The following is a 72,089-nucleotide window of genomic DNA, read 5'->3' on the forward strand; positions in this document are numbered from 1 at the left end:
CGGCATTTGATTCACTCCCTTCCCCCTCCCCTCCCCTCCCCTCCCCTCCTCTCCTGAGGTGAGGGGCTCCTCAGGCTCGTTATGACGAGGTGAAGCAATCACTTACCAGGCAGACATCAGCCGTTCGCGCTCAGTCAAATCAGGGCCTCGGCCCGGCCCCGCCTCCGTCACCCCAGCAACACCTGACCCAGATCCGTTCTCGGGCGACATGAATAGCTTCCGGTCGGCTCGTGCCAGCCGCTCCTGATTGGCCCAGCCGCATCAGACAAGAGGCCAGCCTCTTGCCCATTGGCCGCTGCTCCATCAGGAGTTCTCGGGCTTTCCATCGGCCGCTGTGAACTGGAGTAACCTCGCGGGGCAGACAAGCGGGCTGGCGCGGCAAGGGTAGAGGAGGGGGGCAATGGGAAGGGGGTACAATGGGAGCGGGAGCTTGGCGGGGGGTTGGGGTTGGAGGTGAGGGTAAAGAATCATAATCATCCTAGTGTAACTCTTTCGAGTACAAACCCGTTTCCATCTGTTTCAGATGAAGTTACATTGTTTCATAGTTTGCCATTGTGAGATTTGAACTCTTGATATTTTATTTGATCTGCCTGATTAATCTTTAGGAAGTAACTCTTTCGAGTACAAATATGTTTCCATTTGTTTCAGATGAAGTTACATTGTTTCATAGTTTGCCATTGTGAGATTTGAACTCTTGATATTTTATTTGATCTGCCTGATTAATCTTTAGGAAGTAACTCTTTCGAGTACAAATATGTTTCCATTTGTTTCAGATGAAGTTACATTGTTTCATAGCTTGCCATTGTGAGATTTGAACTCTTGATCTTAGGGTTACAAACCCAGTACCATAACCACTTGGCTATTTAGGCCAAGCCAATCATCCTAGTGTAGTTGAACTCTGCTAGACAGACAATCCATGACAGCAACAGCAGGTGACTCAGCTTGGTACAGCTATTATTCATTCAGGGCATTTTCCTCACCTAGCACTTCACAGAAATATCCCACTCCCACAACATGGCCAATTTCAGTCAGGCCTGATGAAGCCACTGCTGTCAATATGATTCAAATGAAAACACTGTCATCCAAAGCAGAAGGGTTGGGACAGGGAAGTGAAACAAATTCTGTTTTTGCGCGTGCGGAAAGCCCCTTCCCCCATCTGCAGTCCTGGTGAGGTTTGCTGAGCTCAGTCAGGATGAAAGTTTTACCCTCAGCGCCATCAACCACGTTGCTGTGGATCTGGAGTCACATGTAGGCCAGACCAGGTAAGGAGTGGAGTGCCATGGCTGATTCGTGGTAGCAGATAATGGCTCAGAGACTGAGTGAGGGGGAGATGGTGGTGTAGTGGTAATATCACTGGGCTAGTAATCCGGAGGCCCAGGCTAATGTTCTGGGGACATGGGTTTGAATCGGTGGAGTTTAAATTCAGTTAAAGTAAATCTGAAATTAAAAGCTAGTAATAGTGACCATGAAACTAACATGAATTGTTGTTAACCCATCTGGTTCACTAATGGAAGAAAATCTGCCATCTTTACCCACTCTGGCCTACATGTGACTCTAGACCCACTGCAATGTGGTTGACTCTTAACTGCCTTCTGAAATAGCCCTAGCAAGCAACTCAGTTCAAGGGCAATTAGGGGTGGGCAATAAATGTTGGCCTTGCCAGCGACACCCACATCCCATGAAAGAATGAAAAAGAAAACACAGATTCTCAGATGCTTACTGGCGGTCCAGAGGAGGGAAGGTCCTGTGCCCTCAAGGGTGAAGGACTCCATGTCATGCTTCTCCTGCAATAGCTTTCGTTGCTCTACCTGCATCTGTCCAGATCCAGCCTCGTTAATGAATGCTAGTGGGCAATATGAATTATAATCAGCCCCATACCAATGCACTGGGTGGCCATTCCTACTGTGTGTGGTAGCTTCCTTACCAAGATGGTGTCTTGTGCTAAATCTTGGCCACCCGAGGATTTTTGGCGCCTGAACATACTGCTGTAAGTCACCCCCTTAGTATTCAGAGTGGAACTGAAGGGGTTATAATTAACATGTTGGGCCCTAGAGCTGCTGCCTGATTCTGTTAATCACACACAGGGGATTAACTCTCTGGGCTTCCAGGAAACTCACCAGTTGATTGGTGTAACTTCCCTGTTTCTTTTTCTCATGCTGGTCTAACCACATCTGTTAACGCCCAGCAAGACTGTAAGTCCCCACAGGAGCTGTGGTTATAGCACACGCATTTGCAAGCCTACTTGCCGAACGAAATGTTTGTTCATTGAGGCGCATTACAGAGACAGTGATCTGTACAATTTGGCCATTAGACCAGAACCAGGGGGCCATAAATATAAAGATAGTCACCGATAAATCCAATAGGGAATTCAGGAGAAACTTCTTTACCCACAGAATGGTGAGAGCCTGGAACTCACTTCCACAGGGGGTAGTTGATGCAAATAGTATAGATACAGTTTTGGTCCCTTTGCCTAAGGAAGGATATACTTGCCATTGAAAGTGGGCAACAGAAGTTCACCAGACTGATTTCTGGATGGCAGGATGATCCTATAAGGAGAGACTGAGGAGACTGGGCCTGTATTCTCTAGAGGTTTGAAGAATTAGAGGTGATTTCATTGAAAATTATGAAATTGTTAAGGGACTAGACAGGGTAGATGCAGAAAGGCTGTTTCCCTTGGCTGGGGAGGGTCTAGAACCAGGGAATACAATCTCAGAATAAAGGGCAGGCAATTTAGGACTGAGATAAGGAGGAATTTCTTCACCCAGAGGGTGGTGAATCTTTGGAATTCTCTGCTCCAGAGGGCATGGATGCTCAGTCATTGAGTATGTTAAAGACTGAGATCAAGAGCTTTCTAGATACTGATGATATCAAGGGTTATGGGGATCGTTATGATCCTAGGCCAGACCCTCAGGCTTTTGGTAAGATCGGTTCGGGACCCAATAACTTTTTTTAAAGTAGACAAAGTTTGAGATTCAGGACACCTGCTAAAGTAATAAAGCCACAAGATTCCGCAGATTTTGAACAAACAAAAATAAACTTTACGATGCAAGGTCAGAAAGATGAAACAATTTACAATATATATCTTTTACTCTAACATGAGGTACATGTGAATTAGCAAGCAACCTGTGGTTGGACAGACCACATTGCATAAGAAATGATGGATGCGACCAAGACAGATTCCATGGATTTCTCAACAACTGCATCCCCACAAGCTCCCAGACATCAGTAATCACTGTGAGTTAACCAATCTCACTGAAACTCTGTCTCTGTCACGAGGGATTCCAGTCTTCACCTTCGAAGATCTAACCTGGGAACTCTCTAAAAGTTGCTCCAACTCAGATAGCATCAATGATGGCCCACCTCATACGGCTTCAATCTTCTTTGGGACCTCTCCCTGTTCCCTCTCCCCTTTGGGACTTCTCTCTGCCCCCTGCCTGGGACACTTTCCGGCAATGGCGCGCTTCTTCCGGTCACATGACCCTTGTTTCCATGCTGGTTTTTTCCTTCTTACACGGAAGAACACTTCTTACACAGGCCCAAAGAATGCAAAAGTTGCCAAACTGCGCATGTGCAGCCCATGCTCAAAAGCTCCGAGGTCCGTCAGGAGTTATTTCCCAACCTCTGCTCTCAGCGAGGTAAGTATAGTTTTCACAACAAGATGGTGTGGGAAAATGACATTGAAGTAGACGATTGGAATGAATGAGAGAACAGGCTGAAAGGGTCAAATGGCCTACTGCTCCTATTTCCTATGTTCCTATAGGTTTTGGGGAAGGTAAATAGTTACATGAGGTGGAAAAGAATAGAGCCAAAAGTCAATGGGGTGAGATGAAGAGGGCTGGGAGGAGGCTTATGTGGAGCACAGACACTGGCATAGATCAAATGGCCTGATTCTGTGTTCTGAATACTTAGGCATGACTGAAGGGAATAGGATGTTATAGGCACAGCACAAGGTATGATAGGGCGGTGCTGTTTTTTTTTGCTCTGAATTATCAGGCGATGCTGAGTAATCCAGCCTGCTTGTCAATCCCCTTTCCCTCCCTCCCTCCCCCATTCATTCCTGCCTAGACAAGGTCTCCGCCTCGCTCCGCAGCTATTACTGTGTCAGTGCAATGACTTTGAGTAACCTTTGGAGGAAGTCAATCTGCAGCTGGCAATTCAAAGCGTGGAGGCCTCTCCGAGAGGGTGGAGCCTGGGTTCTGGATACTCAGCTAAAGCAATTCAGACTCCTGAGCATACAGCAGGGCCAAGCTAAAACACAGCACCCATCAGCAGAGACTCAGGAGCCTTAGCAAAGACTGTTCTATAATTACAGCTACAAGATCTTGCATACAAGCAAATAAATAAAAAGTTACCATGTAGGCACTGGTCCGACACCATATTAACTGTTCATGTTGGGATCACCATGACACAATGCTAACTGAATCAGAGTCTTTGGACAGCTTTTAAGGTTCCAATGTTACCTTGAAACTGGCTTTTCAGTTGATTTTTTTCTAACTTTATCCGTTTCACTGTCAGATATGTTTGAGCAGAGCCACACATGTACCAAAGCTGTTCTTATCCTTGTGTTCAAATCCTTCCATGCCTCTCCCCTCCATATCTCTGTAACCTCCTCAAGGCCTACAGCCCTCCAGGTCCTCCAATTCTGACCTCTTGTCAATCCCAGTCCCAGTCCCTTCTCCCCTCCATTGGTGGCCGTGTTTTCAGCTGCCGAGCCTTAAGCTCTGGAACTCCCTCCCTAAACCTCTCCATCTCCTCTTAACGCCCGAGAAAGCTTTTAGTGTCTGCCTTAATATCTCCTTATATGGCTCGGTGCCAAATTTTGTCTGATTGCCCTCCTGTGAAGTGCCTTGGGACATTATACTTCATTAAGGTGCTATATAAACACAGGTTGTTGTTGTAACACATTCTAGTGTGTTCAGAAGCTGCTGTCCCAACTGGGGGACAGTACAGGTGAGCAGTATATCCCCAAGCCACAGGCTTTAGCTTAGGTATGGAAGGAGTCACGGAGAGCCATTTTGATAGCTTAATGGCAAGGTCGCCATCTTGGAGCCATACTGGTTAGAAAGAAAGAACATGCACTTCTGTAGCACCATTTATGACCACAGGTTGCCCCAAAGCACTTTGCAGCCAGTGAGGGACTTTTTGGAATGCCGTCACTGTTGTAATGTTGGAAACTCAGCAGGCAATCAACGCTCAAAGGGTTAAGTGTTAGCCAGGTCATTGGGGAGTCTTGCTTTTTTTCAACTCGTGCCACATGATCATTAAATCTAACCGAGAAGGCAGATGTGGCTTTGGTTTCTTGATGGCGCCTCTGATAGTGTAGCACTCCCTCCGACTGTAAAGTGTCCTCCCAGATTTTGTACTTAAGTCCTTGGAGTGCAGCTTGGTCCCACAACCTTCTGACTCAGAGGTGATAGTGCAACCCAGTCACGGCTGACACCCAAATTATTAATCCTGGGCACGTTTTTCATTTCCTGGATCTAGGTTTCAGACTGAGGAGTGCGTAGAAAACCTGGTCAAGAGAGGCACAGACTCCATAACAGGTGACAACAACAAGAACATCCCTTTACATAGCATCTATAACAAACGTATGTCTGGATTTGCACATTGTTTGAATGTGTTGTCACGCTGGGGATCTGGTTTCATGGACATCAGCTGTTAATTGATGTTATTTTTTGAAGTTATTCTTTCATGGGAGGCGAGTTTCACTGGCTATGCCAACACTCCTACCAATACTGTCATGGACAGATGCATCTGTGACAGGTAGATTGGTGAGGATGGGGTCAATTAGGTTTTTCCCCTCTTATTGGTTCCCTTACCACTTGCCGCTAATCCAACCTAGCAGCTCAGGACTTGGACAGCTCAGCCAGTAGCGGTACTACCTAGTCAATCTTGGTCATTGAAGTCCCCCACCCAGAGTACATTCTGTGCCCCTGCCACACTCAGTACTTCTTCCAAGTGGATTCATCAGCTGAGGGAGGGTGGTACGTGGTAAACGGCAGGAGGTTTCCTTGCCTGTGTTTGACCTGATGCCATGAGACGTCTTGGGGTCCGGAGTTGATGTTGAGGATTCCCAGGGCAACTCCCTCCTGACTGCATACCACTGTGCTGCCACCTCTGATGGGTCTGGATGGTGATGGTGGTGTCTGGGATATTGTCTGTAAGGTATCATTTAGTGCGGAGGACTGTGTCAGGCTGTGGCTTAACTAGCCTGTGAGACAGTTTCCCTAATTTTGGCACAAGCCCCCAGATGTTAGTAAGAAGGACTTTGCTGGGTCGACAGGGCTAAGTGTGCCGTTGTCGTTTCCAGCGTCTAGGCCACTGCCAGGTGGACCTGACATTCATTTTTGAAAATGTAGCGGTATGATCCAACTGGCTAGCTTGCTAGGCCATTTCAGAGGCCAGTTAACAGTCAACCACATTGCTGTGGACCTGGAGTCAAATGTAGGCCAGACCAGGTAAGGACCTAAATGAACAAGACGGTTTTTTACAACAATTAACAAGAGTTTTGTGGTTACCATTACTGATTTTTTTTTTTAAAAAGTTGAATTTAAGTTCCAGCTGCAATGGTGGGGTTTGAACCCATGTTCCCAGAGTATTAGGCTGGGTATCTGGAGTACTAGTCCTGTGATATTACCACTAAGACACCACCACCTCCTCTGTCAGGACCAAGCAGCCCTCCTGATGTGTGAGACTGGAACAGGAGAGTTGTTAACTATTTGACTGTATGGGGCATTGCTGAATCTGATCCCGAGCTCAGTTGCTCTCCAGCAGGAGGTTTCCTTGCCCATATTTGACCTGATGCCATGAGAGTTCATGGGGTCTGGAGTTGATGTTGAGGACTCCCAGGGCAACTCTTCTTGGTACGGGAGTCACTGGGTAGGCTATTGAATGGATGCAATTCATCACAGGCTGGGAATTGAACATGGAACTGCTGGGTCTCACCAGTAACTGGGTGCTGCTCCCTTTAAAGCACATTCACAATAGCTTTGTTATTTGGTATAGTTATGGTACCAGACTAGTAACCGAATGACAAGTTCAAATCCCACCAGGAACAAGTTAGGAAATTAACTTAAATAAATTTGGTGATTTGTGGCCTAGTATCAGGGAACTGGGTTACTATAGAAATCAAATTGCTCCACCAATTTACCCAGAACTATTTGCGAATCCAGTCCCACACTACATGGTTAACACTTATGGTCCCCATGGCAAATAGGGATGGGCCATAATCACTACCATTTCAGTCTTGTCCACGCCTCAAGAAAAATTACAACAAAATGGCTACATTTACATCTCTGACTTTTTCAGCTCTGATGAAGGGTCATCGACTCTGAAATTGACATGTTAACTCTGTTTCTCACTCCACAAATGCTGCTGAATATTTCCAGCATTTTCTGTTTTTATTTCCAATTTCCAGAAGTATTCTGCTTTTTGACAAGAAAATGGCTGTTGTGTTTTGTAGATAAGCTGATTTAAAAAAATATTTCTTCCTATCTGTTTGTGGGATGTGGGCATCACTGGCCAGGTCAGTATTTATTGCCCATCCCTAATTGACCTTGTTCAGGTGGCATTTAAGAGTCAACCACATTGCTGTGGATCAAGAGTCACATGGAGGCCAGACCAGCAGATTTATTCCCTAAAGGGCATCAGTGAACCAGTTGGATTTTTGTAGTAATGGTTTTGTAGTTATCTTGTAATTCCAGATTTCTGCGGAATTCAAGTTTCACTATCTGATATGGTGGGATTTGAACCCAGGTCCCCAGAGCATTACTCTAGGCTGCTGGAATATTAATCCAATGACAATATCACTGTGCCACCACCTCGCTTTTCCCCCTTTGTTGAAATTTGTCTTTGCAGGTGAGATTAGCTGCTTCATCATTTCGAAACCAACAATGTCTGATGTTGGTTCAATGGGAAAGCATGAAGGTGGTGCTTTGGAGATCATGGCTATCGTGTACAAACCTATCATTAATAGAGCCTGCCACTGCTCGTGTGACTCCAGTTGGGAATTGCGTGAGTGTTTGTGTGTGTTGGATCAGGATAACCTCTTGTTTGGCTTTGATACCCTTCACCACACTCTAGCTCCCCGGGCTCACATCTAAAGCACAGCCTTCAGACAAGGCCCTGCAAAGCCAAACTGAGGTCATTTTTTTATTAGAGTAGATTAATATTCCAGAAGAAATTTGTTTTTCCAAGCAGGACCATCCCTGGATTCAGAAGAAACAAGAGTTTTAGCTCCATGGTCTCAGCTGCACAGCCACACAAACAAGGAATTGAGTAACACAACAACACCCAGAGACACCATGACTTCACCCCTGGGACCCGCTACCATAGCAACAATCCCTGAAAGACTCCATAGCATAGCAACATGTGGAGAGATTCTCTGTTTAGGTTCAGATTTGGGCTATTGGCTGAGGCTATTGTCCAAATCCCTACCTGCTCCCAACTCTAATGCAGTTTCAATCCATTTAGACAGCCAGAGCCAACAGACTGATTGGAAATGTGGTGACAGCCATGTCCATGCAGAAAAGAGAAATCTCAATGTACATACAAAAAACAATTAAGGTTAAATATTAAAGAGTTTAGTGGCTAATATGTTGCTCTGTTATTTCTGCTAGAGATTTGGAAGATTCCTTTACGTTGTTTGGCCTATGTCAAAGTTACAGAATCAAAACTCTGAAAAATAAACTCTCTGAAAAAGTTTATTTTATTCCTGATCATCCCCTCAATAATGTGTTTAAAGAGGATGCAACACACACTGTTTGGCGATACACTCATCCACATTTAATACACAGTCAGATGTGAATTAGTTAATCTTAGTCAGAGCCTTCAATGTGTTCAGTCTAGAGAGGAGTACCAATCAGCCAGGCTTCTCGCTCTTGAATGTTCCCCAATGACTCATTGCATTTGCAGATTAAGTAAAGACAAGATTAAGGTCAACTGTGGCACCTCACAAAGTTATACAGCCTCCAGAGTGGCATCAGAAGGATTGCCACTTGCAGGAAGTAAGTGAGTTAGCTGGTATTCATGGGACTGTTTGTCAGCACCCTTGCAGGAGAGGGAGAAAATTGCAGCTGAACCAAAGGAGTTTCTGGTGTCCTTGATCTGCCTGAATCCAGAACTAGATTAAAATGAAAAAGCAGATCCAGATCCAGAACTTGACTCAAATCAATATCCAGATCTAGAACTCGACTCAAATCCAGAACCAGATACAGGCCCAGAACCAGATCTAGACCATCTCCCTATTAACCTGAGGCTCCATTCCCACAAAACCTTTCGTTTCTGGCCTCAGCTCTTCTACTCTCCCTCAAAGCCCAGTCTACTGCTCCCTTTTAGCCCCAACCCTCAGGTCCCTTTGCCCAATTGGCCATACAATTGAAGCAGCTTCCAGAAGCACTAGTCACAGTTATATTGTGGCTCTGTGGGATCATGTGACAGTGACAGAAAAAGTATCTGCCCACAAGTCAGCCCCAGGCCACAGCCCTGTGCTCCCTTATAGTCACAGGACCTAGACCAAATCTCCTCTCCCTCCCTGGAAAACTGTACCCTTCTTTATACCGAGAAGGAGTCAGTGTTATTTCTCCTGCTGTAATGGCAGGTTTGGGATAAGGAGGCTTTTGAGAATATGAGGTCTGAAACTCTAATGTTTACTGTGGTGAGGGGAAATCTTAAGGTTTCTAACAAACATAAACCGCTACAAATTTTATAAACCACTCACTATCACTATACTGGACTACAGGGTTGACTTCAGCGAACATTGTGATCTAGTTTGACAGTGCTTCTGACAGAAATGACACATCAGCAAAACCGACCTTCAGGACTGTTCTCACAAGCTGAACTGGCTGGTGTGAATTCAGAGAGTCACAGAGAAGGATATCTGGCATAGACCTGTGTCCTGGATAGATCACGGTGGGACCAATCTGTTTGGCGATCTGTTGCTCACAAACTGTGCAGACCTTGCATTCTTGTGTCACTGATTTAGAACATCCCATACTCTGATTTCCTCTAACTCTGACTTCTTGAATAACTCCCGCCCATTAGTTGTTTTGCCTCCTACTACCTACATCCAATTCTCAGGCATTCTCTACCTAATCCTCCGTGCCATGTCCCTCTCCTCCTGTATAACACTCATTTAAACCAAACCCCCCCAACTCTTTTACCATGCTTTTGGTTAGTCACCTGATCCCCCACTTTGTCTCATTGCCCATTTCATTCAGGCGTCTTGAAGTCCATTATTTTTTCTACATTAAAAGCTCTATAATAATACAAGCTGCTACTTTATCAAAGCATGGAGTCCGAGAGGATACAGTTGACATCCAGCCTTTGTCAGACTATCTCAATGACTGAATGAGGAGACTTTGCATGGGAGGATTGCCCCTCAAAAAGCAGCTTTTCAAAGCCAGAAATGTTGTAATCCCATCCTCTTCCTCTTCTGTGTCATCTGCCTCCTTATTAGACCTCAATGGAAGGAGATCTTCTGTCACAGTCGGTAGCATCTCTGCCTCTAGTTCTGGGTTTGAGTCCTACCCCAGGACTTGATGACCATGGAAGGTATGATTACAATGTGGTCGAACAGATTACCAAACTTGTTAAATCCTTCTGTTACACATTCGTATTTAAAATTTATTCTTTCATGGAATGTGGGTATCGTTGGCAATGTCAGCATTTGTTGTCCATCCTTAGTTGCCTTTGAACTGACTGGCTGGCTGAGCCATTTCAGAGCACTATTAAGTGTCAACCATATGGTTGTGGATCTGGAGTCACGTGTAGGCCAGACCAGGTAAGGATTAAAAACAAAAAAACTGCGGATGCTGGAAATCCAAAACAAAAACAGAATTACCTGGAAAAACTCAGCAGGTCTGGCAGCATCGGCGGAGAAGAAAAGAGTTGACGTTTTGAGTCCTCATGACCCTTCGACAGGTAAGGATTGCTGGTTTCCTTCCCTAAAGGGCATTAGTGAAGCAGATAGGTTCTTACAACAATCAAAGATAGTTGCATGGTCACTGAGACTAGCTTTATATTCCAGATTTTATTAACTGGATTCAAATTTCACCAGCTGCTGGGGCAGGATTCAAACCCTTGTCACCAGAGCATTAGCCTGGGCCTCTGGATTACGAGTTTACTGACATTGCCATTATGCCACCATCTCCCCTGTGGCAGGCAGTAACATCCGGCGAGTTTCTGGGTCAGCCTGAATTGTGTGGAAGCTGCAGTGCAACAGTCTCCCCACAGTAAAAGACTCCATGTGCAAACTCTTGCCACAGGCTGCACTCCCTGACCAGTGTCCTCCTCACTTTGACAGACTAGTAGAGAGAGAGAGACCTGAGATAATAATAGGGTAGTCATAGTGGGGGGTTTCAACTTCCCCATCATTAGCTGGGTCAGTCATAGTGTGATAGGTTTAAAGGGAACCGAATTCTTGAAATGCATCCAGGAGAGCTTTTTAAGTCAGTTCGTAGAAGGTCCTACAAGAGAAGGGGCGGTCCTGGATTTAATTTTAGGGAATAAAGCCGGGCAAGTGGTAGAGGTATCAGTGGGAGAGCATTTTGCAGATAGTGATCATAACTCCGTTAGTTTCAAGGTTGTTATGGAAAAGGACAAGGACGGGCCAGAAATCAGAGTTCTAAATTGGGGGAAGGCCGATTTTAATAAGATCAGATATGATTTGGCCAGAGTGGACAAGGACCAAATACTTTTAGGTAAATATGCATCAGAGCAGTGGGACTCATTCAAGAAGGAAATAGGGAGAGTACAGGACCATCATATTCCAGTAAAGATAAGGGGTGGGACCAATAAATCCAGGGAACCCTGGATGTTGAGGGATATACAGGATTGGATAAAGAGAAAAAGGGAGGCTTATGGCAGATACTGAGGGCTCAAAACAACAAAAGCCTGAGAGGAGTATAGAATGTGTAGGGGGGAACTTAAAACAGGAAATTAGGAGAGCAAAAAGGGGGCATGAGAAAACTGGCAGGTAAAATAAAGGAAAATCCAAAGTTATTTTACAAGTACATTAAGAGTAAGAGGATAACTAGGGAAAGAATCAAGTTCTGTCGAAGGGTCATGAGGACTCGAAACGTCAACTCTTTTCTTCTCCGCCGATGCTGCCGGACCTGCTGAGTTTTTCCAGGTAATTCTGTTTTTGTTTTGGATTTCCAGCATCCGCAATTCTTTTGTTTTTATAAGGGAAAGAGTAGGGCCCATTAAGGACCATAGTGGTAATTTGTGTGTGGAGCCGGAAGATGTAGGTAGGGTTCTAAATGAATACTTTGTGTCAGTGTTCACAAGTGAGAGGGATGATGTGGGTATGGAAATCAGACAGAAGGACTGTGATATAATTGAAGAAATTAGCATAGAAAGGGGGGAGGCTCTAAGTGGTCTGGCAGGCTTAAAAGTATATAAATCTCCAGGCCCGGATGAAATGTATCCCAGGGTGTTGCGTGAGGCAAGGGAGGAGATAGCAAGGGCACTGGCAATAATTTTCAATACCTCTCTGGCCACAGGAGAGGTGCCAGAGGACTGGAGGACAGTCAATGTGGTACCATTATTCAAGAAGGGAGGAAGGGATAAACCAGGGGACTACAGGCCAGTCAGTCTAACCTCAGTGTTGGGGAAACTATTGGAAGCAATTCTGAGGGATAGAATTAATCTACACTTGGAGAGACAGGGATTAATCAAGGACAATCAGCATGGTTTTGTTAAAGGGAGATCATGTCTGACCAGTTTGATTGAATTTTTCAAAGAGGTGACCAGGTGTGTAGATGAGGGCAATGCATTTGATGTAGTCTGCTTGGACTTCAGCAAGGCTTTTGATAAGGTCCCACATGGGTGACTGATAACGAAGGTAAGAGCCCATGGGATCTAAGGCAATTTGGTAAATTGGATGCAGAATTGGCTGAGTGTCAGGAAGCAGAGGATGATGTCAAGGCGTGTTTTTGTGACTGGATGCCTGTGTCCAGTGGGATTCCACAGGGATCGGTGTTGGGTCCCTTGCTGTTTGTGGTATATACAAATGATTTAGACTTTAATGTAGGAGGGTTGATCAGTAAGTTCGTGGATGACACAAATAGTGAGGAGGATAGCCTTAGATTACAGGAGGATATAGATGGGTTGGTCAGGTGGGCTGATCAGTGGCAAATGGAATTTAATCTGGATAAGTGTGAGGTGATGCACTCGGGCAGGACAAACAAGGCACGGGAATACACGATGAATGGTAGGACCCTGGGAAGTACTGAGGATCAGAGGGACCTTGGTGTGCACATCCACCGGTTCCTTAAGGTAGCAGGACAGGTGGTTAAGAAGGCATATGGGATACTTGCCTTTATTAGCCGAGGCATAGAATATAAGAGCAGGGAGGTTATGCTGGAACTGCATAAAATGCTGGTTAGGCCACAGCTAGAGTCTTGCATGCAGTTCTGAATCCGCGTTATAGGAAGGATGTGATTGCACTAGAGAGAGTGCAGAGGAGATTTACCAGGATGTTGCCTGGGCTGGAGAGTTTTAGTTATGAGGAGTAATTGGATAGACTGGGGTTATTTTCCCTGGAGCAGAGGAAATTGAGGGGGGTCACGATTGAGATGTATAAAGTTATGAGGGACATAGATAGGGCGGAAAGGAAGGAACATTACCCCTTGGTGGATGGATCAATAACCAGGGGGCATAGATTTAAGGTAAGGGGCAGGAGGTTTAGAGGGGATGTGAGGAAGAATTTTTTCACCCAGAGGGTGATGGGAATCTGGAACTCACTGCCTGAAGCCCTCATAACATTTAAGAAAAATTTGGATGTGCATTTGTGATGCCATGGCATACAGGGCTATGGGCCTAGTGCTGGAAAATGGGATTAGGATAGTCAGGTACTCATTTGACTGGCGCAGACTCGATGGTTCAAAAGGCTGTAGATCTCTATGACTTTATGGTGGTGGAAGCAGGTTCAATAGTAACTTTCAAAAGGGAACTCAATAAATACTTGAAAAGTAGACATTTTCAGGGTAATAAAAACAAAGTGCTGGAAAAACTCAGCAGGTCTGGCAGCTTCTGTGGGGAGAGAAACACAGTTAATGTTTCAAGTCCATATTCCTCTTCTGAGCTGAAGAGAGATAGAAATGTGATGGTTACTATACTGTTGAGGAGCAGGTGGAGCAAAATAGAAGGTCATGGATAGGTGGGAGCTCAGGAGAGATTTGACAAAGATATCATGGACACAAGACAAAGAGAGTGTTGATGGTAGTGTTAAAGACTAAATAAAGTGCTAATAGTGGCATAAACATAAGATAGCAGAATATGTTAAAAGCAGAACAAGGGTCAGCACTCTATGAAAGCAGAACATAAGAACAAGTTACAGATGGCCCCATAGGTTGGCGGTGGGGGGGTGGTGAAGGTTTGGGAATTTTTTTTTTAAAAGATAAAAATGGAAGAGAGAGTTCATGGTCTGAAGTTGTTGAATTTGGTGTTAAGTCCGGAAGGCTGTAATGTGTTTAATTGGAAGATAAGGTGCTGTTCCTCCAGTTTGCTTTGGGCTTCACTGGAACAATGCAGCAGGCCAAAATTTACAAAGATACCAGAAGTGAGAGGTTATATCAAATCTCCGGAAAGGAGGAGGCTGAGAGACCCTGATTTTAAGGATTTGATAGGGTAGACATAGAGATGATGTTTCAAATTGTGCATGAGACCAGAACTAGGAGCCTTAAATCTAATAAATCAGATAGCGAATTCAGGAGATAACTTTATTTAATCAAAGAATTGTTAGAATGTGGAACTAATTATCACAAGGAGTAGTTGAGATGAACAGTCTAGATGCAATTAGAGGACGCCAGATAAACACATGAGGAGGATATACTGATAGGGTTAGAGGAAAGTAGGGGGGAAGGCAGAAGCTAATGTTGAACATAAACACCAGCATTGACCAGTTGGGCTGGATGGTCTGTTTCTGTATTATAAACACTCTATAATTCTACGTAACGCCCACCTGGAATTGCTCACTTGGACTCAGATGCTCTGCTTTAGTCATAGCATAGAGCTTTTGACTTATTTCAAAAGGAAAATGAAAATGTTCTCTTCATTCTCAATATTTCTCATATCACTTCTATTAGGCCATGTGGGTGTGAAGCTATTTGAAAAATAACTTAATGGACTGCAAAGAGATCGATTTGTTTCCTGAATGTTGTTGACAGGAACTAATTCAAATCCTGAGATGGCTGACTTTGCTTAAGAATCACAGCTTGAAATGCATTTGGGTTTGTATTCCCACGGGTTTCGAGGTTTGAGGGGTTACCTAATGGAAGGGTTTAAAATTATAAAGGAATTCGATAGGATAGAAACAGCCAAAGAATTTCCACTGATTGGGGGATTCAGAACAAACAAGCATAAATTTCAAATTAGAGCTAATCCCTTTAAGACTTTTTATTTATTCATGGCGCATGAACATCCCTGGCTGGGCCAGCGTTTATTGCCCATCCCTAATTACCCTTGAGAAATCCTTGAACCGCTGCAGTCGATGTGGTGTAGGTACACTCACAGTGCTGTTAGGAAGGGGGTTCCTGGATTTTGACCCAGCAACAGTGAAGGAACTGCAAAATATTTCCAAGTCAGGATGGTGAGTGACATGGAGGGGAACTTCCAGGTGGTGGTGTTCCTCCTATCTGCTGCTCTTGTCCTTCTAGGTGGTAGAGGTCGTGGGTTTGGAAGGTGCTGTTGAAGAAGCCCTGATGAGTTGCTGCAGGGCATCTTGTAAATGCTGCCACTGTGCGTTGGTGCTGGAGGGAGTGAATGTTTAAGGTGGTGGATAGAGTGCCGATGAAGCAGGCTGCTTTATCCTGAATGGTGTCGAGCTTCTTGAGTTCTGTTGGAGCTGCGCTCATCCAGACAAGTGCAGAGTATTCCATCACACTCCTGACTTGTGCTTTATAGATAGTGGACAGGCTTTGATGATTCAGAAGGTAGTTACTCACTACAGAATTTCCAGCCTCTGACCTGCTCTTGTAGCTTCAGTGGTGTTCAACATGGAGGAGTACTGATTCATCAGCTGAGGGAGGGTAATAGGTGGTAACCAGCAGGAGATTCCCTTGCTCATGTTTGATCTGATGCCACAAGACTTCAAGGGGCCCAGACTCAATTAGGATGCCCAGGGGTCATGCCCTGCCGACGATATACTACTGTGCTGCACAGTACTTATAAAGGGTGGCAGAAACTTGGAACTCTCTCTCAAAAAGCTGTGGCTGCTGGGGCTTTCAGGACTGAGATGAAGAGACTTTTACTGTGTCGTGGTGTTAATGGGTATGGAGCAAAGGCAGGTAACTGGAGTTGAGGTTCAGGTCAGCCATGATCTGATTGAATGACGGAACAGGTTCAAGGGGCTGAATGGCCTCCTTTTGTTCCCACATCCAATGCTTTTGACACTTTGCACGTTAGGGGACCCCATCTGCTGTGTCCCATCACTCTAAAACGTGCACAAGACTGCAATGCAGATCTTAAAATAAAAATCCTTAACCTATGTGTGTGTGTGTGTGTGAGAGAGAGAAATTCCTCATTGTCCGTCAGCTCTGCATGAATCTGGGCAGCTCCAGTCCAGCTAATTGTAGGCATGATTGAGGCCTGCCCCTCAAACTGGCAATTGCATTCAGGGAAAACACAAGGCTGACTGGATTGAGAATGGAAACATCAAAAAGGTACAACGAGATGACGATTCAGCAGTCTTTGAAACATGAAAAGAAAATTGATGAGTTTTTCACAAATGCATGACACCCCGAAGCCCTTTTGAAACGTAGTCACTGTTGTAATGTAGGACACAGCAGCCAAAAGGCTAGGTTCCTCCCAGACAGCAAAGTACCGAGCAGATAATCAGCTTCAGTGATGTCGGCCAGGACATTGAGAAACTCTCCTGCTCTTCCTGGGCTCGTGGAATCTTTACATGCACCCGAGGGGGCAGATGGAGCCTTGATTTAATCCCCCATTCAAAAGACAGCACCTCCACCAGTGAAGTGCTGCACTGTGGAGGCAGCTCAGATTTTGTGCTCAAGGTCTCTAGAGTGGAGCCTGAGCCCATGACCGCCTGACTCATTAGGAGAAAGTGCTCTCCACCGAACCATAGCTGATACCTGTGCACGCTCGATTATTGTACCTTTGAGAAAACTTACTCTGTGCAGGAGATGCACTGAAATCGAGGATCAGTTTAAAAGGACTAATGTGGACTTTCTTGGTTAAAATGTGGACTAAATTCCCCCAACTGCAGCATTTAAAATGAGAGAATGTTCCACAAATTATCTAACAGATAGGATGTGTTTTGGGTTCGAGTGTGCAGTAAATAAAGACTCCACTGAGACTTTATCCCCTCTGTATAATTTTATTTTTTCTGTTCATATCACACACAAATTGGCAAAATCAGTTAAAAGAGGGCAAACAGCATGATTCTTGGGACTAATTTCAATAGCGTTCCCAACACACCAAAGCATTGGATGCAATTTCTACCCATGGGTAACGCTGCCTGTAAAACACAATAATAAATACCAGTTCAATGGGCCTTCCTACCTAGAGTCAAGATTGCATATATGAAAGGTCTCAGTTAGTTGGAGTCTGTATTAAGAGTTGGGCTTGATATTTTTATTTGTATTATTTGAATCAACTTTTCATTTGAACTCTTTTGTGTGCTGAAATTTCTTCGTTACTGCAGTGAGCAGTATCTGCCAAGCCCTCCGCAAGGCTGGGTGATGATGGCACAACAGGCATCCTCAAGTGTATATGGGTGGAACTATACACTGGTGGAGCAACGTACAACAGGTGGTATTGCATTGGTTGCACGTAATGCCCTCTGTCTGAAAATCAGCTCCATCGATTTCACTAGAACCAAACGGCCGGTGTGTTGCTTTAACATCACAGCACAGAACTGAGCTACGCTGGTGTCTAAGCCCCACACAGGCCTCCTCCCACCCTAACTATTCTCACCTATCAGCACATCCCACTATTCCCCTCTCCCTCACATTCCCCTAACAGGTGAGCAGCGTGATTCTGCCTGTTCGGCGCCCCAGCCCAAGTTCAATTTTAGCACCACTATGCCAACCACATGCTCATGAACTGCATTAACAGCCCAGGCTGAGCAACTGCAGACCAGGCCATAGGGCTAGTTGAAGGCAGTCATGAAATTTAGTAACATTTCACAAACTTTGAAAAAAAAAGATAAAATATTACGCAACTGTGGTTTACAGTCAAGTGCAGAGTTGAGTAACTGCCTGGGTATGACACAGGAACAATGCTGCACACAATGCAGTGAGGGCCATTCACACTGATGAACAATCTCTATTGGTACAATATCCTAGTGATTCAATTATTCCAAGGGTTTCCTTCTAAACTGGTTCCAAAATGCGTTGCACTAAGCCGATGTTGCTTTTATGCATTCTTTATTCTCGAAATCCTCTGATCCCTTTTTCCTTGCATTATTCCTAGTTCAGCTTTCCCTAGGATGTATATTCTAAATCTCTAATATTGTGCCCAAAGCGCGCAGCTAACTGGAGCACACATTATAGGACACATTTGCAGCTGTTTACCTCAAGACTTCCTGACTACTGCACTGAGTGAGTGAGTGAGTGATTCTGTAGACCTTGTCCAATTCCAAGAAATCTTAGGGAAGGTGTGGATGAGGGCGGACGACAGGTTGGGTTCAATTAATCAGAATCTTTGGATTGATACAAATCTATCTCCCCTATTCCCCAGTCTCGGAATGGTTATAGTCCCAGTATGTCATGTTGAAATTCTGAGGTAAACCATTGGATTGGAATGAGAGGGGAAATATGCTCAAAATATCCAAAGCTCCATCAGTATCCCAGCCAGTCAAGTTGTGCATTCCTCCTGACTCCCCAAAGCCTGTCCACCATAGACAAGGCAGAAGTCAGGAATGTGATGGAATACTCTCCACTTGCCTGGATGAGTGCAGCTCTATCGACACTGGAGAGATTTGACAACATCCAGGATAAAGCAGTCTGCTCGATTGCCGGCGTGCCAACAAACATTCACTCCTTCCACCAGCAGCATGTACCATCTACAAGACGCACTGCAGCAACTCACCAAGGCCCCTTCGACAGCACCTTCCAAACCCACGACTACTACTATCTAGAAGGACAAGAGTAGTGCACATATGGGAATACCACCACCTACAAGGTCGCCCCAAGTCACACCATCCTGACTTGGAACTATCATTCCTTCACTGTCACTGGGTCAAAATCCTGGAACCCCCTCCTTAACAGCACTGTGGGTGTACCTACGCCACATGGGATTGCAGCAGTTCACAAAGGCAGCTCACCAACACTCAAGGGTAATTAGGGATGGACAATAAATGCTGGCCGAGCCTGTGACACCCACATCTCTGAAAGAATAAAGAATCATAAAAAAAAATGTTTGCCTATAAGTAAAATACATCTCAGCTTCTTCCATTTCTCTAGATGAGGTGCAACATTGATGTGTAGGTCAGGAGCTACCAAACACATTATTTCTAAAGTACTCCAAAATTTCATCCCTATAACAGGATGGGCCAGTGGCCAGCAAAAGTCACAGTCTGGGCATTACTGTACCATTGTAAATGGATTGAACCCAGTCTGAGAGAAAGAACAAAGAGAAGGCTAACTTTATGCATTTAAGGTATGAGGGGGAGAAAGGAATAGAAGGATATGTTGATAGGGTGAAACATATAGAGTGAGAGGAGGCTCACATGGCACATAAACCACTGATATAGACAAAACGGCCTGTTTCCCAGGTGGAAATCCCATGCAAAAAAATCAAAGGAAAATTCCAGCTAATTGACCTGCTCCAAAGTTCTCCAGATCCTCAGCAGGAAACAGGAGTGAAGTTATTAAAATAACAGGAGGAGATGTCATTTTGAAAAACTAAACTGGAGGTTCTAGGAGAGGGAATTGAACACACATTGCTGCCCCTGTGATGTGAGCATCTGAATATTCAGTCATGGGCACTAGCTGATATGAATGCCACCACTAGGACTAGTACCACCACCCCCCCAACCTCTCCTCATATGTTACTGACTGGTCCAAAGGACAGGGACTGGCCATTCTTTCGCCTCTTGGGAATTGGTCTGAGTGCTACTGGCACCAATTACTTCCTTCAGGGAAACTGCCAGACTTTCCAAAGCCCCTTCACAGTTCTCCACTAAACCCACAAAGCTTACAATGTGATTCACTCTACTGCCTCACCCAGGAGGGCTGGTGATGCAGTTCTTGCCCTGGCACATCCCCATTGCCACCATTAGGCAAGGTGTGCTCCAGCAGCTGCATCCTAGATATGGAAACACTTCTCAAAATGGTGGCTATTTCCTTTGGGTTAGTCGACATGATTTGGAACACTTCCTTTTGTTTAAAGTATCATTAAATTGCTGGTGAGTGTACATTCCTTAAAATATCCTAAGCTTCTTGTTGGAGCTGATCCTTGGCATAAAATAAAGTGTTTGAAACTCCAGGAACACCTGCTGTCCAGGTCACATAACTAAGTATTTGGAGATATCAATAGCATGGTTAAGACGACTCAAGTGAGAACACTCACTCCTTCCTATGGCATTTTAAACAAGGGTTATGCCCTGTATTAAAATCGAAAAGCACACCTGGAAGGAGTCACCAGCATCTGGAAGTGAAGTAGATGGACTGGTGATAAGATTTGGTGTAATTACTCCTGCTGCTTTCCTACGTGACACTGCTCTAAGGCACAGCACTTGCTGCTTCAGGAAGTGCACTGCAAAATATGGCATCTGCATCATTCTGAATTTACTGCAGCAAGTCCATCAGGTATGCTGCCTCCTTTTTTGATTTACAAGCCTGCTGAGGTTTTATATGAGAGCAAAAAGGCTCACGATGCAGTTACAAAGCCAACAAGAGGGCCTGCCAAGAGCAGCTTGAGGGGATCAGATTCAAAGAGAAACAATCCAAGTTTGTGCTTTGCCAAAACATTTAAGAGGACAGTTATATTCAGACCCCATCCTATGGTGCACTAGAGATTGAGCACTGTTCACTGCATGTGCCTTCACTCCCAGTCCCTTGCACAATGCTCTGGCAGACCATAGCTTATCAGAACTAGCTACACACTCCTGTTCTCAGCCCTCAGTCATACCTACAGACCTGGACATTTGGAGCAGTAAGAAGCCAGGGTCGGGGGGGTGGAGGGGGAAGAAAAAATGAGAGAGAAAAAAGTCAAATCTTTATTTGAAATGGGCCAATGCCTTTTGAAATAGGCGATAAGGGACAATAGTACAGGTGCAACAAGGATCTGTACACTGTCATAGCAAGTTTCAGACTGCAATGTTGGTGAACAGCATGTTTCTAAGATTACAGATACAGACTTCTATAAAAGGGGAGATAATTCTATTTGGAGTCAAGGTGATCTCAGCTGGACGGGGAGTGGTGTGCAGGCAATCAAGCTCTGGGTTAAGTGAGTCCATCAAGCAAGAGTAGGGGTCAGGCCTGGCTGGAATTCCACCTCATGGTTGAATAGCCTGCCCGACTCAGCCACCATGGCTTGGACAATGGCCACAGGCAGCAGAGGGGCATCTGCTGACCTTACTCCAACGTGAGTCACTTTGAGGTGGGGAGGAGAGAGAATGAGGGGGTGAGAAAAGGGGAAGTATTTCTTTAAATGAAGTAGAACTGGTGACAGGACAAGGGTGGCACATCTCAGCAATGTTGGCAACTGGTGAGTAATCATCTGGGACCCTTTAATCGCTACCCCTCCCCTAATTAAATTCAGAGTCCGATGTCAATTAAGGCATGCAGGTGACAAAAGTGTTCTGGTTGTTACTAAATACAGCTGGCGGGTTTCACAAGTCAGGTGGGCCCACAACATTGACCCCTGACCCACATGCTACGGTCAGTTGAGGCTGAAGCAGTTTGAACTTGAACCAAGGTTTGTTGCAGAGGTTACGTGGCAAGGGGGTTGGGTTGGAGGGGGTGGGGGGAAGCTAAGGGGGCAAAATGCCTCCCAAAATATAGAAAGTTCTGAAGAAAAAGACATACCAGATTAACTGCTGACATCAGCTGGCTCAGTTAGGCCCTGACTGACTGGCCTGTTTGAGGAGTTTGATTTACTTTAACCAACTGAGCAGCTGAGTTGACACACATTCAAATCCATGGCTTTTTTTGGGGGGGGGGGGGGGGTGCGAAATGAGCAAACATTGCCCCTTCGCGGTTAGATCTTCATTGGTCGGGTCACTGGAGAGCAGCTCAAGTGTTGAATGAACCCACCCCCGCCACCAGCTGCTAGGTTTTTACAGGCAGAAAGTTGGCCTAGTATGTTGGAGCTCTGCACTGTAGTCAGGAAAAGCTGATGAGGAGTCAATGTGACCCCATTTAGTTTTGTTGCTGGAGCAGGATAAGAGTGTCAACAAATTGGCTTTTGAACAAGCCGAAGCAGTTCTTGATACTCGGGACAGTCTCAATGGCAACAGTTTTATACAGTTCTCTCTTAGTGTTTTAATTATATTACTATTAACTTGCAGCATGATTACTGAAGCACAACAGGAACATTTAGACACACAATACAACAACAGCATCCCACCTTACACCAAACACGAATTAGAAGATTGAAAAATCTCAAGAAGAGTCTCTCAAATGCAAACTTCATAGGGTACAGTCCTGACCATCTAAAATGCCAATTCTATAGGCAACCCTGTGGAAACGTTAGACAGATCCATTGGAATATTGGAAACAAGGATCTTGTTTGGTGCCGATATGTTCACGTGCTCACGAACATTTGGTGCAAACTTTCATGTAATCTCAGTCAATATTAAAGATTTAAAAGGGGCACAATGTGTGCCAACAGTCAATTCCCCCCTCACCCCCTTTTAACAAGGAGGCTAGTCTCTGATTTTCAGTTACATTAAGAGTTGTTACTGGCATTAATGAGCTTAAGAGGGGTGGAGAAGGCAGAGGGTGGGGCAGGAAACTATTATATAAATCATTCTGCACAAAATTAGTCAACTAGGCATCTGCTTTTTTTTTGTAGGTGGAAAGAAATATAGAAGGTTACTGGTCAGCACTTAGGATGGATTGAGGCTGTGGTATCCCAGGAGGAGTTGAGCACATTGGCTACCCTGGTTGTTGTCAATATACCACTCGCGCACCGAGGAAAAAGGCACCAGATTCCCATTCCAGGGCACACGGTTTATTGTGACAAAACTTAAAAATCCATCAGCTTATTAGTTTAAGGAAGGCAATGGGCATACATTATACTGTGTGGCTGTCAAACCCGACCTTGCAACTGAAATGCGAGATGAGCAGGGTTCATGGCGAGCCCTCAATTAACCCTTCCCTTCAAAAAGAAAAAGATTGCACGGGAACAGCCAGAATTTGAGTGGCTCCCCACCGTCTCGATCTAATCATTTCTGCATGACAGGTCCGGCATGAAGCGCCAAATATTTGCAAAAGCACTTCCCTCTGCCTAGACTGTTTTTTTTTTGTGTGTCTCTAGCACGTAGCTGAGGCGAGAGTTACGATGGAATTGTTTTAAGGTGGAATCTTTACCGGTGTTAAGCAATCTTTGGGGTGGGGAGGATTACTCCATGGACTCAGACCACTTAACACTGGTACTAAAACAGCTCTGGTAAAAAAAAAAGGGAAGGTTTACACAAAGTGGCCCCCAAAGATTACCATTCAGCAAGATGTTAATTCCAAAATTCTGAATGAACCGTGTCTACCATCAACAATGAAGCACAATTGTTATTAATTAAAAGCTGTTCCAACTATTTTCAACTCTTTCATCGGTTTATCTGGGACACGGTCAGATGAGACTTATTAATCCGAAAAAAGATTCCACCTTAAAAAAAAATTATAGTTTAGCGGTTGACAAGACTGCCTTCGTGACCAGTCAGTGGCGTCTTTGGCATTAGGGGTGCGTCAGTGACTCGACAGTCTGCTCACTCGGGCGGGCTCAGCCACTCCTGATGCTGCCGTCACCCGTTCGCCTCCTGCGGGCCAGGATGACTTCCTTGGACACCCTCTTACAGTTACTGGCCAGTCCGAGCCAACACACCATGTCGATGAAGCAGGTGGTGATGTTCCCTCGCCAGCCGTACTCACTGGTCGAATAGTCATACGGGAATGTGTGGTGATAGTTGTGGAACCCTTCTCCTGCAGCAAGGCAAGATGGGAAACTGGTCAAGATACTTACAGATGACATGATTTACACTAAAATTTTAACACACCATAAAACATCTCCCAATTCCCTCCCCTGGTCAACCCCACCCCCCCATCTTGCACCCTTCATAGACCTGAAATCATCTTAATACACTGCTAATTTTCACCAAATCCCATTCACCCATCATCCCAAGCTTGCTGGTCTACACTGGCTCTGACCATTAACACCACAAATTTTAAAATTCTCATCCTCAATTACAAATCCTTACATGGTCTTGCCTCAAATCTCTAATCACCTCCAGCTCTACAACCCTCCAAACACTTGGCACTCCTCCAATTCTGGCCCACTGTGCACTCCTGACTTTTCACAGTCCCACTATTGTTAGCTGTACCTCCAGCTGCCTAGGCCCCAAGCTCTGGAAGTCACTCCTCTAAAATTCTCTCTCTCTTTGCTCCTACAAGATGCTTCTCAAGATCTGCTTTTGGTCACCCCGTCCTAATGTGTGGGGCTCAGTGTCAAATTGTTTGATAACACTCCTAAAAAATGCCTTGTTTTAACATGTGTAATGGTCCGGTATAAATGTAATTTGTAGTAAGAGAAGAGCCTTACATTTGCATAGCACCTTTCATGACCCCAAGGTTAGGTCAAGTCTGTGCCATTTAATTCGCTTGCTCAGTCATTGGCTGAATCTGCTCTCGGGCCAGGCCCCAAGCTCATTCACCAAACATAACAGACAAGATCTTATAAAGGGCTTGCATTTCTATAGGACCTTAGGATGTCCTAAAGTGCGTAATGGTCAAAAAGCTACATTTTTTGAATGATGATCACTGTTGTAATGTAGGAATCATGGCTGCTAGTTTATACAAGGCCCCACAAGCTGCAACGTGATAACAACCAGATAATATATTTCAGGGATATTGGCAGAGGAGTGAAATATTGACCAGGACATTGGGGAGAACTCTCGGGCTTTGCTTAAAAACACCTATGGATCTTTTAGGTCTACCAAGAGGGTAGACTTCAGTTTAGCGTATCATTGGAGAGCTGTCACCTCAAACAGTGTAGCACTCTCTTGGTACTGCACGGTTTTAAAAAACTAAAACTAGAAATGTTAAAAGCAAGGTCCATAAAAAGTATTATTTGAAAATATAATAAGCAACTAATCCTTAAACTAACTGCACTGTATGGCCAATGAAAACTGCTTTATAACACGCCCACTCAAACTCTGACTTAAGTAACAAAGGGATGTGAGAGTAATGAGCTAACACATCTCTCCTCTCTTCAGCAATCAACAACAGGGCAATCAAATTATTTCAGCCTGAAGCAAACATTGGTGGAGAACTAACACTTAAGGAGGAAGTATTTTGCCAGTAACCTTGTCAATAATATTGGTCCCAGCATCTCAGACACGATCAGCAACCTCAATATAGACTAGGGGCTGGCCACTGAAGGTCTGTATTGCCCAGGGCAACACCAAGGCACTAGTGTTTGTACTCTCATTAGATCTATAGATCTAGGCAACACCTCCCCAACAGTTCTTCCACCCCTTATAAAATCCTGTCAGTTGTGTCTTGATTAATGAACTCAAAAGCCTGGCCCATTTAAAAAAAAGATTCAGTTAATTGAAGAGTAAACAACTGAAAATGGCTTAGGGCTGGCCTAACCTTGAGGTGCAGTCACTTCAAACTCATGGTCAATGGGCCCGTGGTTAATAATTTCCTAATTCAAATATTTGGACTAGACTATTAACTGCGAGGGATTATGTTCCCTACCAATGAGGCCATTACTTACTGTTTACATCGTTGGATACTTAAAAACATTTACTTGATAAGTGAATCCAGTCCTACAACCTTCCAATTCTGGCCTCTTGTGCACTCCAACTTCAATTGCTGCAGCAATGGCCATCAGCGGCCTCAGGCCCAGGCTCTGGAGTTCCCTCCAACAATTGCCACCTCTCTGCCTTAGAATTGTTAAAACCAACATCCTTGCCAAGCTTTGGATCACCTGCCCCAATATCTCAATGTGGCTTGGTATCAAATTACACTCCTGTGAAGCACCCTGGGGCGTAGTATTTAAAGGGTGCGATATACGTGCAAGTTGGCAGGAAAAGTGGCATCGAGGATTATCAGGTCAGCCATGATCTCATTGAATGACGGGAGCTGGCCGAATGGCCTACTTCTGCTCCTACATCTTGTGGTCTTGTTGTCCTGCGAGGAACAATTTAAGAGACTGGGCCTGTATTCGCTAGAGTTTAGAAGAATGAGAGACAATCTCATTGAAGTATACAAAATTCTCACAGGGCTCAACAGGGCATTTGCAAGAAGGATGGTTCCCCTGGCTTTGTAGGGGGCTTACACCTGGGGGACACGATCTCAGAATAAAAAAGGGCTCAAAGGGTAGTGAATATTTGGAATTCTCTACCTCAGAGGGCTGTGGAAGCTCAAATCATTGAGTATGATCATGATAGAGATTGACACATTTCTCAATATTAAAGGCATCAAGGGGTATGGGGATAGCGCTGGAAAATGGCATTGAAGTACAAGATCAGCCATGATATAGTTGAATGGCAGAGCAGGTTTGAGGGGCTGAATGGCCTACTCCTGCTTTTATTTCCCCTTGTTCCTATGTTGTCATCTTGAGGGGGAGGGGCACCTACATCCCACAGACCGGGTTACCCAATTAAAAAGGAAAATCCAATCAATCCAACCTTTAATTGCAAGTGATTTTCTCAGGAAAATAAAAAAAGAGGGCTTGTATTTTGTCCCTGGCCGTGGGCGCAACAGCTCCTGGTTTGGAGGGAGGGCAGAGAAATATTGGTTCATTCAAGTAGAGGCCAAAGTCAAAGAGTTAAGATGTAATAAGAGATGAACATTCTAGAGGTTTGCTGGGTTACCTTGGGGACTAAGAGTATTTACTTGATCTTTCCCGAGGGCATTTAGATGGATGGAGAAGCCAGCATTAGAGGGAGAACACAAACTGGGGAAGGAGGCTGAAGAATAAAATGGCAGTTCCACATTTTTTTTCCCTCCCCAACCCCACCAGGTCCAGCTGAGGCCAGACGTTGGAACAGTCACATGCAAGACACCTTTCATCAATACCCAAAATCTCAAGTTAAAAAAACCCAGAAAATTCCGGAAGCCCTCGGCTGCTCCTGTGGAGAAAGAAACAGGTTTAACGTTTCAGGTCGACCACCTTTCGTCAAGAGTTCTGAAACACTGACCCGGTTTCCTTCTCCACAAAACGCTGCCAGACTGGCTGAGCATTTCCAATTCTTATAAATCAGGATTTTCAGCATCCGCAGCATTTTGTTTCTTTTGTATTAAACGCCAAACTTTTAACCTTGGCTGCACTGTGAGAGAAGGGCAGCAGCAGAATTTGCTGCTTTCCTAGTCACCCATCGCTGTCAAATCATCTGAATACTGTCAGCCTGCCAGAATCAATGTGGAAGTGGTTCACTGTTATAACACTTTCTTGGCCAGCTTCCTGCCTTGCACCTTCTGATAACCCAAGTTCATTCGAAACGTTGCTGCCCACATCCTAACTTGTACACAATGTCCTGCTCGCCGACCAATGCTGGCTCCCATTTCTGCAAACACGGTTTTTCAAATTCTCATTCTTGCTTTCAAATCCCTCCATGGCCTCCCTATCGCCGTCAGCTCTTCCACCTCCATGACTCAAGGTTTCTGCACTCTTCCGTTCTGGCTTCTCGCTCATCCCCTACGTTCTCTGCTCAAGTGTTGGCGGCTGTGCATTCAGCTGCCTGGGCCCCTAAGTTCTGGAACTCCCTCCCTTCCTTTGAGGTGCTCCTTAAAACCTAGCAACTCTCCTAATATCTCTATGTGGTTCATTTTGTCTGATATCAGTCCTGTGACGTTTTACTTCATTAAAAGGTGCTACGTAAATGCAAGTCCTGTTGTGGGCTAGAAAGAACAGCTCCAATTAAAAAGGAACTTGAACCTCAGGGGCAAAGAATTGGAAAAACTTGGATGAAAGCTAGAAAAATAGGCCTTGAAGGACCAGGGATATCAAAGAAAAGACTTGCATTTATGTAGCACCTTTCACAATCACCAGACATCCCAATTACAACCAATGAAGTACTTTTTTTAAAAAAAAAAGCATAGTCACTGTTGTAATGCAGGAAACTTGGCATCAAATATGTCCTCAGCAAGCTCCCACAAACAGCAATGTGATACCAACCAGATAATCTATTTGCGAGATATTGCTTGAGGGATAAGTATTGCCAAGGACACCATGCGTAACTCCCCTTGTCCACCTGAGTTGGATGACAGAGCCCTCGGTTTAAATGTCTCATCCAAAAGTTGGCATCTCAGACAGAACGGCACGCCCTCAGTACTGCTTCGGAGTGTTAGCCTAGACAGTGTGCTCAAGTTGGGCTTGAAGCCATACAACCATCTAACTCAGGAGGTGAGAGCGCTAGCAACTGAACATCATAAATTGCATTGAAAAAGTCAACATGATGCCACGATTTGAAAGGAAAAATCAACCAGGACTCTCACCTATTGCTCCAAAAGCAACAAATCGATTCTCACGGGGGTTGATCCATCGGTCATAGGGCCGGTTCCCGAACATGTGGGCTGCACTGTTCACCAACCAGGTGGCATTCAACACCAATGTGTACCGCAAGATGGCAGCAATGAAGTATGCGTTCCAGAACGACTCATCCCAGAAATACCAGGGGACAACCGTGGGGATGATGAAGCACATTAGCACCACAGAGCGCTTATAGTACCTGAAAAACAAGGGAAGGACACCAGTTACAAAGAAAGTAGATTAATAGATCCTAGTCATCAGTTGGAAGTGCCATAAATGAGGGCCAACACCAGACATATGTGGTCAAAGTTGACCCCTGCCCATTAGCCACACGGTCACACTTGATCCATGTAGAATTTACAACAGAAACAGGCCTTTTGGCCCAACCAGCCCATGTTGGCATTTACCCCTATATGGACAAATAGCCCTCACATTTACCCACACTGTTTCTATATCCCTTCAAATTCCTTACCCAATTTAGATAAAAATGTTTCTGCCTCAAACACGAACCCTGAAGTGAATTCCACAACCTTGTGTTCCCCCCCAACCCCCATTCTTGTGAGCATCTCTGGATAGGCCAGAATTTGTTGCCCATCCCTAGCTGCCCTTGAGAAGGTGGTGGTGAGCTGCCATCTTGATCCGCTGCAGTCCATGTGGTGTAGGTATACCCACAGTGCTGTTAGGAAGAAATTTCAAGGATTTTGACCCAGCGATAGTGAATGAATGGTGAAAAATTTCCAGGTCAGGATGGTGTGTGGCTTTGAGGGGAACCTGCAGGTGATGGTGTTCCCATGTGTCTGCTGCCCTTGTCCTTCTAGGTGGTAGTGGTTATGGGTTTGGAAGGTGCTGTCGGAGGAGACTTGACAAATAACTGAAGTGCATCTTGTGGATGGTACACACTGCTACTATGCATCAGGCGTGAAGGAGAATAAATATTTAAGATGGTGGTTGGCGTGCCAACCAAATGGGTCGATTTGAAATTCTGCCTGCCCTCTGTTCTCGACTCCTCACCTACTGGCAACAGGTCTGCTTTGGTTTACCCTGTCCCATAACTTCATAATTTCAAACTGAATTTGTTCTTCCAACTCAACTGAGCAGTGCTAGAAACACAACAGGTTCACTAATGTCTTATCACCCCACCAATTATTCTTACCTCATGCCATATGTCCTTGTGGCTCAATGGGTCACCTCTGAACCAGACATTGCTGAGTTCAAGCCCCACTCCAGAACCTTGAGCACAACTTGACACTCCACTGCCAGTACTGAAGGAGCGCTGCACTGTCTGAGGTGCTGTGTTTCAGAAGAAAAAAGGCCCCATCTGACCTCAGGCAAAGCAAAATACTCCTTGGGCATTATTTCAGGAGAGCAGGGGCTTCTCCTGTGTCCTGGTTAATATTTTTATCCCTTAACAGCTAAAGAGTACATTGGCATTTTTGGGATCTGGCCTGCAACTTGAAATCCAAATCTGAACATTGTAATATTTCAGGCTTGAAAGGAAGCCTTGCAAATCCAAGTCCTATGACCAAAGGCACTTCACTTGGGAAAACCTGACAGGCATGAAGGAGGAGCCCAAAAAAAGTCAACAAGAAAATTGTGCTGGTGGGGGTGGGGGAAGGAATGTGTAGAGAAAAGTGAGGAAAGGAGAGCCAGCCCTCAAGTTAACCATCCTTCTCTCAGCAGGTACTGGGGCTGCCAATTGGCTGGAATAAGTGCCTCGCCACAGCCTGTGACAAAAGGCCTGCTCCATTTCGAGGGCTGGGCCCAGTCAACACACATCCAGAGAGCTGCATGGACCGGACCAGACCAGTGACACCTTAGCAGCAGCAACCCACATCATTTATCACGAAACCCGGAGACACAGCCCTGCTATCCTGACTCCACCACGTAAATAATTGTAACAAGTCATTTTTCAGCCACCGCCTCCTCCTCCTCCTTCTTCTTCTTGCCCTGCTGGATTTAACTGATTGGAGGGTCTAAGGTGCACGGTGATGGCACTGAATCACGGCCTGTGCTAATTTCTAAAGCAGGGGCTGTGACTTATTACCCCTCAGAGGCCTAATGAATTCCTGAGGCTCAAGCTCCATTCCTGGGCCACCCCAGAAGAACTTTCTGGGAAATATGGAGCAGGAAAGGAAGGAGGCTAAGCCACTTGACCACCTTGATTTTAACTCCACTGTACTTATTTTCCACCAGGCTGAGGTTAAGAACGTTTCCCTAGTTTTCCTCCTTCCCCTCTTCAAACTCTACCACCAGCAGTGAACAGGCAAGGCCTTTGTTGCATCTCTGCAATGAATGCAGTCATGTGCTGCTTTGAACCACTTGTCTTAATCGGCTAATAGCACCTTCCGGGAGCAGAGCACAAGCGAGTGTAGATACTGCGCACCAATCATGGTGCGTGTCAAGTTCTGGATCAGCAGGTATCACCTACTGGCCTTGGGGAGGTCTATACCATCTTCAGGGGCAACAAAAGAAAAAAAGATTACTTTCTGCGGATGACCAGTTGGTGCAGAGTCCTCATCCACATTTACAACTGGAGTTTAAATCCAACTCAAACTGATGAGACAAAAGTCATCTTCCTCTAAATGGCTGAGCACTTCATAATGGGCACTCCATATAAACTGCTCACTTTCGTCATTTCACCCAGACAAACCACTGTCACAAAAAGCCATTTAACATCGGAGATCTTCTCTCAGCCAGGAAGGGAGGTAACTGGGCAGACCAGACAGTGTTTCTCCTCTTACATCTGTCCCATCGATGGGAGTCACACCGAGGGAGATCTACCCTGCATTCAATTCATGCTATGCCAGACTTTAAATAAGGAAGAGAATAGATACAGAGCAAATTATCTTTCTAACTCTTACTAGATCAAACCAGAGTGTGTTTGGGTGTGTAGTACAATTTAAACCATGCAGTTAACTCAATTCCCAATATACATCTAACATTAGTTGGGAATAGTTGATGGTACAGTAAATGGGGAACACAGTAAATGTCCCTTCATTGAAGGGGGCTGTAATCCAACCTGAAAACCCTCAAAAGGCAGAACATAGAAAGAGCTTCACTCTCGCGTTTATTTCAATTCTATATACCCAACCGGGGAATGCTCGATTGGGTTACAGCAAGTAAGCTTTGCTACGTACAATCTCCAGCTTATACCTGAACTGAGGGCATTTAATGAGGCACAGCAGCCAGAACGTTACTCTGCATCCAGCCAGCACACTGCTTCTAATCACCACTGGGATTAAGTATGTAAAACCCATTCCAATTGTCAATCATGACTAGAGCAAAAATGAACTCAAAAAGTACCTGAGTAGACAAAAAGCTGAGAGCAAAGACAGGATACTTTGTAATAAAGCAGTCTCAGTTTCCACTTTCTCCACCCCTCCCTTTCTCTGTGACTGCTTTGTAAACACCTGTCCCTCAAAAAAATTTAGCCGTTATCTCATTGTGGTTTGAGAGAGCTTCCTACATTATCGAGGTGATATCATTTCAGAAGTACTTCGTTGGCTGCAAAATGTATTGGGATGACCTGAGATTGTGAAAGGCACTAAATAAATGAAAGCTCTCTTTTTCAAAGGAGCTCACTTTTGTTGTAAGATGTCCAAGTCTAGCATCCACTTCATCTGTGAATCTAGATACTGAAAGTGGAGGGTGGTGTGACCACAAAGGCAAGTTCCTGTTATTTGTGAATCAGCTACACACATTCTCTCCCAGTAGCAGTTACTGAACACTGATCAGCCCTCCCTCATGCAAGCATATTGAGCTAAATCACTTCCCTGCCTAAGGTCAAGTGACTCAGCACAGGCCAATTATCTTATCTTAGTCAAACTCAACAGATACTCAATCTTCCCGTGACCAAGAATGGGACATTTTGTTCCGAGTTGATGGTTACCACATTAACTTTACTTGAACACTGCCTACTTCAGGTATGAGTGCCACTTGGAACTGGGCCAAGACTTGGCCAAACAAACCTATTTCACAGAGGACCCTTGCAGCCTCTTCATCGGGGCTGGGCTTGTACTCAGGCACCGAGGTGATTTAAGTGCTAACAGCAGAAGTACTCACTTTTTTTGGAACATGACAACAGGGTCTGCCTTCAGGTCGCTGAGGTCCAGCTTGCTCCCCTTCTCGATCACATCTGGATGCTTCCGGACCATTAGCCACCCGACATGTGAAAAGAAAAAGCCGCGTGTGGCGTTGTGAGGGTCAGCATCAGTTTCGGAGAACTTGTGATGCACCCGATGGTCCCGAGCCCATTCATAAATATGATTCTTAAAAAAAGAGGGAAAGTTACAAAGTGTCAGTAATTGCAACTTCAGGGTTGGGGGCAGTCTCCTCTCCCTCAGTCACATTCCACTCACCATTCCTGCTGCCCTGTCTATTATTCTCATCTGTAGTGCATCATTCTTCCCAGCTCTCCTCCACTGGTAGGAGAGGGGACCACATGTGGCACATTGTGTGGTACAAGCATTCCAATCTACGTCTCGAGTGCTGTAGTTCATTTCAAAGAGAACCCTTTCAGTGCTGAGGGTCGAGCTTCCTCCCCCCACAATTTATTCTTTCATGGGATGTGGGTGTCACTGGCATTTGTTGCCCATCTCTAATTGCCCCTGAACTGAGTGGCTTGCTAGGCCATTTCAGACAGCAGTTAAGAGTCAACCACATTACGTGTATGGATTTACAAGTAGGCCAGACCACGTAAGGATAGCAGATTCCTTCCCTTAAATAAAGGGCATTAATGAACCAGATGGGTTATGACAATGATAGTTTTGTGGTCACCACTATGGAGACTAGCTTTATATTCCAACTTTAATTTATTGCATTTAAATTCCACCAGCTGCCATGGTGGGATCTGAACCGATATCCCTGAAGCATTAGCCTGGACCTCTGGATTATCACTATGCCACCATCTCCCCTCAAAGCAGCTGGGACAAGAGGCTTCACACTCAGCCTTCCATGTGGAACGGGTTTCCTCCAGTTAAGACCCAAGCTCTCTCACAATTAAACAGACATACGAAATAGTGTGCCAATTTAGAAACGTGCATGCCGACCCGAGTGACATATTGGTGCAGAAGGGGACATCCAGAGTTTGCTGAAGCACTTCAAGGTCAGGTGTAGCTGAGGCAGTTAAACTCTAGCTCCAGGCAGCCCCAAAACCTAGGAGTTATATACAGTTCCCACGTGCTGGTATTCTAGCCTGCAAGGTTCATGCAAATTAACTCTATTAGCACATGTTTTTCTTATTTTGGTTGCCCTGAAGGTTTAAAAAGGGGTGTTTTTAATGCTCTTGCCTCACTGGGGAATAACTTGTGAAACAGCACACACGGATCTGCTAGCATCAGTGACCCCAGGTGTTATGTTGATTAATAGGCACAGAGATTTCACTATGATACAGAGCTCACAATATATCAGGGGACAGATCTGAAGATACATTATGGGTTAGACAGAATAATGCTCACTCTACGCTACCCAGGGCATGTAAATCATGGGCTGGACACCAGGCAGAAGGCCTGTTTCGACAGTGCTTTATCCTTAACCTTAAGAAAGCATCCCTATTGCATGAACAAGAATTGCTCTATGTTCCATCTCTGTAGCCTGCCTGAGCAAATGGCCACTTCATACTAGCTCATTTAGTTTTCTGACATGTGCTCAAACCCACTAATTTAAGTCAAAACTATCAGACTCAATTCAGGTAGGAGTTTGGAGAACAGTGAAAACAGTTATATTATTAACCTATGTCACTCTGTACTAGTCTCCCTATGGATTCAATTTAATAAATATGACATTGTACATAATGCAGTCATTAGATATAATACTCCACCATGTATTAAATATGAATATATTTGTATACATAAGGGTTCCCCCCATAATAGAATGTATGTATTAAATTTGAAAATATTTGTATAAGGGTTTTCCCCCCATACAAAAGTACTGCAGCTTACATTTATTTCACACATATGCAGTGTTACTAGGTTCCAGTGCCACAATCTCATTATATAGGATGCAATACAGGGTACTGTACAAGATGGAGGGACTGTTGGTATACATGATATCAGGCTACTGCACAGTGTTCTGTTATAGTACATCATGTCCATGTTTCACAGACAGTGCATTATCTTGTGTACATTTTACAGGGGAACTGTTATATTACTGGACATACTGTACCATCATTGGGAATCCAAAACTTGGGAAAGGCCCAATTCATATTTCAGATATAGGCCATTCAGGTATAGGCCATTCTGCACGTAAAATGTTAAGTGCTCTCCTCTATCAACAGATGTTGACTGATCAGCTGAGTGCCTGACCCACCCCCCTCCAGGGCAGTTCTGTTTCAGATTTCCAATAGCTGTATTTTCCTTTTCTGTCTCTCACACAATAAAACAAATTATGCCAGATAGCGACATCGGACATGAAATGAGGGGACCAGTCATATGTATCCTGTTGATAACACAGATGTCAGAATAGTATCACCTGAAGAGTATTGGAAAAGTTGAAAACATTTTTGGTCCACAGCCTAGACTTCAATCAGATGATGATTGGCACTCAAGGAATGCTGGGCCCAATCAAAAGATCAACATACTTGGGGTTACCCCAATGGCAGCACTGTTGCTAAGGAGCACAAGCCAGCCAAGCGCCTTAATGTCATGGTGGATTATTAATGGAAAATAAAGCAACAGCTTGCATTCATGTTTTACCTTGAAGGTAGCAAAAAATCTCAAGGCACTGCACAAAAGCAAAGTTCGACAGCGAGTTGCAGGAGATACTTTTAAAAAAAAGTGAAAGCAAAAGATCGGGGAAAGAGAGGGGTTTTAAAAAAGGTAGGGGATTCCAGAACCTTGGGACTTGGACAGCAGATGGCTTGGTCACCAGTGGTGGAGCAAAGAAAATGGGGGCGGGGGGGGGGGGGGGAAATGTGCAAGAGGCCAGGATTGGAGGGTGCTGAGATCTGAGGGGGCTGGAAGAAGTGATAGGGAGAGTAAGGTCATGGAGGGATTTGAAAACGAGGTGGCACGTTTCAGAAATCAAGGCGCTATGGAGTGGAAACTGCTGATAAATATAAACACATGGTTACCATGAATAAAAGCCTGCCATGTGTCAGAAATATGGGAGCCTAATTCCCTCTAGGAGCATGCCAGTGAATGTATGTGTTTGATTGCAGTTATGTATTATTTAACACCTTATTTTTAAGCACCGAACTTGAATATTGCTGAAAAAAAAAAAGACATTGTTGAAGCTTTTCATCTTGCACTCATCAGGACAAATTGCAAAAATACCAAATGTCAGGGGAAGCAGCAACTTTATACTGCATGAGAATAAAGTATATACAGTATAAAGTTGTTGCTTGCCTTGACATTTGGTATTCTTGCGATTTGTCCTGATGAGTGCAAGATGAAAAGTTTTGGCAAAATGCCTCTTTTCAGCAACACCTTATTTTCAGATGGGGTAGCAGCAGACACAGGAACTCAAGAATGGAACATGATTGTAAAAATAAAAATCCTCCACTACAGTCTGGGTTCAGGGTTCTTTCACTAAAGGTTATGCTACAGGAATAACCACTGGAGGGAGTGGTGCAGCTTCAGCTACCCACACCACACACCCCACCCCCATTCAATTTTTTTTTTGGGGGGTGGGGGGGGGGTGGTGTTTAAATGGGCCCCCACCTCAACTCTTAGATTGTCCCCTCTCTTCTGGTTTCTACAAAGTAAACCGCATCCCCGGTCTATTACCTGGAAAGCCATTGAGTTTGCAATGGCCAGAAACGCCCTGAGCGGCGTAGTGGCTGTGTAGGACCGGTGGCTCCACAGTCGATGAGCTCCAGCTGTCACCCCAAGGGCACTGAGCAAGAAGCAAAGGGCGGCTACACAGGAATAAAACACAGTTATTTTTCTTTATTTTTTTTTAAAAAAAAAGAAAACCACAAGCACAGCCGGTTAAAGTCTGGTCCAAACATGCAACCATTTTGTCTCGGCAGTATGCAGCCCATTCGCATCCCTTTAAGAGCGAGAGAACAAAAGGCACATTGCGAAGTCTCAAAATACGCAGCAAAATATGAAAAGCGTGCGCCATTGAGGAATCTGCACACAGATCAAATTAAAAATCCAGCTGTCTTTTGAGCAGCAGGTTCATTTTAAGAGACTTTCCACTGAATTTATATTCAACAATTAAGGTTTATCTCTGCATTCCTTTTTTTTTAAAAAAAGAAAGAGAAAGTGTTGATGCATCACCCGAGTCACAGGATTTGGAAAAAAACGCAGTTGCATTTATTTTAAAAAAGGGAGTTAAAATAAACGCCTGTATTTTTCCTTTAACTCCCTTTCTAAAATAAACATTGCATTGTTCTTTATAAAAGGGAGTTAAAGAAAAAATATGCATCTATTTTAAAAAGGGGCTAAAAATGCAGTTGTATTAATTCCGAAATTTCATTTCAAGAAAACAGTTGGAAAAAAAATATGCAGTTGCATCCAGCAATAAATTGCATTTTTTTTTAAAAAAAAGGGTTTGGAAAGAAAATGCAAATTGCATTTGTGTTTTTTTTTAAAAACAAAAAAATGCAGGTTATGAACAAGAGGGAGAAGAGGCGATCTTACCCCAGAGCCAGGTTAGAGGTTTAGCGAAAGGCACCAGAAAGACAGAGTAGAAAGCTGCGAAGTGGAGAGCTCCCATCAAGATGATATTCCGCCACACCAACTTCATGGGCGGCTTTGCCCCTTGCTTCTCCTTGTAGGTGGTGTCGAAGGAATCATCCACCGGCCGGTCATCCATGAACTCCGGCGAGGTTGCAGGCTCGGTGCTGGTCATGTTGCACACAGATGGAAACGAAGAGGACAAAGCTTCAGATCTCTAGCTTCCCCTCCAAGCACTTTAGTAACTGCAATGCTCCCAGCTTCCCGGAGGTTGGTGTTGATGAACCGAAAGGGGAGGGGAGGGGGGAAACAGCGAGAGAGAAAAAAAAAAGCAGATGATCAATAAAGCAGCTGGCTGTTACTTTTCGGAAGACAGAACTGCATTGCACTCATTGGTCCGACTGAGTTTGGTACCACCACACCCCAGCCCTGATTGGTTCTACATTGGTGGCATGTTATGCTTGCAACACTCTCTCACACATGCAATTACACTTCTAATATATGCGCAACGCAATTCCTACCGCGTGCAAGAAATGGGGGTGGAATGAACTCAATTTCAATCCATGTTTGCTCTTATTAACTCGTGGCTTAAATCTTTAGGAAGAAAAATGCAGCAGTTTGACTCCTTTGGGAGGAGTAATTTCACGTACTGCTGCTGCTCCCTTCTGTGTTATTTTTTTTTCTGTTTATAAGGCCACCCGACTCTTCACTTCCAGGCAAGTTAATATCTCATTACTGTACCTGAACAAGAGAAGTCAATGGCCTGCAGTAACCCGAGGAAAATGTAGGTCATTGTGCCAGGATTTCCTGCAGGTCCTAGCGCCCGCCATTTACACAATCACGTAATTGAAGTTGCATCTTCCTTTCCCTTTCCTCTTTAAAAACTGTTTCTTTGATTCACCCCCTCCCCCGAAATTAGACCATGCAAACAGCCGGGATAAAAATTAAACCTCAATTTCCTAAGCCCTGGGCACGTTTTGACCGGGCACGTTTTTATTTTGCCACAATTGCCGCATCCGAATCGGAGACGTTTTTGTTGACTGGACTTTTGAGAGATGATTTCACGGTTATCACGGATCAAAATTGCGTGTTGGAATCGACATCCCAGCCCTCAGAAACTCACTCGATATTAAATAACGAGGAAAGAAAGAGAGAGAGAGGGGCTATTTTTCAATGTGAAAATCTACAATACATTTAAGTTTGGCCATATTATAATGAGTAAACTGTCTGGAAAACAATTTGTATATGAATAAAAACAAAAAACTGCGGATGCTGGAAATCCAAAACAAAAACAGAATTACCTGGAAAAACTCAGGTCTGGCAGCATCGGCTGATGCTGCCAGACCTGCTGAGTTTTCCCAGGTAATTTGTATACGAACTCTGATGTTTCAAAACTGTATGAAGAACTAAATCTTTCTCAGCGCTACTGCTATGTATTTTAAAGCATTTTACTGCATCAAGCCGACCACTCCCCTAATGTTCACTGTATTGTAATCAATGTCTAACCCTAGAGTCACGGGGACTTTATTACATGTGTTAACAACATTGCTGGAAGAGAAGGGGGACGGGAGCAATGCCCTCCCTTTCACTTTGATCTTTTGCAATCAAAAGCCATATTGTTCTCCCTGAGTCCTACATGTTCGGCACTTCGCTGCGCAGAAGCTTCACTCCAGTTTGCCCGATAGTAACCCCCTTCATTCATTCGTCACAAGATAACTTGGGCGGGACTTCCTGAAGCATTAGGTAAGAGAGAGAGGGGGAGAATGCAAACTTGATCATTGTCACGTCTTACTTATTTCAGTGTTTTTTTTTTAAAATTCCCCTTATTTTTGATGCGCCCTTTAGCAAATCTCAGCTTTTAAGAGGCCGGAGAGCCTACCTCATTCTCTTTCATGAAATAAACCTCAGTGCTAACCTTTCTCCAATGTTCACAGCTCCCACTGTTATCCCTGGAAAATTCTGGTAATCTAATCTCAGGGGGACAACGGAAACAGGTTGTTTGTTGGAACCATTGTATGTTCCTGTGTGACTTCGATGTATATGTGCTGCCTAAAAACAATTCTTAAAGCAGGAATTGTAAACAATAACGGCCGGCTTTTTAATAAACATTTGAACACACGAATTAGGAGCAGGATTAGGCCATTCGGCCCCTCAAGCCGGCTCTGCCGTTTCAGTAAGATCATGGTTGGTTGTGGTTGTGGCTTCAATTGCATTTTCCTTCCCAGCCCTGTACCCTTTGACTCACTTGTCAAACAAGTATCTAACATGATGAAATGATGCTTGGTACCTCAGGGGAGCATTGGCATACAATATTTGAAACTGAGCCCAAGGAGCAGATACAAAGACAAATGACTGGCGTCTTGGTCAGAGAGGTTGGGTGTCTTAAAGCAGGAGAGAGAGGTCTAGGGAAGGAATTACGGAGCTTAGGGCCTAGACAGCGGAGGGCATAGCTGCTCATGAAGGTGCGATACAATGATTAAATCAGGATGTGCAAAAGGTTAGAATTGCAGAGATCCCTGAAGATTGGAGGAGTTAAAAGAGGTAGGACATGTGACAACTTGAACACAGGAATGGAGCATATGAAATATTGGCCAGGACACCAAGGATAACGTCCCGATTCTTCTTTGAAATAGTGCCATAGGATCTTTTATGCCCTTCCTGAGAGGTCTTGGTTTAAAATGTCACCTGAACTATGGCACCTTCAACAGTGCGGCACTCCCTCAGTACCAAACTGCAGTGTCAGCCTAGATTTTTATGCTCAGGTCTCTGGAGTGGGGCTTGAACCCACAGCCTTCTAGCTCAGAGGTAAGAGTGCTACCAACTGAATCACTGATAGGGTGAGATGAAGTTGGGTGGGTGGAGGCTTGTTTGTAGTAACAACACCAACATAGTTGGGCTGAACGATAACAGAAAATGCAGGTCAGGCAACACCTAATAGTTACCATTTTATCAGAACTGGCCCATTCCTGTACCATAAATTCTATGTCAAGCAGGGTGGCTACTGTTGGAGGCCAGAAATATTGGACAAAGACCAGCCCTGAGCCTTTCTTCCCCCGTGCACATGCAAAAATGGCTATGAGCTTAAAACCAAATGATATTAAAATAAACGCAGCATAGGGGAATGCTGTAATTGCATCAATCGCTTCATTGATTAAGTGTAAGTAATAAATACCTGGGAAGAGTGTCCTGCAGTCAGCATTGCAGTGAAGCAGTCTGGGAAGAGTGTCCTGCAGTCAGTTCTTGTTGAAAATAACAAGAGTAACATCATTATAATTGTATTGAACAACATAATGTATGTTGATAACTCCAATATCATGACTACACAGTCTGACTGCCTGTAATGACCATATTGAAATGATTGTAATAGTCATTGATTGTATTGAAACACCTCGTGATCCATGTGTAAAAGTTGAATAATAGGGTAGTCATAGTGGGGAAGTTCAACTTCCCCAAAATTAACTGAGTTAGTCACAGTGTGATAGGTTTAGAGGGAGTGGAATTCTTAAAATGCATTCAGGAGAGCTTTTTAAGCCAGTACGCAGAAGGTCCTACAAGAGCAGGGATAGTCCTGGTCTTAATTTTAGGGCATGAAGCCGGGCAAGTGGTAGGAGTGTCAGTGGGGGACCGTTTTACAGATAATAATCAAAACTGTGTTAGATTCAAGGTTCTTATGGAAAAGGACAATGATGGGCCAGAAACCAGAGTTCTGAATTGGGGCAAGGCCGATTTTAATAAAATCAGATATGATTTGGCCAGAGTGGACTGGGAGCAGCTACTTTTAGGTAAATCTGCGAGAGAGCAGTGGGACTCATTCAAGAAGGAAATAGGGCCAACATATTCCAGTAAAGACAAAGGGTGAGACCAACAAATCCAAGGAATCCTTGATGTCGAGGGATATACAGGATTGGATAAAGAGAAAAAGGAAGCCTTATGGCAGATACCAAGGGCTCCAAACAGCGGAAGTCCTAGAGGAGTATAGAATGTGTAGGGGGGAACTTAAAAAGGAAATTAGGAGAGCAAAAAAGGAGCATGAATAAACATTGGCAGGTAAAATAAAGGAAAATCCAAAGTTATTTTACAAGTACATTAAGAGTAAGAGGATAACTAGGGAAAGATTAGAGACCATTAAGGACCATAGTGGTAATTTGTGTGTGGAGCTGGAAGATGTAGGTAGGATTCTAAATGAGTACTTTATGGCAGAGTTCACAAGTGAGAGGGACGACGTGGGTATGGAAATCAGGCAGAAGGACTGTGATATAATTATAGAAATTAGCATAAAAAGGGGGGGGGGGGGTGGGGGCACTCTAAGTGGTCTGGCAAGCCTAAAAGTAGATAAATCTCCACTCCTGGATGAAATGTACCGCAGGCTGTTGAGTGAGGCAAGGGAGGAGATAGCAAGGGCCCTGGCAATAATTTTCAATACCTCTCTGGCCACAGGAGAGGTGCCAGAGGACTGGAGGACAGTCAATGTGGTACCATTATTCAAGAAGGGAGGAAGGGATAAACCAGGGGACTACAGGCCAGTCAGTTTAACCTCAGTGTTGGGGAAACTATTGGAAGTAATTCTGAGGGACAGAATTAATTCACACTTGGAGAGGCAGGGTTTAATCAAGGACAATCAGCATGGTTTTGTTAAGGGGAGGTCATGTCTGACCAATTTGATTGAATATTTTGAAGAGATGACCAGGTGTGTGGATGAGGGCAATGCATTTGATGTAGTCTATTTGGGCTTCAGCAAGGCTTTTGATAAGGTCCCACATGGGAGACTGATAATGAAGGTAAGAGTCCATGGGATCCAAGGCAATTTGGCAAATTGAGTGCAGAATTGGCTGAGTGGCAGGAAGCAGAGGGTGATGTCAAGGGGTGTTTTTGGGGACTGGATGCCTATGTCCAGTGGAGTTCCACAGGGATTGGTGTTGGGTCCCTTGCTGTTTGTGGTATATACAACTGATTTAGACTTGAATGTTGGAGGGTTGATCAGTAAGTTCGTGGATGACACAAAAATTGGTAGGGTGCTAAATAACGAGGAGCAGAGCCTTAGATTACAGGAGGATATATTTGGTCTGATTAGTGGCAAATGGAATTTAATCTGGATAAGTGTGAGGTGATGCACTTGGACAAACAAGGCATGGGAATACATCTGATGAATGGTAGGACCCTGGGAAGTACCGAGGATCAGAGGGACCTTGGTGTGCATGTCCACCGGTCCCGTAAGGAAGCGGGACAGGTAGATAAGGCGGTTAAGAAGGCATATGAGGTACTTGCCTTTATTAGCCGAGGCATGGAATATAAGAGCAGGGGGGTTATGCTGGAACTGTATAAAATGCTGGTTAGGCCACAGCTAGAGTATTACTTGCAGTTTTGAATCCGCATTATAGGAAGGATGTGATTGCACTAGAAAGAGTGTGGAGGAGATTCACCAGGATGTTGCCTGGGCTGGAGAGTTTTAGTTATGAGGAGTAATTGGATAGACTGGGTTTACTTTCCCTGGAGCAGAGGAGATTGAGGGAGAACATGATTGAAGTGTATAAAATTATGAGGGGCATAGATAGGGTAGACAGGAAGGAACTTTTCCCCTTGGTGGAGGGATCAATAACCAGGGGTCATAGGCTTAAGGTAAGGGGCAGGAGGTTTAGAGGAGATGTGAGGAAGAATTTTTTCACCCAGAGGGTGGTGGGAATCTGGGACTCACTGTCTGAAAGGGTGGTAGAAGCAGAAACCCTCATAACATTTAAGAAGTATTTGGATGTGCACTTGCGATACCATGGCATACAAGGCTATGGGCCTAGTGCTGGAAAATGGGATTAGAATAGTTAGGTACTTGTTTGATTGGTGCAGAATTGATGGGCTGAAGGGCTTTTTTCAGTCCTGTAGACCTCTGTGAGTCTATGACTCTACCAATGATAACTGTACTAATAACTATTATATGTAGTATAATAGCCACTATATATGTTATTAAACTAAGCTAGAAATGATTTCAAATGATTTTTAAAATTCTTTCACAGGGTCAGGGCGTTGCTGGCTAGGCCGCCATTTATTTCCCATCCCAATTGCCCTTGAGAAGGTAGTGGTGAGCTGCCTTCTTGAACTGTTGCACCCCATGTGGTGTAGGTACACTCACAGCGCTGTTAGGAAGAGAATTCCAGTGAATTAATCACTGTAAAATTCCAAGCCTCTGACCTGCTCTCGTAGCTGCAATACTCATATGGTTCAGTTCAGTTTCTGGTCACTGGTAACTGCTAGAATGTTGATAGTGGGGTACTCAGTGATGTTAATGCCATTGAATGGCAAGGGGCGATAGTTAAATTCTCTCTTGTTGGAGATGGTCATTGCCTGGCACTTGTGTGATGCGAATCTCACTTGCCACTTGTCAGCCCAAGCCTGGATATTGTCCAGGTCTTGCTGCATTTGGACATGGACTGCTTCAGTATCTGAGGAGTCGCGAATGGTGCTGAACATTGTGCAATCATCAGTGAACTTCCTCATTTCTGACCTTATGATGGAGGGAAGGTCATCGATGAAGCAGCAACAAATGCTGCCTTGATGTTAAGGGCAGTTGATCTCACCTCCCTTCCGAAATTCAGCTCCTTTTGGCCATGTTTGGGCCATGGCTGTGATGAGGTCAGGAGCTGAGGGGCCCAAACTGGGCATCAGTGAGCAGGTTATTGCTAAATAAGTGCCGCTTCATAGTACCATCGCCAACTCTGATATCAGTATTAGCTGATGAGGCTGGTGGGATATCATCCTGTAACATTGAGGGTGGCATCAAAAGGATGCAGGATTCGTCCAGTAGAATCTTTTCTCGCAGGCATACCCATCAACCTGGAAATGATCATGACCTACACTTAACCAATGAGCCTGGTCTGGTGACCTGTTGGAACCACCCAGCCTCTCAGTGGTTGATCTTGATATCATTCATTTTTGAATCATCTCCAGATTGGTTGGTGAGAGTGCCTGTGAATGAATAGACCTTTCTACAGCCTGGGACTGTGGCATTGCAGACTGTATGAGCTTCAAAGTACTGGACCTAATGGTGTCTGGTACCGGAATAGGGCCAGTTGCACTGAAATTTGGATTGTCCGGTACAAAACTGCCTGGCCACCCTATATAACAATGCTTATTTATTGTTCATATGATGAGTGCCAGCGGGTGAAATGACTGTCATGGACATTGCAGCTGAGTCCAAACCTGCCTTCACACAACAGTCTCTGCTCATAGCTGAATTTTCTCATTCTCCCCACCCACCATCACCATCCCAGTGAACCCAGCGCAGGCTAGGGCTAACCTGGGATCTTCCTGGTCCAGAAGCAGTGGGAAATTTTCATAAGAACATAAGAAAGAGGAGCTGGACTATGCCATTCAGCCTGCTCCACCATTCAATGAGATCAGGTCTGGTCTTCTATTTCAACACCATTTCCCTCTTCTTTAATGGGATGTGGGTGTCACTGGCACGGCCAGCATTTGTTGCCCATCCCTAATTGCCCTTGAACTGAGTGGCTTGATAGGCCCTTTCAGAGGGCAGTTAAGAGTCAACCACATTGATGTTAGTCTGGAGTCACATGTAGGCCAGATTGGGTAAGGACAGGCGATTTCCTTCCCTCAAGGGCCATTAGTGAGCTTGATGGGTTTTTTACAACAATCAGCGAAAGCTGTCATGGTCACCATTACTGAACTAGCTTTCAATTCCAGATTTATTAATTGAGTTTAAATTCCACTAGCTGGCATAGTGGGATTTGAACCCATGTCCTCAAAATCATTAGCCTGGGCTTCTAGTCCAATGACCTTACCATTACGCCACTGTCTCTGCTCAACCCATTTACAAGCTTATCTCAGTTCTCTGGCTTCAGCACCCTGTGTTTAGACTTCTAATTTAAGACGCAGGCTAATTCCCAGTGTTGCTGAGATCAGCTCTTTCAAAATAGTTGCGATATTGAGAAAAATGGTGACATGGATTGAAAATTTACTGAATTGTAGAGGGCAGAGCTTGACCACGAGAGTAATGACTATCACGGGGAATATGTGGGAGGTGACAGGTCTGTGGGTTGAGTTAGGTTTATTAGGATTGGACAAAAGTTTTCTTGTTTTGCAGGAATCTAGGTGAAGGGTGAAGACTGGTAATACAGGATGGCATTAACGTTGAAGGATTAAGGGAGAATACAAGATAAAATAAGGAGCTGACATTAAGCTTATATTTTCAAAAAATTGCAGATTGTCTGCAGATGAGAAGATAAGGAATTCCGCAGTTTTGGCATTCTGGGAATCGAGCAGGAGGTGGGAGGGAAGAGTTGGTGCCACACTGATGCAGAAGAACAGTGTACAGAAGAAGTAATTTGTAGCATTAAAAGAATGAGTGTGAAAGTTCAAGGGGTACATTGATTGTGACTGTAACAGAGCTGCCTTATCCAGCACACTGGAACATTTTCACTCCGATTTAAACCCTGCCCCGCCTCGCGAAACATGGGGTCAGTATAGTCACTACACCCTTCAATCCTGCCTTTCTGCAGGTTGTAACATTAACCTGCTGCAGACGGCAGGGCCCCATTATTAAGGTGCAGGCCGGCTACAATCATTGCAATCTGGACCCCGGGCCTGAGCGGGGAATTGGCTTATCCACCAGGTTAAACCTGGCGGCAAGTGGATCCAGGGCCAGAAAAGGCACAAACCGAAATAGACATTTATTTTTTTGGCTTGCTTGAGGAGAGGGAACACTCGAGGGACACTTGAGATACCCCTGCCCCCATCTCGGGTTTCATTTCTGACTCCATCCCTGGGCATTTAGATGCTTGCCAGGGACCATTCCTTCGGGGTTCTCTGGCTGCGGTCTCCTACCACCTCAAACCCTGACCCCACCCTGCACTAGTCAGCTTTCCTTACAGATTCGGGTGGGATACTGAGCTGAGGCCTGGAAGTTAAATGTCCCCTGCTTCACGCTGAGGGTGGGAGAGGTGAGGGTGGCCTCAGATGGTGTGCCAGTGGCCTCTCACCCACTCCATCAGGCATTTAAATCTAAGTTAATATCTTTTTATGTGACTCCAGATAGACAATACAATGTGTTTTAAATTTGGCTTTGGTTAGTTGTATGTTGAAGATTTCTTCAGGCATTATGAAACAGCCCAGAATTACCCAGAGCTTCTATGAGCTCTATAAGCTCACTAGCCATGGCCATATTTGGGTCACTGGGGAGTTGGAGAGAGAAGGTTATGTGTCAAGCCAGCTAATCCTTTGTGTGTTTAAGCACCTGTTTCCTCTGCAGACCAATGCACATGATATGTTGAACAAGCAAGTCCCTGAGTGTGTTCTCTCTCTGCCTCTGTCTCTCTTGATCCAACTTACTAGTTTGAAACCTTGTCTGCTGATTTTAACTATCCATGTGCCACAGGCATAGACCTTTTGAAAGAACTCAACCTAGTGCGGGGTGGCGGGGGTTGTGGGCAGTGTGAGTGTGAGTGTGTATGTTTTTTTCTTAGGCTGGTATAAGTGCAATAAATACTATTTTCTTTCTTTTTAAAAACTCAAGGAAACCTGTCTGTTTGTGTCTTTTATAGTCACAGCACATAAATAGTTGAATTGCCAAGTGCACCTCTTTTTTAAAAAGAATATCTGTTGAATATCAGTCAAACAAGGTGAGGGAAAAGAGGGAAGCCAGAATACTCCTCACCTGGTCATAACACATACTACATACCATGAAAAGCAAGGGACCCAGTTCTGAGCCCAAGGGAACCCCATTGGAAACAGTCTTCCAAACAGAAAAACACCAATCAACCATACCCCATTTCCTGCCATTAAGCCAAGTTTGGATTGAATTTTCTACCTTCTCTTGGATCCCATGAGTTTATATTTATATATCCAGGTTGCCATGTAGGATGTTGTCAATACCTTGCCAAAATTCATGTCGATTAGTCAGAACTCCCCTAACCAAATCAATGCTGACTGTCCTTGATTAACTCCCGGCCTTCTAACTGATGATTTATACTGTCCTCAGAATTCTTTCTAATAATTTGCCCAACACCGACTTAGACTGACCGGCCTGTAATTGTTCAGTCTATCCCTTCCTCTCTTTCTAAATAACAGTGCAATGTTAGCTGTCCTCCAGTACCATGTCTGTTGTCAGAGATGATTGGAAAATGATGATCACGCCTCCACTGTTCCTTCCTTGCTCCTTAGCAGCCTGGGATACATTTCAATTGGGCCTAGTGATTTATCTACTTTCAAAGATAATAAACCCTTTAATATTTCCTCTCTTATTATGTTTATCCTACCCACGGCCAAACCAGGATGGGATCACAACGGAGTATGTCGGAAAAGATGAGAGATGAGACTTACTACCGTCCTCTGCCATTGCCAGAACCACTGTTGGCCATTCCTTTCCTTCCCTGTCACATGAAAATGGTGAGTAGGAGGCTTGGATTTGGAGTAAGTTTACCCTGTTTCTTCCTAGTTATACCCACTTCTAAGGCCCTCCATTGGAAGGTAGTAATGGAGGGGATAAAATCCCCAGTTGCCACAGTGGAGGAACAGGGGCATCTATATCCCTTTGTTTTTCCCCAAATACCCACCTGCCAAGGACCAATGGGAGTATCAATGGGAGTATCCACTGATCTTCAGGGTGGTTCTGCCTCTTTAATACCCTCTGTCACCGTTTTGCATCCCTGCTGTAGCACTCCCAGAGTTTCCATGCTTGCACAAGCAGGTTCCCTTTTGACAGCCAGAATTTCTCTGATAACCCACTGTGCATGCACAATGAGCCCCGATCCAAGAAAAGAGGATGGATGAAAGTTTGGTCCCATTACAACTCTACTCTAAAGAGGAGAATTCTCCCCAACCTATGTGCAAACTGGCAAATTGAGATACAAATTAGCCAAGAGGTAGAATGCTCTAATGAAATAATTGAATTAATTAGTGGAACCTGTTGTTCACACCTCACCTCTTTGTGTGCTATAAATTGTTTCTTTCATATTTACTTGATGTTTGGGAGAGTTTGACTGTCAAACATGCCTTCTTTAATGTAGTAAAATGATATATACTGGCACCAATCCTGATGTGAAGAACTCCCTGCTTTGTGCTATCTTGACAATGTGAGAGTCTTCATGAAACGATTAAACAGATAATGTTTAATCAGAAACGCAGTCACAAACTAATTTAAAAAAACCATATGAATTTGAACTCTCATTTGAAAATAGTTCATGGAAAAGCATAATAAGTACTGCAATACTAGTTTGTAATATCTGCTTCTGTATAATGACCTTACTTGTAAATAAATTTGACTGACTGTTTTAGCCTGAAGGCAAAACTGCAATGGCTTCCCTGCTCAGGGCTCGGTTAAAATACAGCTGAGTTCCCACACAAGTAACTCCTGGCCACTATTGGCTGTGCCTCAGCCATGTAAGTGCTGTGAGAATTGAAATATTGGCCAGCATGATTATAGAGAGAACAGTGGACTAAGTCAAGAAATCAAACGTCAAATGGCCCATTTGGCTGGGTTAACATCAACCTGTTCAGATTATTTTTTTGTATTTAATTGACTGTCAAGTACTTTGGGAAGCGCTGAAGTTGTGAAAGAGTCTATCTCAATGCAAGCCTTTTCCTTCTTGAATCTATCTTCAGAAACACAGGGGGAGAAATTTAGCTTGATGGGTTAAACGCTTGACCCACTTCCATTAACTTCAGCATTGCGCACGTGTATAACAGGCAGCCAATGCGACAGTGCCCATTGGTACTGCCACCAAAGATAATTTTCTATCCCACAGACTCTGCCCCCAACAGGCTGTGATCATGCAGACTGAAATCAGGCTGAGAACTTCACTCCCAATGTGGATCTGTTCTTACTGCCATACATTTTAACATTTGCTAAAACTGAACAGGGCAAATGCATTGAGGGGACATGGTCAAGAATTCTGCGCTGGCATCTGCTTTGCTGAGGATGAAAATTGATTGAAAACCTTTGTAATTACAAAGCAAAGTCCCATATTGCAAGACAGAAAATAGAGCTTCCATTTTGAAAAATTGGACAGTTTGTGAACACTTGTGACATTTTCATCTGTACAACTGAAAAATGGAAATATACAGGAGGTTAGGTAACACCTGTAAAGTGAAAAATCGGATTAACATTACAATGAACGGTCTAATAACCACACCAACTTATGGTTATATAACGCCTTTAATGTGGTGATACATCCCAAAGTGCTTCACAGGAGCATTATCAAACAAAATCTCACACTGAACCACAAAAGGAGGTATTAGAATCGGTAACCAAAATCTTGAAGAAAGTGGTAGATTTTAAGAAGTGTCTTAAAAGAGGAGAGACAGAGGTACAGAAACGTGGAAGGATTTGAAAACAAGGCTGAGAATTTTAAGATTGAGGTGTTGCCAGACTAGGAGCCAACGTAAGTCAGCGAGCACAGGGGTGATGCGTGAAGGGAGCTTGGCATGGGTTAGGATACGGGCTGCAGTGTTTTGGATAAGCTTCAGTTTACGACAGATGCAAGGTGGAAGTCTGGCTGCAAGAGCAGCATTGGAATACAAAATGAAAATACTGTGGATGCTGGAAATCTGAAATTAAAAGCCAAAAATGCTGGAAGTATTCAGCAGGTCACGCAGCATCTGTAGAGAGGGAAACAGAGTTAATGTTTTGGGTCGATGACCTTTCATCAAAAAGGTGGGAAAGGGTTTGAATGAAAAGTGATCAACATGAAACATTAGCCCTGTTTATTTTTCTCCATAAACACTGCCTTGCCTGCTGAGTATTTCCAGCATTTCCTTTTTTAATTGAATATTGAACTTAATTGTGTGTTGAATAGTTGAGTTTAGTGGTAACAGAGGTAGCAAACATTCATTTGCCTTACCTCCTTAAGTCTGTATTGTTGCTTTTATTTTAGATTCCTGTGGTTTGAGCATTTTACCTTCTTAAATGACACAAAAACCAGATTGCTCAGTTCAAAACTGGCCAGACAAGAACACAAGCAATTCTCTGCTTGAAGTTCCTATTGCAGATTCTTTTCAGACGACCTGAGCCTGCCCTGCATAAATATTGATCATTTTTATAACAGAAAAATGAATGTTTCGGTTTCCTGCATTCTGCCTCTTGGAGAGAGCAGGTGAACCACCTCTAACCGAGCAAGCAATGCATCGGATTGCTACAGGAAAAATTGGATAAAGCCTGAAAATGGGCACAGGGATAATGATGCATGATTAATCCATGTCCTTTCCTTCAGATGCAGGCAGCTAAATGCACTGTTGAGTAGCTGCATGCCTTAGTCGGGGGCTCATGTTCACACAAAGCTGGCACCATTTAAATCCAGCCTGCGGCTCTTAAAGGGGAAGTGCCTTCTGGCTGTAGCAGATACTGGAAGTGGTTGGGAAAGACTTTCTAACCAGGAAGAGCGACTGACTAACGGTGAAACAGGGAAAAGAGTGTGCCCCAAGGTTTTCTAATGTAGCACCTGGAGGCCTTGGCGCAGGAAGCAGACAGGAAGAGAGGGGTCCTCTTCCACAGGAGATCAGGAGGTCCTCCAGACAGACACTGTGAAGGGAATGAGAGCAGATAGCTGTTGTAGCCAGCAGTGCAGCCCCCAATGATCTGGACTCAGTGTTGCAAGTATTCACTGAGCTCACATGAGCATCTGAGGTCAGTGAAGACATTTTTAAGTGCCAGATTCTACCAACTGCACCACTAGCCTCACATGCCTCAAACACTGCTCGATGAATCACATATCCATCACTCACCTACCCACAATCCCTATCAATCATGAATCATATTTCTCATTCATAGTTTTACTTCATTGTCACACACTTAACTCTCCTTCTCACATCCCGCTTCCCAATCATCTCCCAATCTCTGACTTACAACCTGCAGATGGCATAAGCTTGCGCCTCTTGCTTTCCATTCCCACCAACCCTATCCTGGTGCTTTTCATCTTTCATATTGTTATGATCCCAGCTGATGTTACTACTAGACAAGCCTGATCCCAGAGTGGAACCTGGCTGGATAGATCCTAATTTTTAGTTTTTGTTTAGATACGTGGAGAGTGGCTACTGAACAGAGTCACAGGAGTCAGCTGATGAACTTTTAACAAAAGAATAAAACATTTATTAAACAAGAAAAGATGAACTTTATTACAATATTCCTTCACCCACAGCTACACCTTTAAAGATATATATAGATTCATAAGGATAACACAAGTTACAAAAGCTATTTTATACCCTAATGATCACAGTAAGTACACAGTCCATGTAAATCAACAGGCACCCTGTGGTCAGGCACCACCACACTCTGAAACCAAGTGATAGATGCCATCCCAAACAGATGCTATGGATCTCTGATTGACCTCACTGAACACTGTCTTTCACATGAGAGTTTCCAATCTCCACTCTTGAAGAATTTGTTTTGGAATCTTCTCCCAAACAACATTTTCTCTCAGACGCCTTCCACAAGGGTCCATCTCCAGGGTTTCAAACTCTCCTTCTGATGTTCCTCGCCCCTGGATTGCCACATGCTTTCAAGCTTCCTTCTCTGCCACTCTCCCTCAATTGCTCACAGCTAAGAGTTACAGGCCTTCATCTGTCTCCTTGGATCTCCTGGCTTCTTGCAAGCCTACATTGCTTTAAGTCTGTATCCTGCAGTTTTCTCTCTTTAAGCTTGGAGCCTTTGCCTCTCATTCTAACTTCACATAACAGGATCTTTTCCAGGTTCCTGTCCTTATCCTTTGACTGAACTGTCCTCTTGGGACCTTTCTTGTTCCATTCCCTGGTTTTGGGGACTTTCTTCTTTGGTTTTTGGAACCTGCTCCTTGTGGTCCCCTCTCCTGCCCAGTCTCTGCCCGGCTGAATTAAATCATACACAGACACACACACACCTACACACACAGCCTTTTTCACAGACCAACACAATATTCCCTGAAAATATTTTTAAAAATCTATTTCCCACAATATACCCAAGAACTGTCCCTTAGCCAGGCAGTGGTGTAGGACCGTGAAGTGCAAAAGGAGCAGGACCCCGAGGATGGTGTTGCACTGTCTCTCGATTTCACACTCACACTGCCAGTTTAGATACTGGCACGTGAGGGTAGCATGGGGGCAGGGTCTGCACATGGTGAATCATAAGTGGACTGCAGCCAGGGCAGGGGGCAAGGGTAGTACAGGTGCCAGCTCCCTGGAGGCTGAGGTTGCACAGAGGCTGAGGACACGGCTGAGGACTTCAATGGGACGTTGCATAGGAAAAGGCTGATCGTTATGCATGCAGAAATGCTTGATGTGTCGGCAGGTCTGCCAGGAAGCCTGTTGACATTGCCAAGGGACATGGTGGAGACTGGCATTAATTTGGCACAGGGCTTTGCACAGAGCTTGGAGCTCATCCTTCCAATGTGGAAGTGGTGACCAACTGCATGAAAACATTTGCAGACCCAATCATTATCCAGTGTTTAATGTTTCAGCTTCCATTGCAGCACAGGCCACTCACAAACTACTCACCATCTGGTTGTAGTGAAAGAGGATGTGGTTGAGACACTGGATCGACTGAAAATGGTTAAAAAGGACTGTAAGTTTATAAGTCATCAAGATTGAGGATGTTGCCAGGATCGAGAAACGAGGGTGTTGCCAGGACTAGAAAATTGCAGCGATGAGGAAAGGTTGGATAGGCTGGAGTTATTCTCCTTGGAACAGAGGAGGCTGAGGGGAGATTTGATTGTGATGTACAAAATTGGGAGGGGCCTGGACAGACTGGATGGGAAGGGCCTGTTTACTTTAGCAGAGAGGTCAGTAACCAGGGGGCACAGATTTAAAGTGATTGGTAGAAGGATTAAAGGGGAGATGAGGAAAAATGTTTTCACCTAGAGGATTGTGGGGGCCTGGAGCTCACAGCTTGGAAGGGTAGTAGAGGCAGAAACCCCTCAAAACATTTAAGAGGTATCTGAATGTGCGGCTGAAGTACCGTAACCTGCAGGCTACGGATCAGATGCTGGAAGGTGGGATTAGGCTGGGTGGTGTTTTTCATCAGCACAGATATGATGGGCCAAGTGGCCTTTTTCTGCACTATAAACTTTCTGTGATTCTATGACCGTGGGCTTCATGAATAGAGGAATAGAATGCAAAACCAAGGAAGTTACGGTGAACCCTAAGATTCGGCCTCAGCTGGAGTGTTGCGTCCAGTTCTGTGTACTGCACTTTATGAAGGATTGAAGGCTTTAGAGAAGATGCAGAAAAGATTCAAGAGAATGGTTCCAGGGATGAGGGACTTCAGTTATGACGGTAGATTGGAAGAGCTGGGGCTGCTCTCCTTCGGAAAGAGAAGGTTGAGAGGAGATTTGGCAGAGGGTTTTCAAACCATGAGGGATCTGGACAGAGTAGATAGGGAGGAACTTGTTCCTATTGGTGGCAGGATTGAGAACCAGAGGGTGCTGATTTGAATTGGCTGGAAAAGAACCTGAGGCAACCCGAGGGAAAACCTTTTTACGCAGCAAGTGGTTAGGATCTGGAATGCACTGAGAATATGGCGGAGGTGGATTCAATCCTGCCCTTTTAAAGGGAATTGGCTAATTACCTGAACAGAAAAGATTTGTAGGGCTACAGGGAAAAGGGTTGCGGGGGGAGTGGAAATAGCTGAGTTGCACTTGTAGAGAGCCAGCAAACACAAAATTGGCTGGATGGTCCCTTTTGTGCTGTAATCATTCTATAATTCCATGATCTGAATACTGCAATGGAAATTCAGATTGCAGAGATGAAAATCTCAGCTTGTTGCCATGTAGGCTCAGATGCTGCCATCATGGTTGTGAACTCAAAGGGGCCTGCATGGTTTCAGAGCAGCCCAACAACGTGTCTTTCAACAGATTACTGGCATTGCTGAGATGCCACCCCAGGAGAGTTACTGTGGCCCCCATTGAGCTCAAACTTGCTGTCCTAAGTTAGGATAACAGCATTCGTCCTCCCACCACTGCCACTCTGCCCGTGCTCTTCCTATAGCCCCTCAGCTGGCCAGCCCAGGCTGCTGCCACCCATGCCAAGGTGGCACAGCCTGAAGCTGAGCTTTCTGGGCTCAGTGCTGCTCCAAGCCTCCCTGCAGGTTAATCCGCAATCTCCTCCAGTCCCCCACCAGCTATGTTGCAGTCACTGGGATAGTACTGCGCAGGGACACCAAGACAGGCAAAAGCAGACTCAAGACGGGGAACGCACGAGGGTGATTAATTGACTTTTGTGTGGAATATTTGACGGTTTGTTTGATAAAGTTAACTTGGAATGGGAGTTTTGCTTTGGCTTTTATTTCGGGATTGTGGCCAAGAGGATACTGTCATGGTCCTTGACAGAGGGATGGTCAGGTGTGCTACTGTTGTGGAATGTGTAATTGGGATTGTGTTCGCTGGTATCGCAGTTGGGTGAGCCAATCTTGGCTGGAAAGGGGATGCGTTGCTTGCCTCATTCCTCCTCCCTCCACCTCCCCCCTCTGCCCATCCTCAGCTGCTCACTGTTGTGCCCTCATGATCGCGAGGTTGCACAGGATACACCAGACCATGACAATCATGACGTGCTCCAGCAAGTAATACCCGGCTCCTCCAGAGTGATTCAGGCAGCAGAAGCATTGCTTGAGCTCCCCAGTGGTCTGCTCGATGGTGTTCTGAGGGGCAACATGGCTCTCGTTATAGTCATGTTGCCCATGTGTGGTTGGGTTGTGGATGGGACCCATGAGCCACGTGCCCAGTGGATCACCCTTATCGTCCAGCAGTCACCCTCTGATTTGAAGTGGTGGCCCAAATACTGATGGCACAGTAGACTGGCATAGATGAAGGCATCATAACTGCTTCCAGGATAGTGGGCATTCAGCTGCTTGGTCGCACGCCAACTGACCTTCAGAGAGTGAAGATCTTTGTGGTTGTAGTACATCCCTGAATTTAGATGAGGTACCCATAAAATCACATATGGGGAAGTCCACTATCGTGGCGAAGCCATGTACACAATTCACCTGCTTCTCTCTAGTCAGAGAGAACACAATGTACTACCATGTCCTGATATACGGAGCATCAGTCACCTCCCTTATACAGCAGTGGATGGCAAACTGGGAGATGGCAGAGATGTCACCTGCTCCAGCCTGGAAGGATTTTGACTTGAAAAAATTGATGGCCACTGTGACCTTCACAGCCACTGGCTGCACTTATCTCACCCTGCTCTGAGGCTGCAGGTCTGTCTCCAAGAGATCGCAGCTTATGGTGAGAACCCGCTACATAAAATGGAGACATCACACACATTACTCCTTCGAGGTACAAGAAATGCTCCCTGAAGTTACTGGGTTGATGTGGCCTTCTGCTTCGAGTGATTCTCCTCCTCCTCCTCCCTCTTCAGGCAGCTTGTCCTCCTCTATGTAACCTCTGCTCATGTTGCAGGCTTGGTAGATGGTGATTTAAACATCCAGGACTAGAAGCCAATGGTTTGAACTGAACCCTTGGAGCCAGAAGACCTTCACTATGAGCAACACCCTCCCCTGCCAACCACCAACTTTAAACAGCAGCATAAAACTCACAGCCCTTCTCTAAACTCAGATTGAACCAGTAGTAATCAATTGGCAGCTAACTTGAAAGTATTTACAGATCCCTTTAAATAGCACTGGTGGGGGCCCTTCCTAATTCTGAACACATGCCCGTCTGTGTGAGGTTAAGAGAACACATTAGGGGAAGCGGTGAGGTAAAAAATGGCACCGCTGGTGTCAAACCTATGTTACACAATGACCGATATCACAACTTGTCTACTCTGCTTACATCTGGTGCACACTCCTAATGCCCATGCTAATGCCCTCACCAAAATAGTCCCTGGCACAGGCCACACCAGAAGTGTGTGTGCTTGGCCAGATACCATCTTGCAGCCAAAGTGATGAACCTAGTGCCGAAAATACTGGTTCTAGGGAGCTAGATCTTGCAGCATCCGTTCTTTAATGCAGCATCAACAACTTGCATTTTTAGAGTACTTTTAACATTCTAAAATATCCCAAGGTGCCTCACAGCAGCAATGTTATCAAACAAGGTTTAACACCAAGACCATTGTTAGAAGAAACTGGTGGTGAGTATTAATTGTCTTTGAGCACATATAAATAGGGGGTCTCTGGGACACCGGGTTGAGTGGAAGGAAAGCTGTGAGACTGAACAAGTCAATAAACTCTCTGAATAAAGTAAAGCTCTGCGCCATGGTTCCAGTTTCACCAATTGTGTTGAATCCTATTAATAGAGGTGATTAAGATAGAGGGGGAAAAGTCATGGAGGGATTTGTAAACAATGGCGCAAATTTTAAAATTGAGGCATTCTTAAAGCAATAAAAAGAGAAGTAGCTCAAGGCATTAGAACCATCTTCTTCTGTTACTGGATTGTCGAGCTCCCAGAATGGACCCACCTATCCATCTGTCTACAAGAGTAGCAGGGAGTTTGGCTGGAGCAGGTCATATCAGGAGATTGGATCAAGATGAATTTAGAAAATTAATGGGTGGGAATAATTTCAGAGCCACAAAATACCCCTGTTGAATGGGCAAATTTTGAAAATTAAGAGGATTAGTTGAATACAATTATAGAACAGAATATTACTTCGGTCTTCCAGGTAATGCTACACATCGACTGCCACACATTCAGCAGCTCTCACGTTGAAGCTATTAATCTACATTTCAAAGACACTTTCCTCAAAAACAATTTAACGGTTCCGAAATTTCTCATTGTTTCCACATCTGTCACAGAACTTGTTACATGATAATTCCTTCGACATCATATTACCTGGGTATTCTCTGTTTAACTTTCCAATGTCCTTGTAAAGATCAGGGTATACTGAAAAGGCAGGGACTCTTTTTTCCCCTAGAAAAGAGGAATGTGAGACATGGCCTGTTAAATGTCATTAAAATTGTGAAGGAGTTCGATGGGACAGATGTAGAGATGTTTCTATCTGTGGGAGTGTCCAAAATTAAGGGACATAAATATAAGCTCATCACTAATAAACCCAATAGGGAATTCAAGAGAATCTTCTTTATCCAAAGAATGGTTAGACTTGATACCACAAGGGATAACAGAGACAATGGGGGAAGATGGTGGCATAGTAGTAATATCGCTGGACTAGTAATCCAGAGACTCAGGCTAAAGCTCCAGGACATAGGTTTAAATCCCATCATAGTAATTTGAGTTCAGTTAATGAATCTGGAATTGAAAGCTAGTCTCAGTAATGGTGACCATGAAACCATCATCAATTGCTGTAAAAACCCATCTGGTTCACTAATGTCCTTTAGGGAAGGAAATCTGCCATCCTTACCTGGTCTAGCCTAAGTGTGACTCCAGATCTATTGCTTTGCCACATAACAATGTGGCTGACTCTTGACTGCCCTCTGAAATGACCTAGCAAGCCACTCAATTCAAGGGTAATTAGGGATGGGCAACACATGCTGACCTTGCCAGCGACGCCCACATCCCATGAAAGAATAAAGACAAACAACTGGAGTAAATACATTTAAGGGAAAGCTAGATTAGTACATGAGGGAGAAAAGAATAGAGGGACATACTGATAGGGTGAGATGCAGTAAGATGGGAGGAAGCATATGGAGCATAAATACCAACACAAGCCAGATGGGCCACATGGTCTGTTTCTGAGCTGTACATTTGTGCATAAAATGTATTTTTTCTGCTCCTCCCTCATGACAGCACATGTAAGGGCTAAATCAACATTTCCCCATCTTAATTTTGCTATGTCAACTGTCACAGTGTAGTTATAAGCTTTGGTCACTAGGTGTCACTATGGAGCAGTTTCTCTTCCAACTTCCTCACCATCTTGTATACATACAGACTGACTGCATGTCTGTAATAGGAAAAGTTCTCTTCCCCAGTGCTCCCATTCCTTATTTAGATAAAACACTTTGGACAAACTAGAACATTTCTCAAAGTTTAGGAAAAGGGTTGTAGAGGGCAAGGAATAGTTGGTGAAAATCAGTCTCTGATGATGGAGTAGAGATGGGAGGTGGTGGAAAGAAACAGTAACCAGAAGCCAAAAGAATAGAAATGGGCTGTAGAATGTAAGGACGGTTTGTGTGGTGAGACTTTGGAGTCTTGGTGATGTTCAGTTGATTTGGCGGGACACAGAGATGATGGAGCTGAGCCAACTTTGTGTAGAAGCAGGCATGCATGACATCACTTCTGAATTAGGCTGGAATTTGTGAAGAATGGAGATCTGGGAGAGGTCAAGGACATTTTCATCTTGAATCTTTTAAATATATATTGGTTACTTCTTGCTTAAATTACTGACATGCAATTGTTTCTCTGGCCTGGTCTTAGATTACTGTCCATTATCTTACCTGTTTTGACACTAAACTAATAGTCTCTGGTTGCCTGGGTTGGAATTGATTCCCTTCATAATCTGTGAACTATGTTTATTTATTTGTAATGCTGGTGGACATCTCCAATGCCCAGTGACTCCTTTATGACAATAGCCAATGCTATAATTACTTTAAAAATAAAATTTGCTCTTGTGACATTGGCAATGATGACAAGGCCACATTTGTTGCTCGCCTCTGGTTGCCTTAAAAAGGTGGTGGGTCTTCTGCTTGAACTGTTAGTCCTTGTGGTAATGGTGGGCCAACAAAGGAAATTCCAGGATACTTTCTGGATGGTGATGAAGGAATGGTGATATATGCCCAAGTCAAGATGGTGTATAACTTGGAAGCAAATCTGTAGGTGATGATGTTCCCACGCACTTTCTGCTCTTAAACTTTAATTCCCATTGTCTTTAGAAATTTAGGACAGTGCATCCAAGTGTTTGCTTTGTGTGCTGTATAGGTGTGTACCATGGAGTTTCTGGCTAAGTTTACCAGGTAGTCACTTGGTAGTACAGAACTTGAGTAATGCTGAAAAGGCTAGAAGCTACATATGTTCATACACAGGACCCTGTCCTCTGCAAGCAAAAAGAACATGTCCAAGCATTGTGCTTTTCTCAACTAAACAAAAGCTTGGAGTACAATTATTTCCTGTTGCATTCCTCATGGGCAATGCCTCAACCAGTCAAGTTAACTTGCCTGCTTTGAATTTAAGCAAAAGCTTGGGGGATAACCGTTCCCTGGTGTATTCACCATGGCAACACCTCAATCAATCAGAGTCCACTTGCCAATAGATCAAGCCAATTGTTTTCCGTGACCAGGGGGCACCGCGGGGGCTGGAGTGCATTATCAGCCCCCAAAACAATGTTCTCATTTAATTATGTAAGGCTCCTTTTTTTTTTCTTTAGTTACAGTGCCCCTTAGGGGCTATCAGTTAGTTTACTTGGCTTTTTAAAATATTGATTATCAGGTTAATCTATTAAATCGGTACTCAAAAGAGTATAAAGAAAGAATAAGGGGCTGTCAATAAGTTAACTTGTTAATTTGTCCATTTGTTTATTTTTATTGGCACTCAAAAGAGTATAAATTTGTTGTTCCCTTTGTGATTTGGTATTCTTGCGATTCTGTCCTGATGAGTGCAAGATGAAAAGCTTTGACAGCATGTCTCTTTTTTCAGCAATAATCAAGTTCATCAAGGTAAATCTTAACAGTAAAATTGGGCCTGCAGGCTAACTTACATGTTCCATGACTGATTTTACAATTGACTTGGGTTCTTTCTTTTAAGAGACATTGTTACAGGAATATACAAATCTCATAAAAAGTTTTAATAAGGACAAGAGGCCCCCGCCCCCCACCACCCCACTAAATTTTGTGAGGCTCCACCAGCAGCACTTGCCTTTGCAATAAAAACTTGGTGCATCCTGGATGGAGCCAGTGAGGCCTGCTTAGTAGGCCTTCTTCCAGCTGGTATGTGTATATCATTAGACTGCATAACTAAACTCTTGTTTTTTTGGCAAGGGTGTGTATTTAGTTATTTATATACTTATTTATGTTTTACACTACTGATCTTTGGTACTAATTTGGGTGTGTTGAATTTCTAGTTATGATTAATACCTGCAATTATCCAAGTGCTATTTGGGGAGGTTACATAGAATTACATAGAATTTACAGCAGAGCCATTTGACCCACCTGGTCTATACCAGTGTTTATGCTCCATACAAGCCTCCTCCCACCCTACTTCATCTAACTCTGTCCGCATATCCTCTATGCCTGTCTCATTTCTCGTGTACTTATCTAACTACCACTAAAATTCATCTATATGTCTCAACTACTCCGTGTGGCAGCAAATATCACGTTCTGACCGCTTTTCATTGATGGTACAGAACTTGAGTATTGCTGGAAAAGAGACACACCTAAGCTTTTCATCTTGCACTCGTAAGAATATCAATATAAAGGGGAAAACAACAATTTATACTGCATGTGAAGAGAGTGCTGATGGGTTGGCAAGTGGCGTTGCTGTGGAGAATGCACCATTGATGGTGATTGACAGTTAACTGCCAAACATTGTTTGAAATTTAAACCAGGCAGCTTGACCTTGATAGGTCAAGACATTGCCCTGAGGAATGAGTCAGCAAATGGCTGTCACTTATTTTGTTTAGTTGAAACAGGCACAATGTACGTACATGTTCTTTCCATCTGCAAAGACAGGGCAGTGCCTTGACCAATCAGGGTCAAGCTGTCTGATTTAAGTTCCAAACAATGCTTGGCAGTTAACTGTCAGTCATCATCAGTGGTGCATTCTCCATGGCAACACCGCTTGCCAACCAATCAACACTCTCTTCGCATATAATATAAATTGTTGTTTTCCCCCTTATACTGCTATTCTTGTGAGTGTCCTGATGAGTGTGAGATGAAAAGCTTAGGATGTCTGTTTATTCAGCAATATTCTGACCACTTTTTGGATAAAGAAGTTTCTCCTGAATTCCTTATTGGATTTATTAGTGACTGTCTTAGATTTATGAGCCCTAGTTTTGCAGATTGGGCTGAGCACTCAAATTCTATTCTCAGGTGTCTAGATGAGGAGGAGCATCTCTTGTTGGGGCAACCTCTGTAAGTACAACAACAGCTCAGGTGCCACGTGGAGAGCCAGGAATACCCCAGGACTCAGGTTTGCAGACTCTGGCACTCTTGGCATGCCAGGTAATACTGGTGTGTGGCACCTCCATTTCACAGATGCTGATGGAATAATTGAACCTGCCTGACCTTTTCTCCCATTTAAGTTATCTGTAGGACAATTGGGTGGATTATTTTAATAACAAGACACCTCCTCACCCAATTCTCCTCTCTGCACTCAGCTCAGGTAATGTTTAACAGGGCGGTGGTGTAGTGTATTGAAAATTGCATTATGCATTTTGTCCACTTGAGGCTACCATACACATATGTACCAGCAGAGAGATTCAGCTCAGAAGAGATAATAAAGGTAATAAACAGTTAACGCAGTTCTAATTTTAAAAGTCTCTGACTGAATATAATTGTGGCTGTCTGAAGAACTCCACAGATAATAAAGCCAAAAATTTACCCCAACAAACCTCTAAATACTTCCTCAGCAATACGCTGGCTACTTCCTTATTTTCCAATTCCCTTGTTCTCCTAGCAGGTTGTCCACCCTTCCTTGAGGAAGTTTATCTCCAGTAAAACTCCTCCCAAAACTGCACTGATGTACCACTGCAGAAAACACTGCTCACACAATACTGCCCATATCTATGTCCTTTGCTTGGTGTAAGATGTGTTACAGTTACTTTGGGATCATTAAATTACGAGCAACTGTGTTGGCAGGAGGAAGATGCCTGAGATACTTGAGGCTGTGATCCTCTTGGTGCAGTGGTCTCAGAGACCCCCTCAGATAGCGAGAAAGGGAGCTACACTGTCTGCGAACTCACTTCTAGTGTGGCCTGACCACAGGACGAGGATCTGCAGTTACCTTAAGAGGAAGCCACCTCGTCAAGCCGGTTAACGACAATAACAACTTGCTTTTCTGTGGTGCTTTTGATCTTGTAAAATATCCCAAGACACTTCAAAGAAGCCTTATCAAACACAATTTCCTGCTGAACCACATAAGGAGATATTAAGACAGGTGACCAATAGCTTGGTCAAAGAGGTAAGTTTTAAGGAGCATCTTAAAGGAGGGGAGAGAATTGGAAAGGTTTCAGGAGAGAATTCCAGAGCTTAGGGTCTAGGCAGCTGAAGACTTGGCCTCCTAGTGGTGGAGTGAAGAACACCATAGAAGTGTCAGAGGCCAGAGTTGAAGGAGTTTAGAAATCTTGGAGGGTTGTGGGGCTGGAGGAGGTTACAGGGACAGGGAGCAGTGAGGCTATAGAGGAATATTCAAAACATGGGACCAAAGTAGATCAGCAAGCTCAGGGGTGATGGGTGAACAGGATTTGGTGCAAATGAGGGTATAGCAGTTTTGGGTGAGCGCAAGTCTAAGGAGGCTGCAAGATGGGGAACTGACCACGGATCTAATATTATAAAATTAAGCCTGGGTCACCTCTGCCAGGACACACTCAACACATACCAGTCGTGGAATCAATGCGACAGAGTTTAGGTTGTATAGACCTTATGCTGCAGACATAGATCTTAGTGCTTTGATTTAGGTTTCAACTCCAAATGAAGCAAACACACAAGGATAGTCCTGTCCAAACCACTAGACTTGCAAATTCCAAGTAGGATGAAGCAGCACATGAGAAATAAGGTGCCTGGCCTTCATGGGCCCAAAGGTCAGAGTATATTTGTCACATCTGTCCACAGCTTGGACACCTTTTCCCTAGGATATATCTCACCTGCACTAGAAAGTTAATTACAGCTCAGCTCTGTTAAATTATCACGTACTTCTGCTACACTGGCTTCAAATCTGTATAGGTTATTGGGTGTACAACAAAAATGGACAGTACATGGCGAATGCTTCTGAGAAATACTCTTTTAATATTCTAAATTATTATGCCTCTTTTGCATTGTGCTTGGATATGCGGGGTTGGTGGCTTCAGGAGGGCTGCTTGGTTATGTCAAAGCCAGTAGTGTGCATCCTCGAGCAGTTGGTCTGTTATTTGGGAGTGTGGGAGGGCTTGGCAGCTACTTGATCACTCGAGACCCCCAAGAACATATGGTTGTCTCATCTTAGAGCTTCTAACTTTTAGAGTCCTAGTTTCCTTTGTACAGCTGACTCCTTGACCTGGTACTCACTTAAATAGTTGGAAACAGGGCCTGCTATTTCCTGTCATTATGTCTCTGTGAGCTTTCTTCTATTCAAATGGAAATCATCCCTTTTTAAACCCTTCTTTTACTATTACTATTGTAATATTGCTTAAGTATCAAGCTTAACATGCTTAAATCTCTATGGCTGTCATGACACATATTTGAACTTGTTTTCCAAACTCTCACACACTTCCTAATGCTTCCTGTCCTGTTTCCTTACAGTTACTGTATGGTTTGCTTTCATTTTGTATTTTGCATTGTATTACAGAGAATGGACAGGGCAGAAGCAGTCTCACCGTCAGAATCTCTATATGGAGGGGGTCTCACCATCAGAATCCCTTTATGGAGGGGGTCTCACCATCAGAATCCCTTTATGGAGGGATCTCACTGTCAGAATCTCTTTATGGAGGGGGTCTCACCATCAGAATCCCTTTATGGAGGCGGTCTCACTGTCAGAATCCCTTTACAGAGGGGGTCTCACCATCAGAACCTCTATATGGAGGGGGTCTCACTGTCAGAAGCTCTTTATAGAGGGGGTCTCACTGTCAGAATCCCTTTACAGAGGGGGTCTCATGGTCAGAATCTCTTTTCACAAAAGGAGTCTCGCAATGGGGAACCTTTGCACAAATATGTTTGTGGAATAAATTGAGTCATTTACACAAACCCCGTGATGTTATCCCACCTGCTCCCAAAACAGACCCAGTGGAGATTGCTTGCTCCTGCAACAGTCATTCAAACAGAAAGAAACTTAACCCTTCCACTGCAGATAGATCCAGCTAAGCGCTGTACTGTCATGCCAATGAGTTTATGCCCTGTCTGGTTTTTGGTCAGGACTGTTTTTGAGTGTGATGACTGGAAATATCTCAAGTGAGAATTAGTTGAACTCCCAAAGAGCCTGGCTGTGAAAAAGAGTAGTTGCCTCCTCGGTGCATACAACAAATAGCTAAATAATGGAGATTAGGAGTTCCTAGCTTTAATTCTCCTTTATTTGTACTGAATTAATTGCTCTCAATGAACCAGGAGTGTTGTAATTCGCCAGTGCCATGTGGTTAGAGTGGGTGACAATTGGACAGGGTTCCTAGGGTCTCTGGTCCTGATTGTAGTAGCAGCATACAGACATGTTACAGAGTTTGGGTCCTAAACAAAACATTATATGTAAATAATCCTCTTGCTCTCTTATTGTCTCCGAGTATACTCTTCATTTCACCTTTGTATTTATGCCTGCTATTTCACTTTTGGTTTCATGTCAGCCATGGCGCAACTGAGTCAGAAGATCATGAGCTCAAGTCACGCTCTAAAGACTGGAGAACAAAATCCAGGCTGATAAGCCAAGGAGTGCTGCACCGTCAGAGGTGCCGTCTTTTGGGTGGGACCTTAAACCAAAGTCCCATCTGCCATCTCAACTGGACACAAAAGACCCCATGGCACTATCCAGAGCAGAGCAGGGGAGTTATCCTGGTGTCCCAGCTGACACCTCAAAGGTTTTATTTGGTCAGTTATCTCATCGTTGTTCATGGGAGCTTATGGTGCACAAACTAGCTGCTGCGTTTCCCATATTATGCAGTGACTCCACTTCAAAAGTAATTAATTGGCTGTAAAGTGCTTTGGAACATTCTGAGGTAATGAAAGGCGCTATGTAAATGCAAGCCTGGAGCCTTGCCTCCTAGAAGTACATATTGAGAAATCACGGGTGTACTCCGCCAATCACTTTTAGGCATGGTGCCCACAGGTTTTCCATCCCTGGTGGGCACGAAGGTGTCAGCCGCTTGTTGGCATATAACTGATAGCAAAGAACATTTCTCTTTCAGCCTCACAGGAGGCATATGACTGAAACTGGTCACCAAAGTAATTGTATCACTTTTTACAGGGTAGTCCTTTCAATGTAATCTACTTTCGCTTTACTGGACAGTTTGGCTGAACTGATTGACAGTTGCTTTAGAAAGAAAGAGTTCTCTGCATCTCTGACTGTTTCCAACAGCAACTTGCTGCAGACACCATGAGAGAGAGAATGAAGAGCCAAAAGCTTCATCTTTGCTACTCCTTTGAGATTTGTCCCAATGAACCACAAGTCAGAACTATCACTATCCCTCTCAGATATGGACTAGGCAACACATTCCCTATTCAGCTAGGACTCTTGCTGTGTTAAATATGAAAATTTGGGCAGAGAGTAATGTACTGGTGACATCAATCCAGAGGCCCAGGCTTATGCTTTGGGGACATGGATTCAAATCCCACCATGGTAGCTGGTGGAATTTTAATTCAATTAATAAAAATCTGGGCCGGGTCTTTTAGCTCGCTGGACTGGCGCGCGCCCGACCCGAACGAGTGTAAGTGACGCGTGATATTTCGGCCTATTAAGGCCTATTAAGGTCATTAACAATGTAATTGAATTAAAATTTTCACTGTCCGTCCAACCTTACGGTTGGCGGGCAGGCGAAAAGACCAAGTGGCCCTTGCATTTTTTGTGAAACCTTATCCATGGGTGGGATGAGGTTTCGATCCGTCATTTAAAAAAAAAATTCATCCTAATTTGTAACGTGTCCCTGCTCATGTGACAGAGTCACATGAGGGGACATGTTTTTTAGCGCCTTAAAATTCTTTATATTTATTTTTATGTCTTCATCTCCCTGAGGCATCTCTGTGCCTCAGGGAGCTTTTCTTGTGCCCACTTGCACGCATGTACGAACTAGCTCACTTGCCTCCCCCCCCAATACAGGCAGCACTGAAGCATCCCAACCGCTCCTGCCAAGCCCACCCGACGAGGGCAAAATTCTGCCCCTGGAATTGAAAGCTAGTCTCAGTAATAGTGACCATGAAACTATCATTGATTGTCGTAAAAACCCATCTGGTTCACTAACACCCTTTAGGGAAGGAAATCTGCTGTTCTTAACCCGGTCTGGCCTACCTGTGGCTCCAGACCAGGTTGTAAGGAGGTTACAAAGGGGGCAAAGATAGGTTAAGTGAGTGGGCAAAGACCTGGTAAATGGAGTATAATATGAACAAATGTGAAATTGTCCTTTTTGACAGGAAGAATAAAAAAGAAGCATTTAATCCAAATGTGAGAGAGTCCAGAGCTCTGAGATGCAGAGGGATCTGGGTGTCCTAGTGCATGAATCACAAAAGGCTAGTATGCAAGTACAGCAAGTAATTAGGAAAGCTAATAGAATGTTATCATTTATTGTGAGGGGAATTGAATACAAAAGTATGGAGGTTATGCTTCAGTTGTGTAAGACCACATCTGGAGGTCTCCCTATTTAGGGAAAGATGTAAATGCATTAGAAGCAGTTCAGAGAAGGTTTACTAGACTAATACCAGGAATGGGTAGGTTGTCTAATGAGGAAAGATTGGACAGGTTAGGCTTGTATCCACTGGAGTTTAGAAAACTAAGCGGTGACATGATCGAAACCTTTAAGATCCTGAGGGGTCTTGACAGAGTGGATGTGGAGATGATGTTTCCTCTTGTGGGAGAATCTAGAACTAGGGGTCGCAGTTTAAAAATAAGGGGTCACTCATTTAAGACAGAGATGAGGAGAATTCTTTTTCTCTCGAAGGATCTTGGGTCTTTGGAACTCTCTTCCTTAAAAGGCGGTGGAAAACCGGGTCTTTGAATATTTTTAAGGCAAATTCTTGGTTAACAAAGGGATGAAAGGTTATCGGGGGTAGGTGGGAGGTTACAATCAGATCAGCCGTGATCTTATTGAATGACGGAGCAGGCTTGAAGGGTTGAATGGCCTACTCCAGCTCCTAGTTCATATGACCCACAGCAATGTGGTTGACTCTGCAATGGCTTAACAAGCCACTCAGTTCAGGGGAAACTAGTAAACCTTCTCTGAACTGCTTCTAATGCATTTACATCTTTCCTTAAATAGGGAGACCTCCAGATGTGGTCTTACACAACTGAAGCATAACCTCCATACTTTTGTATTCAATTCCCCTCACAATAAATGATAACATTCTAATAGCTTTCCTAATTACTTGCTGTACTTGCATACTAGGGATGTTGCCCATCCCTTGCCAAGTGACATCCACGTCCCATGAAAAAATAAATTAAAAAAAAACCAACATTGCCAGTGAAACTATCTCCAGGCTGCATTGAAATATGTTAGTGAATCTTCCCTGCTCACCATTATGTCAACATCATTGTCCACACAGTTATGTTGGCTTAACATCAGAAGGGCTCATCAAACAGCTAGCCTTCCTTTGTTTCGATGCCTCCAGCTAGGCTTTTTGGTATCAAGTCTATGAAATTTTCTGGAACTCTGGGAACTAATCCTTTGAACCTGAACCAGATGATATCAAAAGCCAATCATAAATTAAACCAAAAATCCTTTACAAACATGCTAGGATTTAAAAGAAAAAAAATCCCTAAATTTGTCGTTGACCCTTTGCATTCTTCCAGCTCAGCACTTTTTAACTTAACTGAATGGGTATAATTTAGGATGTGGTACAAAATATTTTCTGATGTTGTAGATGTATTTGTATCTGCATCAGAATTAAACAGTGCTAGACTTGCTGCTGTTTGCTGAGAGTACTACATAAATTCATGCAACCTACGACAACAGCTTATTTATCAAAGTGTGCAGCATTTTTGATAACAGGAATGGAGTTAGCAGGAGGTTTTAGTTCAGGGTGTATTTTTGGCTATTACATGGTATAGAAGCTACTCAGAATTGGGCTGGGGAATCTGTCAGATGTAAACATGCAGTTCATTTCTCGAGGAGTAGGGTTGACAGCAGAGGTGTTATGTTAAATATATTTGGCACCTTGGTTGGAAGTCATTTAGAGTGCTTTGCACAAATCTGCTCTCCATGAGCTGGATTTTATGGTACCACCTCCCGCCCCATGTTGGCGGGTTTGTGGGCAGGGAGGGGCCCATCAGACATCCACCCACCTACCGCTGCCTCCACCACCTGCTACAATTTTACCAGTGGCTAGTTGGGGGTGGCCAGGGCATCTTGCCCACCCATGGGCCAATTGAGGCCCTTAACTGTCCAATTAATGCCTATTTAAGGGCCTCCTCCTGCTGCTGGGATTTAACTGGAGATCCCCATACACTGCGTGGGATGGTGACGGGCGAGGGGGAAGTGCCCATGCAGGTCTTTGCCCCTACTCCTGGTTCGCCCCCACCATCCTTCTGATCTGTCTACCACCTGACCCCCTGGCCCCAGGCTGTCAGCCTGGCCCTGGCGATAGCCATTCCCCCCCATCCCTGCACCCCACTTATCTCTCACCTTGGCTCTGGCTCTTCGTCGTTGAGGACTCAGTGTAGTTCCAACAGTGTCCATTGCGCCTGGTGGCTTTCCTGGGACTGGAGAGCTGCCAGGATTGGCTGGCAGCGCTCAGAGGCGGGATCTCTAGCCCAGATGGGGCGATAGTCTTGCCTCAAAGCAATTAGTGTTTCTCCAAGTGTTAAATGTCTATGGGGTGTGCTGTCGGAGTGGGGACAAGCTGTCGATGACGGAGGGGCAGAGGCTCCGTGTCCCCATAAATCCAGCCCCATGTCATGGAGAGGATATGGAGGCATTTGAGAAAGTGCAAATAAGATTTACAAGGAGGATACCAGAACTGTGTGGTTATAATTATCAGGAAAGATTAAACAGCTTTTGTAGCGGGTTCGATAGCGTCGACGTAGAGAAGATGTAGAGAAAACGTAGAGAAGATTTGTAGGGAAGACCAAAACTAGAGAGCATGAACATAAGATAGTCATTAATAAATCTAATTCAGCAGAAACGTCTTTACTTGGAGAGTGGGTAGAATATGAAACTTTTACCACAAGGAATAGCTGAGATGAATAGCATAGATGCATTTAAGGGGACACCAGATAAATACATGAGTGAGAAAGGATCAGGAGGACACACTGATAGGATCGGATGCAATAGAGGGGGAGGAGGCTCATGAGGAACATATAAACCGGCATGTACCAGTTGGGCCAAATGGCCTGTTTCTGTGCTGTAAATTCCATGTAAGAAGCTGAAATAATAGTATTCTACACTTCTCTAACTGTTTAATGACTGCTGTGAATCAGCCTTTGGTTTCCCCAGTTTCTGGATTGATTATCAATGTGTTCCGTGTCCAGTTTGGATAATGAACGCTGCAACATATAAAACGGACTGCAAAGCATTAATTGGTATAAAGATTGTGCCCATTGATGACATTAATAATATGTGAAACATTCCCTCTTGAAACCAGTGCTGGCTGAAGGAACTAGGAACAAGTGGCGTAATGCCTTGAGAAGCTAAATACTAAATGCAGCCAGTGCCAAGTGAAACCATCATTAAGGAATGCTAGTGTTAACTGAAGCAATGCTTGGGGAAGCAATGCCAAATGTAGCCCAGGAATCAGCTGCAGTTACAGGGCATTGAGAGAAAACCGAGTTGAGCTTAGCATGTTGCACTCCCAGCTGAAACCTAGACACCCCTTTAGACTTCTTAATGCTGAAGAATGGGGACACGGGCTGCTACCCCTTCTTTCACCATATTTAGGTTTCAGCTGGGATTAGTACATGCAGAGGAAAAAGGAAAAAAAAACTTGAGGTCTTCTGGGAAACTGTGCGTAGAAGGACGGAGAGAGTAAAAGGGAAATAGGGTGTTACAGGTGGGGAGAGAGGGAGAGAGAGAGAAAGGGTGAGTGACAGATGCAGGGGAAAAAGAGAGACTAGGTTCCTGGTGTTAATGTCTTGTCAATTACATTTTTAAGGTTAAGAGAAACAGGTAATGGGTATTAATTGTCTTTGAACACACAAAAATAGGGGATAGGCAGTGTCCACCGGTACACTAGAGGCCCTCCATGATTGGTGGGTGCTGTGGGGGCTGAGGTGCATCAATACCCCTGAGAATTTTATTTTGATTTGATTTTGTAAGTTTCCTTTCACGTTTTTGTTTTAGTTACAGTACCCCACTAGGGGCTGTTTACCCCCTCTCATTTTATTGATTTTTAGTTTAATGTATTGATTTTGTTTCTCTAAAAAGAGTCTATAAATACGGGATACAGCGTGTCCGCCGGTTCACTAGAGACCTTCTATGATTGGTGGGTGCTGTGGGGGCGGGGACACATCATCACCCCTGGGAATTATATTTCAGGTTAGTTAGCTAAGCTTCCTTTGATGTTTTTGTTTAAGTCACAGTGTCCCACTGGGGATTGTCATCCCCATAGTTTATTTTATTGAATTTTTGTTTTGTCTAGTTAAAAGAGAATATAAATAGGGGATACGCTATGTCCACTGGTATGCTTGAAGCCTTCTGCAACCAATGGGCACGTTTCTGTGCTGAAGCTTCAGGTCTGTCCCGTGGATCAGGGTAGTACATCACTAACTTATGGACACTCACGTTGCTCAGTGCAAAGACCAGCAGCACTGCAGGAAGGTGTAGTGGAAAGACCTGTTAAGATCAGAATTTGGATTTGTGAGAGACACACCGTGCAAGACATTGCTATAATAAAAACAAAACACTGCCGGTGTTGGAAATCTGAAATAAAAACAGAAAGTGCCGGAAATACTCAGCAGGTCAGGCAGCAATATATATAGAATGGCAATTGATGCCCTCTCCTATCAGCGATCAGCTATTTGGGAGTCATTGTGGCTTTGATACCGATTTCAAGTGCTATTTAATGTTTTGAGTTGAATATGACTTTTCTTCAGAAATGTGCTGGGCATCAAAATGGCTCGATCTAGTTTCCCAACCTGGGGATTGTCTCCCAACATGGCAATCCACAGAGTAATCGTTAGTGACCCATTACTATAGCAGCGTCAGGGCAGAGCTCTACAGTAGATGAACTGTGCTTTTATCAGGTCTTTCAGACAATTACATAGGCAGAGCTCCAGAGCTCCCTGATATTGGAAATGGACTGCAGTCAGTGATAAGGGAAAGTTCAGCAGGCATAAGGGACACGGCGCAGTCTAGGTTCAGCCAGATTGATGCCAGCAAATTAAAATTGTGTTTAGTCAGGAAGGAGGGTGGAGTGATTTTTGCCAAATCCTTTATGTGCTAAAGGGGTAAAGACAACTTGGCGGCTTAAGCTAAAATATTAGTTAAAAGAAGTTAATTCAGTCTAAGAACATCAGCCCGGAGGCTTGTTAAATAGAGGATTTGCACATAAAGAGACAGCATGACATTTTTGTGGTTAATGCTTCAATTGATGCCCTCTCCTATCAGCGATCAGCTATTTGGGAGTCATCATGGCTTTGATACCGATTTCATATGCTATTTAAAGGCATACCCACCACTTAAATGGATTCTCACTATTTAAAAGGATATGATTTCATGATCATTGTTGCTAGAGCTGTGAAAAAGACCTCAAAAACCCATTGGGAACCTCCTGGGTCACTCTGTCAAAACTTCACCAATGATCGAGTAACATTTATTCTGCAAATGTCCTGGGGACTTCATCCAAAAAGATGAATTGCTGGGCTACATCACATGATTGGATCCTTGTAGGAGTCACCAGGAGAAACAGAGTGCATTTTGCCAGGGGTCTGCACGAGGGCTAGGAAAGGGTCATGAAGCCAGATGGGAGCAACAGGAGGGAGGGATAGAAGGGACAGGAAGGTGAGGTACAATCCTCTCCCACCATGGGTACAGGACACCCCTGTTGCCCTGGACCTCCACCAGGACCTCCAATGCCACGTTAGAGAACATATGTGCACTCCACACATGTGGAGCTGAGGCTACAATCAGATCAGCCACGATCTTATTGAATAGCAGAGCAGGCTTGAGGGGCTGAATGGCCTACGCCTGCTCCTAATTTGT

The 72,089-nt window shown here is 44.3% G+C and overlaps 1 protein-coding gene across 1 annotated transcript; it reads right to left on the minus strand.

Annotated features, from left to right (window-relative positions):
* Positions 1-21,171: 21,171 nt before the first annotated feature.
* On the minus strand, positions 21,172-37,613 carry LOC121270775 (acyl-CoA desaturase-like). Its single transcript, XM_041176215.1, has 5 exons — positions 37,248-37,613; positions 36,387-36,517; positions 32,725-32,930; positions 28,629-28,861; positions 21,172-24,107 (listed from the first exon to the last, which is right to left on the minus strand). The coding sequence occupies exons 1-5, from the start codon at positions 37,456-37,458 to the stop codon at positions 23,908-23,910; spliced, it is 981 nt and encodes a 326-aa protein (XP_041032149.1). The 5' UTR covers positions 37,459-37,613; the 3' UTR covers positions 21,172-23,907.
* Positions 37,614-72,089: the final 34,476 nt, after the last annotated feature.

This window comes from Carcharodon carcharias, chromosome 28 (assembly GCF_017639515.1).
Source record: "Carcharodon carcharias isolate sCarCar2 chromosome 28, sCarCar2.pri, whole genome shotgun sequence".
Classification (NCBI taxonomy): domain Eukaryota; kingdom Metazoa; phylum Chordata; class Chondrichthyes; order Lamniformes; family Lamnidae; genus Carcharodon; species Carcharodon carcharias.

Coding starts and splice junctions, on each gene's coding strand:
- LOC121270775 (XM_041176215.1), bottom strand. CDS start 37,458: ATGACCAGCACCGAGCCTGCAACCTCGCCGGAGTTCATGGATGACCGG. Junction 32,931..36,386: donor CAAACTCAATGGCTTTCCAG/GTAATAGACCGG, acceptor TCTTTTTTTAAG/AATCATATTTATGAATGGGC. Junction 24,108..28,628: donor TGTTGCTTTTGGAGCAATAG/GTGAGAGTCCTG, acceptor GCCTTGCTGCAG/GAGAAGGGTTCCACAACTAT.